General features: G+C 35.9%; 1 protein-coding gene across 1 annotated transcript; it reads right to left on the minus strand.

Annotated features, from left to right (window-relative positions):
- Positions 1-23,952: 23,952 nt before the first annotated feature.
- Positions 23,953-24,582, minus strand: LOC140142293 (uncharacterized). The gene has a single exon (XM_072164262.1). It carries the CDS (start codon positions 24,580-24,582, stop codon positions 23,953-23,955), a length of 630 nt encoding a protein of 209 aa, XP_072020363.1.
- Between the last annotated feature and the right edge of the window lie 47,507 nt (positions 24,583-72,089).

The raw sequence follows: 72,089 nt of genomic DNA on the forward strand, positions 1-72,089 counted from the left end.
CTCCAGAACGCATAACGTAACAAAACTTAGACCCGTTCCAAACTTTTTTTCTTCGATAATTAGGAACGGGAGGTCAAGTCAAGTCGATTCATGCAAAAAATCCGGATAAAAGAGCTTTTCCGACAGTGTAACCTCCAAAACGCATAACGTAACAAAAAGTTAGACCCACTCGAATCTTTTTCTTTCTTCGATAAATATAAACCGGAGGTCAAGTCATGTCCATATATGCGAAAAAATCCGGATAAAAGAGGTTTTCCGACAGTGTAACCTCAAAACGCATAACGTAACAAAAGTTAGACCCACTCGAATCTTTTTTCTTTCTTTGATACATATTAACCGGAGGTCAAGTCATGTCCATATATGCGCAAAAATCCGGATAAAAGAGGTTTTCCGACAGTGTAACCTCCAAAACGCATAACGTAACAAAAAAAACTTAGACCCGTTCCAAACTTTTTTTTTCTTCGATAATTAGGAACGGGAGGTCAAGTCAAGTCGATTCATGCAAAAATATCCGGATAAAAGAGCTTTTCCGACAGTGTAACCTCCAGAACGCATAACGTAACAAAAACTTAGACCCGTTCCAAACTTTTTTTTTCTTCGATAATTAGGAACGGGAGGTCAAGTCAAGTCGATTCATGCAAAAAAATCCGGATAAAAGAGCTTTTCCGACAGAGTAACCTCCAGAACGCATAACGTAACAAAAACTTAAACACGTTCCAAACTTTTTTTTTTTCTTCGATAATTAGGAACGGGAGGTCAAGTCAAGTCGATTCATGCAAAAAAATTCGGATAAAAGAGCTTTTCCGACAGTGTAACCTCCAGAACGCATAACGTAACAAAAACTTAGACCCGTTCCAAACTTTTTTTTTTTTCTTCGATAATTAGGAACGGGAGGTCAAGTCAAGTCGATTCATGCAAAAAATCCGGATAAAAGAGCTTTTCCGACAGTGTAACCTCCAGAACGCATAACGTAACAAAACTTAGACCCGTTCCAAACTTTTTTTTCTTCGATAATTAGGAACGGGAGGTCAAGTCAAGTCGATTCATGCAAAAAATCCGGATAAAAGAGCTTTTCCGACAGTGTAACCTCCAAAACGCATAACGTAACAAAAGTTAGACCCACTCGAATTTTTTCTTTCTTCGATAAATATAAACCGGAGGTCAAGTCATGTCCATATATGCGAAAAAATCCGGATAAAAGAGGTTTTCCGACAGTGTAACCTCAAAAACGCATAACGTAACAAAAAGTTAGACCCACTCGAATCTTTTTCTTTCTTTGATACATATTAACCGGAGGTCAAGTCATGTCCATATATGCGCAAAAATCCGGATAAAAGAGGTTTTCCGACAGTGTAACCTCCAAAACGCATAACGTAACAAAAACTTAGACCCGTTCCAAACTTTTTTTTTCTTCGATAATTAGGAACGGGAGGTCAAGTCAAGTCGATTCATGCAAAAAATCCGGATAAAAGAGCTTTTCCGACAGTGTAACCTCCAGAACGCATAACGTAACAAAAACTTAGACCCGTTCCAAACTTTTTTTTTTTTCTTCGATAATTAGGAACGGAGGTCAAGTCAAGTCGATTCATGCAAAAAATCCGGATAAAAGAGCTTTTCCGACAGTGTAACCTCCAGAACGCATAACGTAACAAAAACTTAGACCCGTTCCAAACTTTTTTTTTCTTCGATAATTAGGAACGGAGGTCAAGTCAAGTCGATTCATGCAAAAAATTCGGATAAAAGAGCTTTTCCGACAGTGTAACCTCCAGAACGCATAACGTAACAAAAACTTAGACCCGTTCCAAACTTTTTTTTCTTCGATAATTAGGAACGGGAGGTCAAGTCAAGTCGATTCATGCAAAAAATCCGGATAAAAGAGCTTTTCCGACAGTGTAACCTCCAGAACGCATAACGTAACAAAACTTAGACCCGTTCCAAACTTTTTTTCTTCGATAATTAGGAACGGGAGGTCAAGTCAAGTCGATTCATGCAAAAAAATCCGGATAAAAGAGCTTTTCCGACAGTGTAACCTCCAAAACGCATAACGTAACAAAAAGTTAGACCCACTCGAATCTTTTTCTTTCTTCGATAAATATAAACCGGAGGTCAAGTCATGTCCATATATGCGAAAAAATCCGGATAAAAGAGGTTTTCCGACAGTGTAACCTCAAAAACGCATAACGTAACAAAAAGTTAGACCCACTCGAATCTTTTTTTTCTTTCTTTGATACATATTAACCGGAGGTCAAGTCATGTCCATATATGCGCAAAAATCCGGATAAAAGAGGTTTTCCGACAGTGTAACCTCCAAAACGCATAACGTAACAAAAACTTAGACCCGTTCCAAACTTTTTTTTTCTTCGATAATTAGGAACGGGAGGTCAAGTCAAGTCGATTCATGCAAAAAATCCGGATAAAAGAGCTTTTCCGACAGTGTAACCTCCAGAACGCATAACGTAACAAAAACTTAGACCCGTTCCAAACTTTTTTTTTTTTCTTCGATAATTAGGAACGGGAGGTCAAGTCAAGTCGATTCATGCAAAAAATCCGGATAAAAGAGCTTTTCCGACAGTGTAACCTCCAGAACGCATAACGTAACAAAAACTTAGACCCGTTCCAAACTTTTTTTTTTCTTCGATAATTAGGAACGGAGGTCAAGTCAAGTCGATTCATGCAAAAAATCCGGATAAAAGAGCTTTTCCGACAGTGTAACCTCCAGAACGCATAACGTAACAAAAACTTAGACCCGTTCCAAACTTTTTTTTTTTCTTCGATAATTAGGAACGGAGGTCAAGTCAAGTCGATTCATGCAAAAAATCCGGATAAAAGAGCTTTTCCGACAGTGTAACCTCCAGAACGCATAACGTAACAAAAACTTAGACCCGTTCCAAACTTTTTTTTTCTTCGATAATTAGGAACGGGAGGTCAAGTCAAGTCGATTCATGCAAAAATATCCGGATAAACGAGCTTTTACGACAGTGTAACCTCCAGAACGCATAACGTAACAAAAACTTAGACCCGTTCCAAACTTTTTTTTTCTTCGATAATTAGGAACGGGAGGTCAAGTCAAGTCGATTCATGCAAAAAAAATCCGGATAAAAGAGCTTTTCCGACAGTGTAACCTCCAGAACGCATAACGTAACAAAAACTTAGACCCGTTCCAAACTTTTTTTTTCTTCGATAATTAGGAACGGGAGGTCAAGTCAAGTCGATTCATGCAAAAAATCCGGATAAAAGAGCTTTTCCGACAGTGTAACCTCCAGAACGCATAACGTAACAAAAACTTAGACCCGTTCCAAACTTTTTTTTCTTCGATAATTAGGAACGGGAGGTCAAGTCAAGTCGATTCATGCAAAAAAATCCGGATAAAAGAGCTTTTCCGACAGTGTAACCTCCAGAACGCATAACGTAACAAAAACTTAGACCCGTTCCAAACTTTTTTTTTCTTCGATAATTAGGAACGGGAGGTCAAGTCAAGTCGATTCATGCAAAAAAATCCGGATAAAAGAGCTTTTCCGACAGTGTAACCTCTAGAACGCATAACGTAACAAAACTTAGACCCGTTCCAAACTTTTTTTTTTTCTTCGATAATTAGGAACGGAGGTCAAGTCAAGTCGATTCATGCAAAAAATCCGGATAAAAGAGCTTTTCCGACAGTGTAACCTCCAAAACGCATAACGTAACAAAAAGTTAGACCCACTCGAATCTTTTTCTTTCTTCGATAAATATAAACCGGAGGTCAAGTCATGTCCATATATGCGAAAAAATCCGGATAAAAGAGGTTTTCCGACAGTGTAACCTCAAAAACGCATAACGTAACAAAAAGTTAGACCCACTCGAATCTTTTTCTTTCTTTGATACATATTAACCGGAGGTCAAGTCATGTCCATATATGCGCAAAAATCCGGATAAAAGAGGTTTTCCGACAGTGTAACCTCCAAAACGCATAACGTAACAAAAACTTAGACCCGTTCCAAACTTTTTTTTTCTTCGATAATTAGGAACGGGAGGTCAAGTCAAGTCGATTCATGCAAAAAATCCGGATAAAAGAGCTTTTCCGACAGTGTAACCTCCAGAACGCATAACGTAACAAAAACTTAGACCCGTTCCAAACTTTTTTTTTCTTTGATAATTAGGAACGGGAGGTCAAGTCAAGTCGATTCATGCAAAAAAATCCGGATAAAAGAGCTTTTCCGACAGTGTAACCTCCAGAACGCATAACGTAACAAAAACTTAGACCCGTTCCAAACTTTTTTTTTCTTCGATAATTAGGAACGGGAGGTCAAGTCAAGTCGATTCATGCAAAAAAATTCGGATAAAAGAGCTTTTCCGACAGTGTAACCTCCAGAACGCATAACGTAACAAAAACTTAGACCCGTTCCAAACTTTTTTTTTCTTCGATAATTAGGAACGGGAGGTCAAGTCAAGTCGATTCATGCAAAAAATCCGGATAAAAGAGCTTTTCCGACAGTGTAACCTCCAGAACGCATAACGTAACAAAACTTAGACCCGTTCCAAACTTTTTTTCTTCGATAATTAGGAACGGGAGGTCAAGTCAAGTCGATTCATGCAAAAAATCCGGATAAAAGAGCTTTTCCGACAGTGTAACCTCCAAAACGCATAACGTAACAAAAAGTTAGACCCACTCGAATCTTTCTCTTTCTTCGATAAATATAAACCGGAGGTCAAGTCATGTCCATATATGCGAAAAAATCCGGATAAAAGAGGTTTTCCGACAGTGTAACCTCAAAAACGCATAACGTAACAAAAAGTTAGACCCACTCGAATCTTTTTCTTTCTTTGATACATATTAACCGGAGGTCAAGTCATGTCCATATATGCGCAAAAATCCGGATAAAAGAGGTTTTCCGACAGTGTAACCTCCAAAACGCATAACGTAACAAAAACTTAGACCCGTCCCAAACTTTTTTTTCTTCGATAATTAGGAACGGGAGGTCAAGTCAAGTCGATTCATGCAAAAAATCCGGATAAAAGAGCTTTTCCGACAGTGTAACCTCCAGAACGCATAACGTAACAAAAACTTAGACCCGTTCCAAACTTTTTTTTTCTTCGATAATTAGGAACGGGAGGTCAAGTCAAGTCGATTCATGCAAAAAATCCGGATAAAAGAGCTTTTCCGTCAGTGTAACCTCCAGAACGCATAACGTAACAAAAACTTAGACCCGTTCCAAACTTTTTTTTTCTTCGATAATTAGGAACGGGAGGTCAAGTCAAGTCGATTCATGCAAAAAATTCGGATAAAAGAGCTTTTCCGACAGTGTAACCTCCAGAACGCATAACGTAACAAAAACTTAGACCCGTTCCAAACTTTTTTTTTCTTCGATAATTAGGAACGGGAGGTCAAGTCAAGTCGATTCATGCAAAAAATCCGGATAAAAGAGCTTTTCCGACAGTGTAACCTCCAGAACGCATAACGTAACAAAACTTAGACCCGTTCCAAACTTTTTTTCTTCGATAATTAGGAACGGGAGGTCAAGTCAAGTCGATTCATGCAAAAAAATCCGGATAAAAGAGCTTTTCCGACAGTGTAACCTCCAAAACGCATAACGTAACAAAAAGTTAGACCCACTCGAATCTTTTTCTTTCTTCGATAAATATAAACCGGAGGTCAAGTCATGTCCATATATGCGAAAAAATCCGGATAAAAGAGGTTTTCCGACAGTGTAACCTCAAAACGCATAACGTAACAAAAAGTTAGACCCACTCGAATCTTTTTCTTTCTTTGATACATATTAACCGGAGGTCAAGTCATGTCCATATATGCGCAAAAATCCGGATAAAAGAGGTTTTCCGACAGTGTAACCTCCAAAACGCATAACGTAACAAAAACTTAGACCCGTTCCAAACTTTTTTTTTCTTCGATAATTAGGAACGGGAGGTCAAGTCAAGTCGATTCATGCAAAAAATCCGGATAAAAGAGCTTTTCCGACAGTGTAACCTCCAGAACGCATAACGTAACAAAAACTTAGCCCCGTTCCAACCTTTTTTTTCTTCGATAATTAGGAACGGGAGGTCAAGTCAAGTCGATTCATGCAAAAAATCCGGATAAAAGAGCTTTTCCGACAGTGTAACCTCCAGAACGCATAACGTAACAAAAACTTAGACCCGTTCCAAACTTTTTTTTTCTTCGATAATTAGGAACGGGAGGTCAAGTCAAGTCGATTCATGCAAAAAATCCGGATAAAAGAGCTTTTCCGACAGTGTAACCTCCAGAACGCATAACGTAACAAAAACTTAGACCCGTTCCAAACTTTTTTTTTTTTCTTCGATAATTAGGAACGGGAGGTCAAGTCAAGTCGATTCATGCAAAAAATCCGGATAAAAGAGCTTTTCCGACAGTGTAACCTCCAGAACGCATAACGTAACAAAAACTTAGACCCGTTCCAAACTTTTTTTTTCTTCGATAATTAGGAACGGGAGGTCAAGTCAAGTCGATTCATGCACAAAAAAGCGGCGAGAAGGGAATGTCCGACGGTGTAACCTCCAGAACGCATAACGTAACAAAAACTTAGACCCGTTCCAAACTTTTTTTCTTCGATAATTAGGAACGGGAGGTCAAGTCAAGTCGATTCATGTAAAAAAAAATCCGGATAAAAGAGCTTTTCCGACAGTGTAACCTCCAGAACGCATAACGTAACAAAAACTTAGACCCGTTCCAAACTTTTTTTTCTTCGATAATTAGGAACGGGAGGTCAAGTCAAGTCGATTCATGCAAAAAATCCGGATAAAAGAGCTTTGCCGACAGTGTAACCTCCAGAACGCATAACGTAACAAAAACTTAGACCCGTTCCAAACTTTTTTTTTCTTCGATAATTAGGAACGGAGGTCAAGTCAAGTCGATTCATGCAAAAAATCCGGATAAAAGAGCTTTTCCGACAGTGTAACCTCCAGAACGCATAACGTAACAAAAACTTAGACCCGTTCCAAACTTTTTTTTCTTCGATAATTAGGAACGGAGGTCAAGTCAAGTCGATTCATGCAAAAACATCCGGAAAAAAGAGCTTTTCCGACAGTGTAACCTCTAGAATGCATAATGTAACAAAAACTTAGACCCGTTCCAAACTTTTTTTTTCTTCGATAATTAGGAACGGGAGGTCAAGTCAAGTCGATTCATGCAAAAAATCCGGATAAAAGAGCTTTTCCGACAGTGTAACCTCCAAAACGCATAACGTAACAAAAAGTTAGACCCACTCGAATCTTTTTTTCTTTCTTCGATAAATATAAACCGGAGGTCAAGTCATGTCCATATATGCGAAAAATCCGGATAAAAGAGGTTTTCCGACAGTGTAACCTCAAAAACGCATAACGTAACAAAAAGTTAGACCCACTCGAATCTTTTTCTTTCTTTGATACATATTAACCGGAGGTCAAGTCATGTCCATATATGCGCAAAATCCGGATAAAAGAGGTTTTCCGACAGTGTAACCTCCAGAACGCATAACGTAACAAAAACTTAGACCCGTTCCAAACTTTTTTTTTTTCTTCGATAATTAGGAACGGAGGTCAAGTCAAGTCGATTCATGCAAAAAATCCGGATAAAAGAGCTTTTCCGACAGTGTAACCTCCAGAACGCATAACGTAACAAAAACTTAGACCCGTTCCAAACTTTTTTTTTCTTCGATAATTAGGAACGGGAGGTCAAGTCAAGTCGATTCATGCAAAAACATCCGGATATAAGCGCTTTTCCGACAGTGTAACCTCCAGAACGCATAACGTAACAAAAACTTAGACCCGTTCCAAACTTTTTTTTTCTTCGATAATTAGGAACGGGAGGTCAAGTCAAGTCGATTCATGCAAAAAATTCGGATAAAAGAGCTTTTCCGACAGTGTAACCTCCAGAACGCATAACGTAACAAAAACTTAGACCCGTTCCAAACTTTTTTTTCTTCGATAATTAGGAACGGGAGGTCAAGTCAAGTCGATTCATGCAAAAAATCCGGATAAAAGAGCTTTTCCGACAGTGTAACCTCCAGAACGCATAACGTAACAAAACTTAGACCCGTTCCAAACTTTTTTTTTTCTTCGATAATTAGGAACGGGAGGTCAAGTCAAGTCGATTCATGCAAAAAAATCCGGATAAAAGAGCTTTTCCGACAGTGTAACCTCCAAAACGCATAACGTAACAAAAAGTTAGACCCACTCGAATCTTTTTCTTTCTTCGATAAATATAAACCGGAGGTCAAGTCATGTCCATATATGCGAAAAAATCCGGAGAAAAGAGGTTTTCCGACAGTGTAACCTCAAAACGCATAACGTAACAAAAAGTTAGACCCACTCGAATCTTTTTCTTTCTTTGATACATATTAACCGGAGGTCAAGTCATGTCCATATATGCGCAAAAATCCGGATAAAAGAGGTTTTCCGACAGTGTAACCTCCAGAACGCATAACGTAACAAAAACTTAGACCCGTTCCAAACTTTTTTTTTTTTCTTCGATAATTAGGAACGGAGGTCAAGTCAAGTCGATTCATGCAAAAAATCCGGATAAAAGAGCTTTTCCGACAGTGTAACCTCCAGAACGCATAACGTAACAAAAACTTAGACCCGTTCCAAACTTTTTTTTTCTTCGATAATTAGGAACGGGAGGTCAAGTCAAGTCGATTCATGCAAAAAATCCGGATAAAAGAGCTTTTCCGACAGTGTAACCTCCAGAACGCATAACGTAACAAAAACTTAGACCCGTTCCAAACTTTTTTTTTCTTCGATAATTAGGAACGGGAGGTCAAGTCAAGTCGATTCATGCAAATAAATTCGGATAAAAGAGCTTTTCCGACAGTGTAACCTCCAGAACGCATAACGTAACAAAAACTTAGACCCGTTCCAAACTTTTTTTTTCTTCGATAATTAGGAACGGGAGGTCAAGTCAAGTCGATTCATGCAAAAAAATCCGGATAAAAGAGCTTTTCCGACAGTGTAACCTCCAGAACGCATAACGTAACAAAACTTAGACCCGTTCCAAACTTTTTTTTTCTTCGATAATTAGGAACGGGAGGTCAAGTCAAGTCGATTCATGCAAAAAATCCGGATAAAAGAGCTTTTCCGACAGTGTAACCTCCAAAACGCATAACGTAACAAAAAGTTAGACCCACTCGAATCTTTTTCTTTCTTCGATAAATATAAACCGGAGGTCAAGTCATGTCCATATATGCGAAAAAATCCGGATAAAAGAGGTTTTCCGACAGTGTAACCTCCAAAACGCATAACGTAACAAAAAGTTAGACCCACTCGAATCTTTTTCTTTCTTTGATACATATTAACCGGAGGTCAAGTCATGTCCATATATGCGCAAAAATCCGGATAAAAGAGGTTTTCCGACAGTGTAACCTCCAGAACGCATAACGTAACAAAAACTTAGACCCGTTCCAAACTTTTTTTTTCTTCGATAATTAGGAACGGAGGTCAAGTCAAGTCGATTCATGCAAAAAAATCCGGATAAAAGAGCTTTTCCGACAGTGTAACCTCCAGAACGCATAACGTAACAAAAACTTAGACCCGTTCCAAACTTTTTTTTTCTTCGATAATTAGGAACGGGAGGTCAAGTCAAGTCGATTCATGCAAAAAATCCGGATAAAAGAGCTTTTCCGACAGTGTAACCTCCAGAACGCATAACGTAACAAAAACTTAGACCCGTTCCAAACTTTTTTTTTCTTCGATAATTAGGAACGGGAGGTCAAGTCAAGTCGATTCATGCAAAAAATCCGGATAAAAGAGCTTTTCCGACAGTGTAACCTCCAGAACGCATAACGTAACAAAAACTTAGACCCGTTCCAAACTTTTTTTTTCTTCGATAATTAGGAACGGGAGGTCAAGTCAAGTCGATTCATGCAAAAAATCCGGATAAAAGAGCTTTTCCGACAGTGTAACCTCCAGAACGCATAACGTAACAAAAACTTAGACCCGTTCCAAACTTTTTTTTCTTCGATAATTAGGAACGGGAGGTCAAGTCAAGTCGATTCATGCAAAAAATCCGGATAAAAGAGCTTTTCCGACAGTGTAACCTCCAGAACGCATAACGTAACAAAAACTTAGACCCGTTCCAAACTTTTTTTTTTTTTCTTCGATAATTAGGAACGGGAGGTCAAGTCAAGTCGATTCATGCAAAAAATCCGGATAAAAGAGCTTTTCCGACAGTGTAACCTCCAGAACGCATAACGTAACAAAAACTTAGACCCGTTCCAAACTTTTTTTTCTTCGATAATTAGGAACGGGAGGTCAAGTCAAGTCGATTCATGCAAAAAATCCGGATAAAAGAGCTTTTCCGACAGTGTAACCTCCAGAACGCATAACGTAACAAAAACTTAGACCCGTTCCAAACTTTTTTTTTCTTCGATAATTAGGAACGGGAGGTCAAGTCAAGTCGATTCATGCAAAAAATCCGGATAAAAGAGCTTTTCCGACAGTGTAACCTCCAGAACGCATAACGTAACAAAAACTTAGACCCGTTCCAAACTTTTTTTTTCTTCGATAATTAGGAACGGGAGGTCAAGTCAAGTCGATTCATGCAAAAAAATCCGGATAAAAGAGCTTTTCCGACAGTGTAACCTCCAGAACGCATAACGTAACAAAACTTAGACCCGTTCCAAACTTTTTTTCTTCGATAATTAGGAACGGAGGTCAAGTCAAGTCGATTCATGCAAAAAATCCGGATAAAAGAGCTTTTCCGACAGTGTAACCTCCAAAACGCATAACGTAACAAAAGTTAGACCCACTCGAATCTTTTTCTTTCTTCGATAAATATAAACCGGAGGTCAAGTCATGTCCATATATGCGAAAAAATCCGGATAAAAGAGGTTTTCCGACAGTGTAACCTCAAAACGCATAACGTAACAAAAGTTAGACCCACTCGAATCTTTTTCTTTCTTTGATACATATTAACCGGAGGTCAAGTCATGTCCATATATGCGCAAAAATCCGGATAAAAGAGGTTTTCCGACAGTGTAACCTCCAAAACGCATAACGTAACAAAAACTTAGACCCGTTCCAAACTTTTTTTTTTCTTCGATAATTAGGAACGGAGGTCAAGTCAAGTCGATTCATGCAAAAAATCCGGATAAAAGAGCTTTTCCGACAGTGTAACCTCCAGAACGCATAACGTAACAAAAACTTAGACCCGTTCCAAACTTTTTTTCTTCGATAATTAGGAACGGGAGGTCAAGTCAAGTCGATTCATGCAAAAAATCCGGATAAAAGAGCTTTTCCGACAGTGTAACCTCCAGAACGCATAACGTAACAAAAACTTAGACCCGTTCCAAACTTTTTTTTTTTTCTTCGATAATTAGGAACGGGAGGTCAAGTCAAGTCGATTCATGCATAAAAATCCGGATAACAGAGCTTTTCCGACAGTGTAACCTCCAGAACGCATAACGTAACAAAAACTTAGACCCGTTCCAAACTTTTTTTTTTTTTTCTTCGATAATTAGGAACGGGAGGTCAAGTCAAGTCGATTCATGCAAAAAATCCGGATAAAAGAGCTTTTCCGACAGTGTAACCTCCAGAACGCATAACGTAACAAAACTTAGACCCGTTCCAAACTTTTTTTCTTCGATAATTAGGAACGGGAGGTCAAGTCAAGTCGATTCATGCAAAAAATCCGGATAAAAGAGCTTTTCCGACAGTGTAACCTCCAAAACGCATAACGTAACAAAAAGTTAGACCCACTCGAATCTTTTTCTTTCTTCGATAAATATAAACCGGAGGTCAAGTCATGTCCATATATGCGAAAAAATCCGGATAAAAGAGGTTTTCCGACAGTGTAACCTCAAAACGCATAACGTAACAAAAAGTTAGACCCACTCGAATCTTTTTCTTTCTTTGATACATATTAACCGGAGGTCAAGTCATGTCCATATATGCGCAAAATCCGGATAAAAGAGGTTTTCCGACAGTGTAACCTCCAAAACGCATAACGTAACAAAAACTTAGACCCGTTCCAAACTTTTTTTTGATACGATAACCAGCGAGAGGAGCACAAGTCAACTCATTCAGCAAAAAATCCGGATAAAAGAGCTTTTCCGACAGTGTAACCTCCAGAACGCATAACGTAACAAAAACTTAGACCCGTTCCAAACTTTTTTTTTCTTCGATAATTAGGAACGGGAGGTCAAGTCAAGTCGATTCAAAAAAAAAATCCGGATAAAAGAGCTTTTCCGACAGTGTAACCTCCAGAACGCATAACGTAACAAAAACTTAGACCCGTTCCAAACTTTTTTTTCTTCGATAATTAGGAACGGAGGTCAAGTCAAGTCGATTCATGCAAAAAATCCGGATAAAAGAGCTTTTCCGACAGTGTAACCTCCAGAACGCATAACGTAACAAAAACTTAGACCCGTTCCAAACTTTTTTTTTTTCTTCGATAATTAGGAACGGGAGGTCAAGTCACGTCGACTCAAGCAAAACACTCCGCGAAACTCAGCCGTTCCAACGGTGTAACCTCCAGAACGCATAACGTAACAAAAACTTAGACCCGTTCCAAACTTTTTTTTCTTCGATAATTAGGAACGGGAGGTCAAGTCAAGTCGATTCATGCAAAAAAATCCGGATAAAAGAGCTTTTCCGACAGTGTAACCTCCAGAACGCATAACGTAACAAAAACTTAGACCCGTTCCAAACTTTTTTTTTTTTTCTTCGATAATTAGGAACGGGAGGTCAAGTCAAGTCAATTCAAGAAAAAAAATCCGGATAAAAGAGCTTTTCCGACAGTGTAACCTCCAGAACGCATAACGTAACAAAAACTTAGACCCGTTCCAAACTTTTTTTTTCTTCGATAATTAGGAACGGGAGGTCAAGTCAAGTCGATTCATGCAAAAAAATCCGGATAAAAGAGCTTTTCCGACAGTGTAACCTCCAGAACGCATAACGTAACAAAAACTTAGACCCGTTCCAAACTTTTTTTTCTTCGATAATTAGGAACGGGAGGTCAAGTCAAGTCGATTCATGCAAAAAAATCCGGATAAAAGAGCTTTTCCGACAGTGTAACCTCCAGAACGCATAACGTAACAAAACTTAGACCCGTTCCAAACTTTTTTTTCTTCGATAATTAGGAACGGGAGGTCAAGTCAAGTCGATTCATGCAAAAAATCCGGATAAAAGAGCTTTTCCGACAGTGTAACCTCCAAAACGCATAACGTAACAAAAAGTTAGACCCACTCGAATCTTTTTCTTTCTTCGATAAATATAAACCGGAGGTCAAGTCATTTCCATATATGCGAAAAAATCCGGATAAAAGAGGTTTTCCGACAGTGTAACCTCCAAAACGCATAACGTAACAAAAAGTTAGACCCACTCGAATCTTTTTCTTTCTTTGATACATATTAACCGGAGGTCAAGTCATGTCCATATATGCGCAAAATCCGGATAAAAGAGGTTTTCCGACAGTGTAACCTCCAAAACGCATAACGTAACAAAAACTTAGACCCGTTCCAAACTTTTTTTTTCTTCGATAATTAGGAACGGGAGGTCAAGTCAAGTCGATTCATGCAAAAAAATCCGGATAAAAGAGCTTTTCCGACAGTGTAACCTCCAGAACGCATAACGTAACAAAAACTTAGACCCGTTCCAAACTTTTTTTCTTCGATAATTAGGAACGGGAGGTCAAGTCAAGTCGATTCATGCAAAAAAATCCGGATAAAAGAGCTTTTCCGACAGTGTAACCTCCAGAACGCATAACGTAACAAAAACTTAGACCCGTTCCAAACTTTTTTTTTCTTCGATAATTAGGAACGGGAGGTCAAGTCAAGTCGATTCATGCAAAAAAATCCGGATAAAAGAGCTTTTCCGACAGTGTAACCTCCAGAACGCATAACGTAACAAAAACTTAGACCCGTTCCAAACTTTTTTTTCTTCGATAATTAGGAACGGGAGGTCAAGTCAAGTCGATTCATGCAAAAAATCCGGATAAAAGAGCTTTTCCGACAGTGTAACCTCCAGAACGCATAACGTAACAAAAACTTAGACCCGTTCCAAACTTTTTTTTCTTCGATAATTAGGAACGGGAGGTCAAGTCAAGTCGATTCATGCAAAAAATCCGGATAAAAGAGCTTTTCCGACAGTGTAACCTCCAGAACGCATAACGTAACAAAAACTTAGACCCGTTCCAAACTTTTTTTTTTTTTCTTCGATAATTAGGAACGGGAGGTCAAGTCAAGTCGATTCATGCAAAAAAATCCGGATAAAAGAGCTTTTCCGACAGTGTAACCTCCAGAACGCATAACGTAACAAAACTTAGACCCGTTCCAAACTTTTTTTCTTCGATAATTAGGAACGGGAGGTCAAGTCAAGTCGATTCATGCAAAAAAATCCGGATAAAAGAGCTTTTCCGACAGTGTAACCTCCAGAACGCATAACGTAACAAAAACTTAGACCCGTTCCAAACTTTTTTTTTCTTCGATAATTAGGAACGGGAGGTCAAGTCAAGTCGATTCATGCAAAAAATCCGGATAAAAGAGCTTTTCCGACAGTGTAACCTCCAGAACGCATAACGTAACAAAAACTTAGACCCGTTCCAAACTTTTTTTTTCTTCGATAATTAGGAACGGGAGGTCAAGTCAAGTCGATTCATGCAAAAAATCCGGATAAAAGAGCTTTTCCGACAGTGTAACCTCCAGAACGCATAACGTAACAAAAACTTAGACCCGTTCCAAACTTTTTTTTTCTTCGATAATTAGGAACGGGAGGTCAAGTCAAGTCGATTCATGCAAAAAATCCGGATAAAAGAGCTTTTCCGACAGTGTAACCTCCAGAACGCATAACGTAACAAAACTTAGACCCGTTCCAAACTTTTTTTCTTCGATAATTAGGAACGGGAGGTCAAGTCAAGTCGATTCATGCAAAAAATCCGGATAAAAGAGCTTTTCCGACAGTGTAACCTCCAAAACGCATAACGTAACAAAAAGTTAGACCCACTCGAATCTTTTTCTTTCTTCGATAAATATAAACCGGAGGTCAAGTCATGTCCATATATGCGAAAAAATCCGGATAAAAGAGCTTTTCCGACAGTGTAACCTCAAAAACGCATAACGTAACAAAAGTTAGACCCACTCGAATCTTTTCTTTCTTTGATACATATTAACCGGAGGTCAAGTCATGTCCATATATGCGCAAAAATCCGGATAAAAGAGGTTTTCCGACAGTGTAACCTCCAAAACGCATAACGTAACAAAAAGTTAGACCCACTCGAATCTTTTTCTTTCTTCGATAAATATTAACTGGAGGTCAAGTAATGTTCATATATGCGAAAAAATCCGGATAAAAGAGGTTTTCCGACAGTGTATCCTCCAAAACGCATAACGTAACAAAAAGTTAGACCCACTCGAATCTTTTTCTTTCTTCGATAAATATAAACCGGAGGTCAAGTCAAGTCGATTCGTGAAAATAAAATCCGGATAAAAGAAATTTATAGAGCTCAAAACTCGAAAAAACAAGTTTGTTACGTTATGCGTCGGAGTACTAAAAACACATACAAAAAGGGACAAATTTTAGCATGGCTGACGCATAACGTAACAAAATTTAATTTTTGTTCCAAAGTGGTCCAAAACACCAGGAATTTGCTTTTTTCTTCCATTAATAATCAGCGGAGGTCAAATCAAGTCGATTCATGCAAAAAAATCCGGATAAAGCAAACTTTTAGACATGTAAAATCGTCAAAACGCATAACGTAACAAAAAGTTAGACCCACTCGAATCTTTTTCTTTCTTCGATAAATATTAACTGGAGGTCAAGTAATGTCCATATATGCGAAAAAATCCGGATAAAAGAGGTTTTCCGACAGTGTAACCTCCAAAACGCATAACGTAACAAAAAGTTAGGCCCACTCGAATCTTTTTCTTTCTTCGATAAATATTAACTGGAGGTCAAGTCATGCGAAAAAATCCGGATAAAAGAGCTTTTCAGACAGTGTAACCTTCAAAACGCATAACGTAACAAAAAGTTATACCCCCTCGAATCTTTTTCTTTCTTCGATAAATAGAAACCGGAGGTCAGTTCAAGTCGCTTCGTGCAAAAAAATCCGGATAAAAGAAATTTATAGAGCTCAAAACTCGAAAAAACAAGTTTGTTACGTTATGCGTCGGAGTACTAAAAACACATACAAAAAGGGACACATTTTAGCATGGCTGACGCATAACGAAACAAAATTTAATTTTTGTTCCAAAGTGGTCCAAAACACCAGGAATTTGCTTTTTTCTTCCATTAATAATCAGCGGAGGTCAAATCAAGTCGATTCATGCAAAAAAATCCTGATAAAGCAAACTTTTAGACATGTAAAATCGTCAAAACGCATAACGTAACAAAAAGTTAGACCCACTCGAATTTTTTTCTTTCTTCGATAAATATTAACTGGAGGTCAAGTCATGTCCATATATGCGAAAAAATCCGGATAAAAGTGCTTTTCCGACAGTGTAACCTCCAAAACGCATAACGTAACAAAAAGTGATACCCCACGACGAATCTTTTTCTTTAAGGTCGTTAAAGATAAACTCAGGAGGTCAAGTCATGTCCATATATGCGAAAAATCCGGATAAAAGAGCTTTTCCGACAGTGTAACCTCCAAAACGCATAACGTAACAAAAAGTTAGACACACTCGAATCTTTTTCTTTCTTCGATAAATATTAACTGGAGGTCAAATCACGTCCATATATGCGAAAAAATCCGGATACAAGAGCTTTTCAGACAGTGAAACCTCCAAAACGCATAACGTAACAAAAAGTTATACCCCCTCGAATCTTTTTCTTTCTTCGATAAATATAAACCGGAGGTCAATTCAAGTCGCTTCGTGCAAAAAAAATCCGGATAAAAGAAATTTATAGAGCTCAAAACTCAAAAAATACAACTTTGTTACGTTATGCGTTGGAGTACTAAAAACACATACAAAAAGGGACAAATATAAACCGGAGGTCAAGTCAAGTCGATTCGTGCAAAGTAATCCGGATAAAAGAAATTTATAGTTGTTCTACTTTAAACATAAGATCTCTGAAGTATTCGTTATTTTTTAAATTTGTATATAGAGGACAAATATGGCATGGGCCGAGTTTTGACTTGAACAGAAGGAGGGACGACTTCCAACATATTGAATTTTTGAAGTGTTTGTTATTGTTGAAATTTTTATTTCGGGGGACAAATTTGGTGTGGACGAGATAGCATGGGCCGAGTTTTGACTTGAACAGAGGGAGGGAGGACTTCCAACATAAAATCTTTTAAGTATTTGTTATTTTTTTATTTTTTTTATTTCGGGGGACAAATTTGGTGTGGACGAGATAGCATGGGCCGAGTTTTGACTTGAACAGAGGGAGGGAGGACTTCCAACATTAAATCTTTCAAGTATTTGTTACTTTGATTTTTTTTTTATTTCGGGGGACAAATTTGGTGTGGACGAGATAGCATGGGCCGAGTTTTGACTTGAACAGAGGGAGGGAGGACTTCCAACATAAAATCTTTTAAGTATTTGTTACTAATGAACTTTTTTTATTTCGGGGGACAAATTTGGTGTGGACGAGATAGCATGGGCCGAGTTTTGACTTGAACAGAGGGAGGGAGGACTTCCAACATAAAATCTTTTAAGTATTTGTTACTTTTGAATTTTTTTTATTTCGGGGGACAAATTTGGTGTGGACGAGATAGCATGGGCCGAGTTTTGACTTGAACAGAGGGAGGGAGGACTTCCAACATAAAATCTTTCAAGTATTTGTTACTTTGATTTTTTTTTTTATTTCGGGGGACAAATTTGGTGTGGACGAGATAGCATGGGCCGAGTTTTGACTTGAACAGAGGGAGGGAGGACTTCCAACATAAAATCTTTCAAGTATTTGTTACTTTTGAATTTTTTTTATTTTGGGGGACAAATTTGGTGTGGACGAGATAGCATGGGCCGAGTTTTGACTTGAACAGAGGGAGGGAGGACTTCCAACATAAAATCTTTTAAGTATTTGTTACTTTTGTATTTTTTTTTATTTCGGGGGACAAATTTGGTGTGGACGAGATAGCATGGGCCGAGTTTTGACTTGAACAGAGGGAGGGAGGACTTCCAACATAAAATCTTTCAAGTATTTGTTACTTTTGAATTTTTTTTATTTGGGGGACAAATTTGGTGTGGACGAGATAGCATGGGCCGAGTTTGACTTGAACAGAGGGAGGGAGGACTTCCAACATAAAATCTTTCAAGTATTTGTTACTTTGAATTTTTTTTATTTCGGGGACAAATTTGGTGTGGACGAGATAGCATGGGCCGAGTTTTGACTTGAACAGAGGGAGGGAGGACTTCCAACATAAAATCTTTTAAGTATTTGTTACTTTTGAATTTTTTTTTTATTTCGGGGGACAAATTTGGTGTGGACGAGATAGCATGGGCCGAGTTTTGACTTGAACAGAGGGAGGGAGGACTTCCAACATAAAATCTTTCAAGTATTTGTTACTTTTGAATTTTTTTATTTCGGGGGACAAATTTGGTGTGGACGAGATAGCATGGGCCGAGTTTTGACTTGAACAGAGGGAGGGAGGAGGACTTCCAACATAAAATCTTTTAAGTATTTGTTACTTTTGAAATTTTTTTTATTTCGGGGGACAAATTTGGTGTGGACGAGATAGCATGGGCCGAGTTTTGACTTGAACAGAGGGAGGGAGGACTTCCAACATAAAATCTGTTAAGTATTTGTTACTTTTGAATTTTTTTATTTCGGGGGACAAATTTGGTGTGGACGAGATAGCATGGGCCGAGTTTTGACTTGAACAGAGGGAGGGAGGACTTCCAACATACAATCTTTTAAGTATTTGTTACTTTTGTATTTTTTTTTATTTCGGGGGACAAATTTGGTGTGGACGAGATAGCATGGGCCGAGTTTTGACTTGAACAGAGGGAGGGAGGACTTCCAACATAAAATCTTTCAAGTATTTGTTACTTTTTATTTTTTTTTATTTTGGGGGACAAATTTGGTGTGGACGAGATAGCATGGGCCGAGTTTTGACTTGAACAGAGGGAGGGAGGACTTCCAACATAAAATCTTTCAAGTATTTGTTACTTTGAATTTTTTTTATTTCGGGGGACAAATTTGGTGTGGACGAGATAGCATGGGCCGAGTTTTGACTTGAACAGAGGGAGGACTTCCAACATAAAATTCAAGTATTTGTTACTTTTGAATTTTTTTATTTCGGGGGACAAATTTGGTGTGGACGAGATAGCATGGGCCGAGTTTTGACTTGAACAGAGGGAGGGAGGGAGGACTTCCAACATAAAATCTTTTAAGTATTTGTTACTTTTGAAATTTTTTTATTTCGGGGGACAAATAGCATGGGCCGAGTTTTGACTTGAACAGAGGGAGGGAGGACTTCCAACATAAAATCTTTCAAGTATTTGTTACTTTTGAATTTTTTTTTTATTTCGGGGGACAAATTTGGTGTGGACGAGATAGCATGGGCCGAGTTTTGACTTGAACAGAGGGAGGGAGGGAGGACTTCCAACATAAAATCTTTTAAGTATTTGTTACTTTTGAAATGTTTTTTATTTCGGGGGACAAATTTGGTGTGGACGAGATAGCATGGGCCGAGTTTTGACTTGAACAGAGGGAGGGAGGACTTTCAACATAAAATCTGTTAAGTATTTGTTACTTTTGAATTTTTTTATTTCGGGGGACAAATTTGGTGTGGACGAGATAGCATGGGCCGAGTTTTGACTTGAACAGAGGGAGGGAGGACTTCCAACATAAAATCTTTTAAGTATTTGTTACTTTTTTTTTTTTTTTTTTATTTCGGGGACAAATTTGGTGTGGACGAGATAGCATGGGCCGAGTTTTGACTTGAACAGAGGGAGGGCGGACTGCCACCTTTTGGAATTTTCAAGTATTTGTTACTTTTGAATTTTTTTATTTTGGGGGACAAATTTGGTGTGGACGAGATAGCATGGGCCGAGTTTTGACTTGAACAGAGGGAGGGAGGACTTCCAACATAAAATCTTTCAAGTATTTGTTACTTTGAATTTTTTTTTATTTCGGGGGACAAATTTGGTGTGGACGAGATAGCATGGGCCGAGTTTTGACTTGAACAGAGGGAGGGAGGACTTCCAACATAAAATCTTTCAAGTATTTGTTACTTTTGAATTTTTTTATTTCGGGGGACAAATTTGGTGTGGACGAGATAGCATGGGCCGAGTTTTGACTTGAACAGAGGGAGGGAGGACTTCCAACATAAAATCTTTTAAGTATTTGTTACTTTTGAAATTTTTTTTATTTCGGGGGACAAATTTGGTGTGGACGAGATAGCATGGGCCGAGTTTTGACTTGAACAGAGGGAGGGAGGACTTCCAACATAAAATCTGTTAAGTATTTGTTACTTTTGAATTTTTTTATTTCGGGGACAAATTTGGTGTGGACGAGATAGCATGGGCCGAGTTTTGACTTGAACAGAGGGAGGAGGACTTCCAACATAAAATCTTTCAAGTATTTGTTACTTTTGAATTTTTTTTATTTCGGGGACAAATTTGGTGTGGACGAGATAGCATGGGCCGAGTTTTGACTTGAACAGAGGGAGGGAGGACATTAAACATAAAATCTTTCAAGTATTTGTCATTTCTGATCATTTTAATTTTTTTGTTACGTTATGCGACGAGCAGCAAAAAGTTGTCCCTTTTCCTTAGTGCCAAACGGTTTTGAACGCATAACGTAGCAATTTGTTATGTTATGCGATTTTGTTACGTTATGCGTCGTTACAAACGCGGCTGTGTACTCTAGCCATTGTTTCTTTCTCAAAATTGAGTTTTTATGATATGTTTGTACCTTGTTATGTTTTTTATAAATACAAGGAATGAAAATCCAGATTTGTAAACTCCAACTGCAATATTTTAAGGATTTTATTTCACTATTCCACTCGTGTTTGAAATTGAAAAGGAAAGAAAATCTTTGTTGTACCAGCAAGGTACACGCGCGCAACAACTCATCGCGTTGCGTATCGCGCAATTTGTTAACGCACAAATACGCGACGCTTATCTACATGCGCGGCGCATCTTATGGAAACACCACGGAAGCACTGATTTTACAAAACCTAGTGGTCAAATGGCTCCGTTTTAGCTGATAAAATGTGGGTTTTTTTATGTTCTTTCCCCTATTAAAATATCAAGTTATGAATGGATTTCGCTCAAACTTCTCAAGGGGCTGTGGATTTACCCGATGTTCACGTAATATAAGTTACAAAAACGAAAACTGTCGCATTCTCCTGTGAGATTCGATGAAAGTGCAAAATGTGACCACTTTAAACTTCAACGGCCATTATTTCAATGTTCATTTTCTCGGTAAAATGACGATTTAGGTACACGATAACTCAATAAATGCAGCATCTATAGGTAAGCAAATATGATCATCGTAAAAAGCATGATCGACTCAAGAAACGGTTTTCTCATTTTTTAATATTTTGGTCTATTTCCGATTTTGGGCATCATTTTGTGCAAATAGGCGTTTTTGAATTTTAAAAAGTTCATTTTGATGCCTTATATGGTCAATATCTCAAAAAATAAGGCCAATATCAAAAAATAAAAAACCGTTTTTGGAATGGAGCCTCAAGATTGAGCTAAAAACAAAATAAAATATTTTGGAAAGAGTGTTTTTTGTTATGATGTACCTAACAAATATTGCCAAAAACTCACTTTTTGTGATTTTCTTCAAAATTGTTGTTTTTACCCCAAATCTGTATTTATATTAAGATTTATTGATGTCTTGCCTTCATAAAATGTATACTTTTATATGTTTTACTACATGCATGTCTGAGAGTACACAGCCACCTTAAGCTTTTGTTTTAAATGCCACTCAACTTACTAAGGGCATGTCAAACTTCACCTAGTCCAATATCTATGCATTGAGTAGGCAATTCAATATGTATTGATCACCCTATGCTATAAGTATAGAGAAAAGTGGACCGAATATGGTGCTTCCTGTTCATCAATACATAAATACACCTTTATTTACCATATCAACGCAATGAAAATATATATAATACATAATGGAAGGATGACCAAAGAAAGAGCAAAGCTCGAGAAGACTTTGGCCACCCTTAAAAGTAATAACAAAATACAAAACAGTGCAGAGACAAAGACACCATTATGTGTAGACAAAGACATGACCTACAAGTGGGACAGACATTTGCTACATGTTGGCAACAAAGGCCGATCTATAATAAGCCACACTCCCAGACAGTTGGTCAATTCCATACGGAAGAACGAATCAAGCGTGCAAAAAGGAAAAGCATGAGCAGCATAACATGAGAGCAAATGACACGAAAAGGACAAAAATGTCTGGAAGTGCGGACTACAGATAGATAATACTAATTAGTGGTTTTTTAGCGGGTTCGCCGTCGGACAAGTTTAGAACTGTCAAGCGTTCGTCAGGAGTAGCTCTGACTTCTTCAGGACAAAGTACCTAAGAATGAGACATGTAGACCGCCCGATCTACTGATGACTCTGAAAAGAGTCGTTCACTGAAGACTGTCCCTTGTCAACAGATAACAAGCATATCTCGCCTATCTGCTAATATAAAGGTTTTGGTGGCTCTGAAAAGAGCCGTTCACTGAAGACTGCTCCTTGTCTACAGAGAACTAGCAGATCTCGCCTATCTGCTGATTTTGAAAGTTTTGGTGGCTCTGAAAAGAGCCGTTCACTGAAGACTGCCCCTTGTCTACAGAAAACAAGCAGACCTCGCCTATCTGCTAAATTAAAGGTTTGTTGGCTCTGAAAAGAGCTGTTCAATGAAGACTGCCCCTTGTCAACAGAGAACATGTAGACTGCATATACTGTAGTAGAAGTATACGGCTTACCGGGAACCGTTGGCCACTCACGGACCGATTGATTGATTGTATGCACGATGAGCGTTTATATCACTTAATTGCGGACGTGGTACAGATTAACGGCTCTGTGATTGGTTGTTTGAAAATAGAGAGCGCCACATACGATGTGATAAAGATTAGCGGCACTGTGATTGTTTTTGGTTTTTTTTAAATAGAGAGCGCCACATACGACTGATGTCTTTGCCGTCATTTCTATTGATAGTAGAAGTTTCATTAACTATGATTTCCAACGCTTCACGGGTCAACCTCATCCCCAAGTGAGAAACTTGTGCCAGTTTTGTTGTTTCGTCCCACAGAGGTTCATGGCCTTCTTTGCAAGCATGTTCAGCTAATGCCGAGCCTTCTTCTTTCTTTTGTCTTGTGGCTCTTCGGTGTTCAGATATTCTGACCTTTAGTGGTCGTTTGGTTTGGCCTATGTATTGCTCACCACAACTGCAAGGTATAGAGTACACACATGGTGCACGATCCTTGGGCAGAGGATCTTTTGGGTGGCTTAGGATGTCTCTTAATTTGGCCGACCTAGAGTAGAATGTTTTGACCCCTGCACGGTTTAGGAACCGACAGATTTTGTCTGATATACCTTTGATATATGGCATGAAGGTAACGCCTTTGTGTTCATCGTCCACCAATTCTTCTGATCGTTCTCCTGTCTGTTTCTTGATTGCTTTGTGTATGAGGTTTGAGGGATAGCCATTCTTGTTCAACGCTTTTTCAATGTGTTTGAGTTCGTCTTTTCGATGTTCTTCATCACACAGAGTTAGTGCTCTGTGAACCAGTGTATTGACAACACTGTTCTTGGCAGACATATGGTGACTAGAGTTAAAAATGAAGATATTGATCAGTATGAGTGGGTTTTCGGTATATGGCGAAACTCAATCTAGTGTCAGATTTCTCCAATTTGACATCAAGGAAAGGTATACCACCCGCCTCCTCAATCTCCATGGTGAACTGAATACACTTGTGTTGATTGTTGAGATGATTTAGGAATTTGACCAGTTCGTCTTTGCCATGTCGCCAGACGACGAATGTGTCATCAACAAATCTGAACCAAGCAACGGGTTTCAAAGGATACGTATCTAGTGCTTTGGTTTCAAAGTGTTCCATGAAGATATTAGATGTTATAGGGGAGAGGGTGAACCCATTGCCTGCCCCTCTTTTTGTTCATAGAATTTCCCTTGCCATTTGAAGTACGTAGATGTGAGGCATAACTTCATAAGTTCTACGATCTCATCGCTTGTCATGCGTGTTCTGTTTTTAAGTGTATCATCATCACGCAAGATATCTCCTATAATCTTACTAGCATCATCAATTGGTACATTAGTGAATAATGATACCACATCAAAACTGACCAATAAGTCACCTGGTTGTATGGGTATTTGCTCTGCCTTTTCAACAAAATGTTGCGAGTTCTTGATGTAGGAAGTGCCTTTCCCTGATAAGGGTGTCAATATATCCGCTAGGTGTTTCGCTAAATTGTAGCATGGTGAATTGATTGAGCTGACAATAGGTCTAAGTGGCATATTTTCTTTGTGAATCTTCGGTAGACCATATATACGTGGAGACACAGTGTTCTTAGGTGTTAAATGTGATGCCTTTTTCTTATCAACCTTGTTCTGTTCCTTCAACTCAGAGATGGCCTTACCTATCTTGCGTTCAAGAGATAGGGTGGGATCTTTCTTCATGACCTGATAAGTATCGCCTTCAGACAATAAGTTGTTCATTTTCTCTTGGTACTTATCTTTGTCCATAATAACGGTAGACCGCCCTTGTCTGCTGGAAGGACAATTATGGAATCATCATTCTTGAGTGAATTCAACGCTTCTCTCTCTTCTCGAGATATATTTGGTTGAGGAACTTTGGCTTTCTTGAGAACCCTGAGAACATCACTTCGCACTAGATTGGCTTCACCTTCACATAAGTCTTTTTTAAAAACCGTGTTCGGTCGCCGCTATTAACTCTTTGACCGGAATGCTCGTTGGAGTTGGTGAGAAATTCATGCCTTTGCGTAAGATAGCATTTTCAGATTCACTAAGTTCCCTACTACTTTCATTGCGGACTGTATTTTGAGGAAAGTCACTATTATTTCGCCACTCCCGCCTTAGGATGTTGACCGGCAGGTTTTCTTGTTTTAGACGGGCAAATTTCTGAAGATGTTCTTGCTTAACACGTGAGTATGTTTTGTCGGCTGCTATCTTGGCCACACGTGATACAGTTTTAAAGTCCATTTCATTCATATTATCTTTGAGCCAATTGATAATACTATTAAATAACTTGAATAAGAATCAGAGCATAAAATAATTCACCAATCAATGATAATTAGACAGTAAATTCGCTTTATACATTAATTTAAATTTTTTAACTGATAAAGAATTACGAGTAAATGTCTCAATTGCATTCCATAGAATGGGACCCTGTCTTCTGATCGTATTTCTGGCAAGATCAGAGACAACATTATGAAGGCGAAACAATTCAGAAGACCTGGTACCATAATTATGAATTCTATTGACAGTAACAAAATAATCAGAAAATTTATAGGCAGTAAATTATTCGTAAATTTACACATAAACACAGCTTTATATAAATTATGAATATCATATACAGTAAAAGTATTAAGTCTGGCAAATAAAGGAGTCGAATGTTCAAGAAAATGAGAATTGTTAATAACAGTATCTGTGGATGTAGATGCTTAAATGGGATGGGATAAAAGCCACTGCGTTATATTATTCTGCCTTTTTCCGTCATATCTGTGTCTGGACTGGTAAAGCAAGAGGGCCCTTATATTTTAAATAGCATATTTTTTCTTTGGATTGTAGCATTGCTTGAGACACACGTTGTCTTTTCATCCCTCAGTTAAACATTGGATGATCATCCACTGCATGGCATGTTATTTTGTCTTGTCCAAAGAATGGATTGCCATAATGTTAGTCTTGTTAGTTTTTTCCTTTTCTCATTTGTACATGTCACCTCAGGACTAGACAGTGGCGGCGCCAGTAATTGTTTTTTGGGGTGGGGGGCATGGGGGGAAAAGTGAATTTCAGGAGGGGCAAAATTGGCAAATTTTGCGCACAATTGCCGCAAAAAGCGGAAATTTACGTGATTTTGGGGGTTTTGCCTCAAAAGTGGGGGGCAAACTGGGGGCAAGAAAAATATTGGGGGGGCAAATGCTCCCTAGTCCCCCTAGCACCGCCACTGGAACTAGATATAATAACTTTATGCAATCATACATTCAATATAGGGTCGGGTCCATATAATAAGAACCGCATTCCTTTAAAGATAAAAGCAGACAAAAATCCTACATCCTGATTCTTATTCGAACCCAGACTGTCTGACGCGCAAAACTCGAATAAATGATGCAAATAGAAATAGTAAAACTATGGTCAAACTACGGTATACCTTTGGTAGTTATGACGACACAATAGACTTCTTGTCAGTAAATGCCTGTATTGTCAAAATATCCATGTCGTATTCATATTTTAACCGACATCATTATGGTGGTGATAGATGATAGCATTTACGATATTAAAAGCATGTCATAGACGATGTGTTTCGCCATTTGGTATGGTGTTTGCTCGTGCTAAGGACTTCATGAGTAGTCATGCTCCTTTTCTTCAACACTCTTGGGTAAGGGAACATGCTTTCAAGTTCACACACACGTGTGAAATTCTATGAAATTTCAAATACATTTTCATTTGGGCTCTTATAAAGCGAGTAACTTATTTTAGAGCTCACGGTCTAGTTGTTATTTTATTTCGCCTTAATAATCAGCACAATGAATCATGACACAACGCTATAATTAACGCATCTAAACAACTCTTCAGCAGATCTATAGCAATTGCATCAAGAGCGCAAGAGGAGGTGGGTTATTAATTTATCATCTCGGTGATCCAAGTAAACTAAGATACATGAGACTTATTGAGGGGATACCGGACCTCCTTCTGCAAAAGTAATTCGCAAGATCTCTTTCAGAGGTATGATTAGGTAATGCACGAGCGTGTGACGTTTGCCCATGCGGTTCACAAGACTAAACAGCTGAATAGAACATACAGGTAATGTCAGGGAGGTAAATACCACGTTAACTGGGTGGGCATTTGCCCACCCAGTAAATTATTTTGCCCACCAAGTAAATTCAACTTGCCCATTGCCCAAAAGTGCCCTCCCAGTAAATTATTTTGCCCACACAAAATTGGGCACCATATAATAATTTCCATCTAATTTGACTGCTTTTTTCCTACGTAGGAGTAATGGTGACTGATAATTAATAATAGATTTCTAAGTGCCCAAAGTGAAATATAATATTCTGTATAATTATTTTTCTTGAAAGTTGCTACATGAATACGCTACAAATGGGCAGAAGATGCATTCAGGGAGAGTGTAATGTCCACTTTTACGTCAAAGCCAAATTGTACGCAAAAACGGGTCTACATTTCCGAAAATCCAAATGCCTGGATGCCATTAATTATTGCTGCCCACCCAGTAAATTATTTTCCATTATTTGAGGGCAAAAATAAATTTAATTGCCCAACCAGTAAATTATCCTTATTTACCTCCCTGGGTAATGTAACAGAAACACCTCTTGGATGTTGTTGTAAACAATTCAAGTTGACACAAGTTAACCGGCCCGTAGGTATGCTAATCAAGTTGAAGGGATTCACAGAATGTGTAGAGTTTGAAACTGATGTCGATTTTAAGTAATTAAATCCTGTAGCAAATAAAATTAAGAACAGTAGACATGGAAGTAGATTATCCTTTAATTTGCCGAAACTTTTCAGAGTTATAACCTTAGGTTAGCAACTATTTTAAACTGTTGCGATTTGGTAGTTCACAGCATCTTGCGAATGGTAGTGAGTTTTGGCTAAAAATTGCATTGAATCATTGCATTGCATTGCATTCAACTATCACAGATATACTTTTGTAGGTTCTGTTGTAAAGAGGGATGAAAATAACAACACTTTTGTAAAACTTACATAAATCATCTCATTAACAACAATAAATCAAGCAAGTTATCAAAGTATGATTGTAGAATGAACTTTTGTAAAATATTAAAGTGTAATTTTTCATTAATATATTGATTTAGATAATTAAAATGGATTTTTTGTCTGCTTCGACCAACAATACCTAGTCTACCCTTAACTTTGCCTGTATTCGTGCAAGCTTGTCAAAATCATCACGTCGTGTCCGGTAATAATAATCATTATTAGCTGGAAGGTTGGGTTGTTCCATGAAATGAAAAAAGGGCTGGCATTAGTACTTCAGTGTGTATCAAAGAAAACAGTTTGAAAATGCCACTTGATTAAAAGTATGAGGTAATTTGTCAAATTGCTTTAGTTGATAGCTGAATCAAAACACTGTCCTTTCACAACTGTAAAATCACTGGTGTGTGGCCCTTAATAAGGACTCGGTGGCTATTTTTGTGAGCCTAGTCAAAATGCCGCTGCACTTGATACATCCTGTAGTGTACTTCTGTTACGTACAAGAAAGAAATTATTACTATAATCTGTTAATAAGAGAAACGTTTCGTAGAAATTCGGCACAAAAAGGAATAAGATTAGACCAAGGTTATTACACCTTGTGGACAATAATCATTTGCACGAAGGTCATTATGATACGTTGACAATATGACCGAAGGACGCAATCCCTAGTGTCACTGGAAGCCGTCGACGTATGACACTTGAACTTGAAGAGTGATACATTCGAGCTTTCAGGTGATAACGCACAGAGGCTACGTGAACATGTATTTTCTATTGGTCAAAGACAAATAAATCACATCATTTTCATCAGTAAGTAACACGGCATTTATAATGCGCCTCAAATAACTTTGATTTTGTAGCCAAGAATTAAGAGTATAACCACATGGGTAATCTCAATATCCGGGCACGTACGATAACATAGATGTGATGATGGAGGTAGAACTTTTTGAATGACCCCCGAATGCTATTGACTGGTTAAAACAGGTGAAAGATTAGGATGGTGGATATGTGATTTTGGTGTTTCACGGGTCGTTCTGCTGCGATTTTATAAGGCACTGGTAACGTAATTTAGATTACGTAATTAAAAGTAGTCTGATAGTAGTTGCTGACACACACAAATTTGTCGTGTGTTTTGACATTTTGTCGTGTGTTCTGAAAGGTATAATAGGCAAGTTGTTATTCTTGTAATTAAATTAATAGTTGCGGGATATTATTGACCGTCCCTCGCACATATACATGTTAACATTAACCTATACTATGTTCACATATCTACATATATCCTATGGTACGTTGTCACACTATAAGAACAAAGCTTCATACTATGTAAAGATATGTTTGTCCGTCATAAAAAACATTTTCATGGATATTCTTGTAATACACTCAACACAATCTAATAGTATATAAATATAATATCACACGACCAATGCTCAAGATTATATATGGTACTTGTATTCCATAAACTAGAAAGGTATTTTCTCGGCGGTCGATCCGGAGCACACTACAAATACTTCTTAATGGAATTCTCTTAAATGATGCATTTATATTTGAACAGAATAAACTTGTTATTGGTAAAAACTATGACGCAAGCATATGATAGCAAAATGAGGAGCTGGTGTCCTTGATTTTCTCGTGCCCCCACAAACTGGTATATCTATTGTATAAGACACAAGCAGCTATAATATTACTGCCTTCGAGGTGAATTGATTACCATTACTATATCCGTAATGAATATCTACAATTTCCCATACTTTGTGAGATGAATTAATAGATTAGATAGAAGACCTTAGGGTTTAGATTTAATAATAAGATTAATATATATCATATAGAAGCCTCGAATTCATTTCATTTATGTTTTTGTTTGATCCCAAAGATATGTTCAAGGGATTTCCCCTCCTATTACGACGTCCCCCAAAATGTAAAAATACATACGGAGTAAGTTTGAGTGTGTCTACGGGGCTAAAACAGAAATATCATCAACGACATAAAAACATAACAAAACTGGGTTCTTTGTTGAATCTCCAGGAATTATTCTTCTGAAGAGGATATGATATCCTAAGGGTTCAGACGTAAAAGATGCTTTCCTGTGAAATGCTCACGCCCCTATTTCGAAGATTACTGATTACATACTACTTGAACTCTTTACCACGTGTTCTTGCCTCATTTTTGTATCCATGCCTGCTCATTTGGGTTTTTTTTATTGATTCATTAATATAATTTCTAACCCCGTTCATAAATATACTGACATTCGGTATTCGTACTTCATCAATTAATAGCAAAACATAAGATGTAACAATCTAAAAAAATACGATTTTCTACTTTTTTCTATACCGCGATCGTCACGCTAACATGGCTAAAGCAGTCGGACATTAACGTAATTGTGTAAGCCCGGCTCTCGATCAATCACGTGAGCAGTTTGATAGAACTTATGTTTGAACAATTTGTCTTTTTCCATCAGATTTATGAATAGGCTCACATAACCATATAAAAGGAATATCGATGATTATTCTAAAATCATGAGTGGTCTTTGTCTGTATTAGTCCGGTTGCAGAGCAAGGCAGGTTGGTTTTGCCAGGTAAAGTTTTTTTTTCTTTTGTTAATTAAAGGGACGGATACCAACGTTTGCACAATATATTGGGACATGTGGGACATGAGAGCACATCAGTCACTCCAAATTGCATTTTGAATACGAGGAATATCCTTCTGAGATCAAATATATATTTTTTAATTAGCAAAAATAATTTTAAAAATTATGGCAAAATGTTAAAATTTATATTTTTGACCTTTAGTAGTCCTCGAAGTAAACTTTGTAAATTTAATGATATATATCTTCACTCCAGAGTACCAGAAGGTTTTTTTAATGTTCACAAAATAAGTAAGACAGAGACTCGAAATTCGGGCTCGACTGGATTCAGAAAAAGCAAAGAAATTACAAGACTCGGCTATGAAATGACGATATAAATTACAACTCGTTTCTTTTCATCTAGATGATTAAAAATGACATAAAATACTGAAGTATACGTTGTTTTCTTCAGAAACAAAATTGTGCAAGTAGCCACTTGATATGGGGAGATAGTAATCAGTAAATGGCCATCAGACTGTTTTCCTACATGGGAATTATTCTGTAATAATAGCTCTGCAATAACATGCCAGTGTATTCTTTTATTTGTCTTTGACCAATAGAAAATACATGATCACGTAGCCTCTGTGCGTTGTCACCTGAAATCTCGAATGTATCACTACTCAAGTGTCATAAGTCGACGGCTTCCAGTGACACTAGGGATTGCGTCCTTCGGTCATATTGTCAACGTATCATAATGACCTTCGTGAAAATGATTATTGTCCACAAGGTGTAATAACCTTGGTCTAATCTTATTCCTTTTGCGCCGAATTTCTACGAAACGTTTCTCTTATTAACAGATTATAGTAATAATTTACAGATAGTGCAGTTTTACTGTCTTTCGTGAATTTTGCACAACAAAACCGATACATGTTCAGAATAGCCGACGAATTGACCCTTTTCCATAGGTTGTTGCTTTCGATTAGGTCAGCACTTGTTGGTTCAAGTCATATTAATTGGTTCATAAGTTAAAAACAAATACGTCTTATGCACAGTTTTTGTTTTTGTTTTTTGTAATAATACAAGGTTATTAAACAAACTGTTCATCTTATTTCCATGTTAAGATGCATCCATTGCTTAAAATAGGACGTAATTATACGAATTACCCCTAAACGTCATCTGGTCAAAATCTGGCAAATTTCACTAACATTTGAGTATCTGCTGAACCCTTTGATGTTTTCTTCTCATAGAAAACATATTTCATTTTGTTTTGAAATCTCGAAGTATGTCAGGGAGCTCAAATACGACCAAAATATTTATCCTGACTTAGTAGGTGGACAATCACATCTTAAAAACATTTTATGGACATTATCCAAAGCTGAAATATGATGCTTACTAAACTTTTGGCTTCAGTTTGTAACCGTTTCCGATGTACCAAATCTGTATTCGCTTTAACCAACATATCTTAAGGGATCTGGAATGAGCGTTTTAAACGTTTCGACAGTATTTTTTGTGGGACATGAGAGCACATCAGACATATAGAATTGCATTCTGAATACGAAGAATGTCTTTCTGATATCAAATAATTTTCATTTTTTGAAATTCACGATATAATACAAATTTTACGACAAATTATTAAAATTTGATATTTTTCACATGTTTGATCTATGACAGTCCTCGAAGTAAATCTTATAAATCTAATGATATATTCTTAAAATGTATGTAGCTGGGAGGAAAAGCCGACGATCAATTGAAAATTTTGACCTTTCGTGTTGAAGATATGGATTTTTTCCCCCAAAAGACCTAATTTTTTCATCCCACCTACATACACTTTAAGTATAAATCATCAGATTTATAAAGTTTACTTCGAGTACTGTTAAATATCAAAAATATCAATTTTTAATCATTTGCCATAAAATGTGTATTACAGACTTGACATTTAATATGGAATATTTTTTCGCAAAATTCCAAGACTGGTCTGGACGTAAACCGCACGGGCTAAATATTAATTGGGGTGTGTCGGGAGATGGTGTCAAAAAGTTGTTGGATAGAAAACGTGCTTTCCATAAGTTTACATTATGGTGCTCTTAATGTAGCGAATTTGCCTAAAATGGCGGATTTAGGGGGGGCTGAATTTGAGCTTTGTGGGGGACACAATTTCGGACTTTATGCAACATCGTGCTGTTATTATCAAATTTATAGTGGTTTGAGATGATATTTCTTAAACTTTGTCAGCAACTGGCATTCATCACAGCTGAAATACGCTTGTAATGTACCAATTTTTTTAACACCGGAGGAGCTTAAAAATAGGGCTCTTAAGAGTGGTACATACTCAGAAAGTTTGAATGGGCCCCTGGGGTCAAATGTTATAAACTTGCGGTACAAAAACAACTACAAGGATTCCTGGTTGTCCAATGAACTCACGCTGTTCCTTTGTGTACATTAAGTTTATAACAGCTGGCCCCAGGGGACCATTCAAGCTACTAAGTATCTGAGTGCGACCCACTTTTAAGAGCCATATTTATAAAGCTCCTCCCACTTTCAATACTGGTAGATTACAAGTGCATTTCAGTTCTATCGAACACTTATTGGTATTTACGTTCAGTAAAATCGCCTCAAACCTCAATAAATTTGATAATATCAGAATAATGTTGCTCAAATTCATAAATTTGACCCCCACAAAAATCAAATCCAGTCTCCCTAAATCCGCCATTTTAGGCTAATTCACTACATTATGAGCCCCATTAAATATAAACTAATGGAAAGCACATTTTCTGTCAAACAATATTTTACACCATCTTCCGACACACCCCAATTAATATTTAGCCCGTGCTGTTTATGCAGATCCCTTCCAGACCAGTCGTTGAAGTTTGCGAAAAAATATTCCATATTAAATGTCAAGTCTGTACATTGCGAATTTAAAAAACAAACAAAATTATTTGATATCAGAAGGACATTCTACGTATTCAGAATGCAATTCGGTATGTCTGATGTACTCTTATGTCCCAGAATAAATACTGTCCAAACGTTCATACCCCATCCCTTAACAACCAAAAATCACATTTCATCAAATAACTTTTATAACAGTTATGATGATGGAGGTAGAACTTTTGAATGACCCTCGTATTAGCCCCAAGCCATGTTGTGCTATAGACTGGTTAAAACAGGTGACTGATTAGGACGACGAAAATATGACCTGTGGATTTGCTTATTTCACAGGTCTTTCTGCTTACATTTGTTCAGGCACTGTCCACTGAATGATATTAGGAAAAACGTAAAAACAAAATTTAAATAGCTATCCCTGCCACACGTTTTCTAAAAGGTACCCAATGAACAAGATACGTACTATAAAACTCCCACAAAAGAAAAGAATAGACGTCTTATGTCGTTTTTTGTGAAATTATTTCTGAATTCTCTAATCTAGGCTCATAACTTCGTCTCTTTATTTAGGTTCTTCTTGAATGTCACACATTCAATAATCGATTACACTATAGGAGAGAGAAGGAGAGTTTCTACAATTGCTGCAGGTTTGCGTAAATCACGCTTCACTTTGGTTTAATATAGGAACGTATCATTAGAAATTTCAATATAAAAGCAATATTACAGCGCTCATCCTACGGCTATTTCAAATTGGCAATATTGAGCAACCAATGAGAACACTGACGTATAGGAATGTGACTGTATATCAGTCGGCAAGATTCTCCCCTTTGAGGAATTGTTGTTTCGTCTTTAGAATTTACCGAATGAAAATGAGAAACATCATTACCTTATTTGTAGGTAGGTCGGCAAGATTAATACGGAATAAGTGTAATAATGGAACGTACTGTTTGCTTTTGTTTGATTTGGTATACCATTACAGCTTCTTGCTTGCAAACAACATCTTACATATTCTACATTCATTTTACATTAATTCTACATTTTATTAATTGTGACCTGTCACGGCGAATGAGCCGTAAAATTGTTTTATTTCGTGTTTAGAAAATATACATCATAAGCTTTAAAATGGTATACTATTTGACTTCAAACGATATCCAGTAGCGGGGTTATGGTTTGTTGAACTTTGCTCCTTCAACAAAATGGTAGCTTTTTTCGTTTCTACATGTGTCTCTCTTTCCACATTGCTGGCAATAAATATCAAACAGTCATAATTGGCGGTCATATCAAATCATCCCCAAGTCAACGAGGTTCAAGAAAGTTCTCTCATTGTTAATTGTTGGATATACATACCTATACAAAATACAATGCCTGTTAACCCACCACTTGAACAGGATTTAGCCAAAGCAAACAAAGACCAGAGCTATTAAAAATTCTATTGCCATCTAAGGTAGAAGCTTATTATCCTCTTCAACAATAGGATTATTGATTGCTGTTTGACTATAAAAATGAGATAGATGTCGCGCCAGCTAGAGATGCCGATGAATACGACCTGCATGCACATTTTACACTGTAACTCAGAATACAACTTAGGGAATTTACGGCTCATTCGTGCTGTACGGTCACAATTGGTAAAATAACAGGTGCTTCTCCGCATAATTGTGTAATTTGCTGATGCGTACTTGAAAGGTAAAATGTTGCATTTCTGGGTGACGTGTTTGCCAGTATTGCATCATTATAAAACAACAACTGAAACTCAGCATCTACATGATCTATGGATAGCATTAAATATGCTTCACAAAAATGGTCACTTTGTTCAAATGGGTGTAGATTTGGATTGGTCAAATAAAATCTTTATTTTCCTTTGAAACCTTAAAAGCAAAGATCGTTGTACTTTTGTGACTCTAGATACAGAGAATGCTAGGACATATATTGTAAACTTATCCTCTTTGTACGCTTTTGTACTAACTATAATAACGTGTTGCTGTTGTGAATCTTTGGGGATCTTTTGGGATATCACATCGTGTCGTCTGTAATAATAAATTGGTAATTTATCACTTCCACACGATCCCTCATGCATTAAGGTCACTTTCTTGAACTACTTTTATAAGGTTTGATGAAATGGTGCCTTAAAGGTAAAATTGCATTATCCACGTATAACTGGTCCGACGAGACATAAACACAAACAAATTAATTCACGACTTGACCGATGTCCCAAAATTTGACGCATCAGCTGCACATTTTCAAACTTTCTTTACTTAAAACCCTTCATATGTAATTTATTAAAATACATTATACTGTTATATAGAAAGCGATAAGTATTTTGTTCAAATTTATGGCAATCAATAAAAATTAACTTGCTGTACTTTTAATTGCTTCTTTAGAGATTGATAATTAATGGCGAGCTTTGCCATTCTTAACAACTTATGAAAGTACTTTATAGTAATAAGTTCTTAATACCGTCTAACGGAGTTAAATATATAAACACAAATGTATCAAAATTTTACATGCAATTACAGAATGCCTGAAGTACAATTTGTGATCAAATAACTCTGCTTGAGCTGTTCGATGGTCCAAGCGCAATCCATCTAAAGCCTTTGCTCATTTACGGGTCGTTGACTCCCACTCTTTGTCAAATTGTGAGTCTTGATCTGGTAACCTTTTACCCATTTTAATTTGTATAATTAATCTTGAAATTTTAACATAGTATCGGACGGACAGTTTTAGCAAACTTACAGTTGCACAGCGACACGACAAAATATTAATATGCAGAATTGCAATGTTATACAGTGTTGAATCAAGTAATAAGTTAACGATACATCGCGAACACACCAAAGATACTTTAATAATTCAAACATTTTTTGCTTGACAAGTCCAGTAAGAGGTATACTTGACTTCAGCAATCGGGGTCTCGCTGACGGCTTGATCACAAGTGACTTGGTCCACTGCTTTTCCAGCGAAACCCTTGTTAACGTTTCCCGGAAGTAACGATATTTTTGTTTTCAGGAGTTTTCAAGAAACGACACCACGGTTTATTGCTTTGGCCCCCTTTTGGCCATCTTTTTGTGAATTTGGATTGCTTCTGGTGAATGCATAAATTTGAGTCCTTTTCGAGAATTGTTGTCCCTTCCCATTCAATTACATGATTTTCCTCAGCTTTCCACTGCTGAAAATGGGAAATGGGAAACTGCGGGAAATGTCAACAAGCAGTTTCGCGGGAAAGCAATTAACCAAGTCACTTGCGATCAAGCCGTCAGTAATAACCGGCGAAACCTTAATCGGAATTACTTTATCTACAATCCTACAAATGCATCTCTTTACCGACACCAAAGATACGAATCATATATCATTATTATTCAGGTTGTCTTTAATAGTGGCTTTAAGTAAAAATAAAAATAGGTATATAGAATAAGAATATACAACAATGTTTAAGTTACACTCACATCCAATACTGTCAATTAATTTGGTCAAAACCAATACAAGTTAAAACCTATTCTAAACTATTCCTCTGGTCATCAGGATTCAGAAAATGTATCTTCCCTGTGCAGAATTATATGTATTTTCACTGTTATCTAAATTTGGCAAATAGATGATAGAGACAAAATTTATTTCCTTAATCCCAATGACCAGATAAATATTTTAACAAAATTAGAATAACTTTCAAAATGATACCCGGTATAAAATGTGACCTTGGAATTATCTGTTGCTCAAGGGCTCCAATTGAACACACATTTTAATTGAAAGAAATACAGTCAATACTAGTCAATACCCATTCAGTCCCCGTGATTGTGACCTTTTTTAATGTGTTTCGTAGGTAATAAAATGTCCTGGATAGTGTAAGCTATTTTATTTTTGGGATTGCTACTACATGTACAAGAAAATGAATTTGAGACCAGTTGTCATAAAGATCGGAAGACAATTATTGTTTTCAGCCACGTGCAACTTAAATGTTATCATTCAACCTTTTCACCCACAGCTACAGACGGAGAAGTCGTGCATAGAACTTCATATTTTTAAAATTCCAATGACCAATTCTAATTCAAAATTTTGGAATATTTTTTAAACTAAAGTAGAATATTTTTGAAAATGGCCCAGTATCAAATTTGACATTAATTTTTTCTTGTTGCCCAAGGGTACGCTCCAATTGGACACCCGTTTTAATGTGTTCGACTTGTTTGCCTTATGTTAGTCTAAAATTAACATAGAAGGTGATAATATCAAGTTTCTCTCTGTAAAGCATTTTTTGTTTGCGTTCGACGAGTCGCGTAAGGCCGATCTCACATGCTGTCGGTTTATAGGACTTTGCAATACTTGTTATATATTCGTCTCTTTAAGGAATTCGTGACAGTTTGGTTAGTACCTTGTGCCCAATGTAATAAAATGACCAAACCGCGACATGTCATGTGATCCCACCTACGATTACATCCTTTAATATTACTTAATTCAACAAGGAACATCAAAATGACCTACTTTAAAAAGGGACTTAAAACTATAAAATGACCTACATAAAATACTATAGAACGCCACAGCCGTCAAACCCAACTCCAGACGAAAAATCAAGGTTATAGAAATTAAAGGCGAGAGAAGAAACACGTCAAGGTAAGATAAAAAAAACCCAATCAGAGCATTTTCCCAGGCGTATTTATATTGATATGGGTAAGGCTTTTGATATTGTCAAAGGGAAGACACTTTTAGAGGACCTAAAGTACTTTTATGAAGATAAAATGACATATTCTCTCCATTATAATCAAAAACTAGAAGTCAAATGTGGTCACACCGTTTGATTTTTTTTTTAAATCAACACAAATATCGGTGTTCCGCAAGGCGATTGTCTTATTCCAGTCCTGTTTACTCGTTATCTTGCTACGGCACTATAAAGTGATGCAGAACTAACATCATCTAGCCACAGGTCCGGCAAGGCCCGCAGAGCTGGCATAGCATTTGTTCGAGGGCAACTCAACACAAACCTCCACGTGGTGTCGGATGGGTAACGCAAACCTGGGCAATGGGGAACAGGCTTGGATGCGAGGAAGTCAAGCTAGCGGAGGATCATGTAAAGTTTTGACCACGTTCTATCCCTTCCTCGGCTGACTCAGCCTGATGTGGCTCTGAAGAGATACCGTTTGGTTTTTAACTACGTCTGCAAATAAATAAATTTGGATTCATCGTACGAGTATACACATACAGCAAGAGACATACAATGTGGCATTAAGAAGATAGGAAATAGCTAAGATGCAGTGAAGCATATAACGTTTTGTGACTGAATGAAGATATACAGGTGCAATTTGACAAAGGAGTGAGTACTGGCGCAAATAACCATATGAGTTGAAAGCGCCATTTAAATCTACAAAAAACAAAAATCATCTAGCCACACAATATGAACAAAACAACACTTCATACTGTCGCACATGTTATCGATCACGACTGCACTGTCAAATAGGATACATCTTTCCTTATTGACAACAGTATGCAGATAATTAATGTACGTTGGATCTCAAACACGAAAAATAAAAATCTCAAAATATACAGCAGCAATATACGGCAGAGAAGAGTGGCAGAACTGCAAGTACTTAGGAACACTCCAAAACACCGAAGATGACATTGCCAGACGGAAACTGAACTAGCTAACTTTGGTTTCACTCATAATATACAGGCATCGTCACCAGCAAATAAGTCATTTCTAAAGCAGACAAATTTTAATGTATACATCACTTAAGCATCTTGCTATCTAATATGAACTTTGGACTCTTACTAAAGGACAAGAAAATAAAATAGACACGTTGTAGAGAAACCTACTTGGAACATAACAAAATTAATGGGTAGAAACAAATCAAAATTCACAAGCCTGTATGAAATTACAGAAGAATCATACTGGAATGCAAACATAGAAAAAGTCTTAAGTGGGTCGGCGACCTGTCAGAAATTTTAATTTGAAACCAGCACGTCAAGCCCTAACTAAGCATTAAGGCCCATCAAAAAATCAGGAGGGAGGCAGGCAACAACTTAGATTTCCATAATCAACAAAACTCTCAAAAATTCTGAGCCCGAAACTTGGAGCAGCAAACCTAACTGACTAACTTGGAGATAGGCGGCGCTATGCCGAACAAATGCGGCAAGGCGTAGATCAGAATGTTTATTCTTAAAAAATCATAAAGTTTTCACTGATAAACTGGTGCAATGGACGTGGAAGTAGATTTATAGATATGGTGTTTAAGGCAACTATTACTTGAGTTTGTTATTGTTTGTATATTAACTGTTGTACTACGGTATGTTACAACATGCGGTCATTCTTTGCGTATGATGTTCTCCCTAGAGCCGTGTGGCATTAAAAATCAAAACATGAAAAAGGTGTTTCTTTTTCCAGATTTATCCGGCTTATGTCACTAATTACAATGAATTGGATGTAGTGATGACACTTTTCCGAGTCGGAATGTTTTTTTCTATAAGCTTTACGAGAATGGGGAAAGCTTCGTTAAGGGCTAATTTGACACATTTAAAAACAAAATTCCTTTAGGAATATAAAACGCAAATTAATAGCAGTATCCAGTGACTAAATCTTAATACAGTGACGGTAACTTTTATCACTTCAAAAAGTTCATGCTCGGCAAATTTGTACAATTCGCAGTTTCTGATATAATTGCAAATTAACTCAAAATCTAAAAAAATCTTAGACTATTGCCAAATCGTATGGATATATTTTAGTCCTAAACGAACTGAAATGCATTTTCACTACCAGGATACTCTGTTCATGATGAAGTTGATATATTATGCCCGGTGGCAGAACAAAGCAATTCGAACATGAACAAAATGAAACACATATAATATCATTTTGAGGGACAAGCTTGATTTTACCTAAATTGTTAGCACATCAGCTACGCAAGAGGCGTTTCACAAGAATAAGTTGGAGAAATTAAATAAAATCTATCCATTGAATACTAATAAGAAAATGAAGGATTGAAGTTGCCGGGTAGTATTGTTATTAAAGTCGTTTATGTAATCCTTTTAGAACACTAAACGCGAAACCATTAACTGGAGCTGATCCAGGATTTTACAAAAATATAATTAGAACAAATTAGATTTTTAGGTTATAGTTAACAAAAAGCAATCCTTAAATTAATTTTGTTTTCCCTTTTAATATACTTTATTAGGTCAATTTGAGAAACAAGATTGATCTTGTATTATATTATAAACTCTAAAATGGGAAGATAACTTGAAATGCCATATCTTTGGCTGACACGCACTGTTTAACAATATGATGAAGTCGTTTGTATGGATCGTATCAGCAGATATCAAAGAACAGCGAATTTACGCAAAGCTTATTAATCTTTAACTATACTGTTGAAACTTCCAAGTTTAAATTTGATTCTGTTTTGTCACAAAGTGTGCTGAAATGTCAAGATTTACACTGCCGACAATTCGTTGAAGATGCAGCTGAAGTGGTTTCTTCATGGAGATGGATAAGAGTATAGTGCTCCGGGAGTTTTCTTTGAACACAGCAAACAAAGATGTTCGATTTATGTACAATGACAATTTCACATTTCTTATTAGTTTTATGCTTTTTATAATAAATCCTATCCCCGAATTTTATCATGGCAATCTTAGATTTTCCCCCTTTTTATTGACATGAAGGAAAGATTACAGTTTATTGCCACTGCTCTCTTTCTTTCCATATTTCTTTAGAGCCGAGCCGTCACCAGGATTTTTTGCGGGGAGCGGGATTTTTCAAAATCTGAGCAATTTTAAAATTTAAACCTTAGCTAACCTTATAGTATGAAATTTAACCCCTATTGCCCCCATGGGACATTTTTTATTTTGTTTAAACAAAGCTTATCGTTTGGAGTTTTCTATCCATTGTTTCTGATCTAGAGAGGTCGATTTCCGAAGATGCATGATATCCCTTCTTCCAACGCAACTGAATGGACCGGAACCAGGGAATGCATAATCCTCACTTGTCTAATTTATGCAAGCTATACGATACTTGCTACTGTCTTGCTCTATGACGAGGACAAAGAACAAGTGTTTAGTGGAGATCTTAAATATAGAAGATAGAGTAAACGACCCAGGATAGAGGATTGATGTCATCCACAGAAGACTGGAAGAAGATCAGAGAAACAAGAAAGGAAGGAAAACTGATGTTTGTTAGAGAGATGCAAGGCTGTTCCACGAATACCATAATGGTAAAGTTTGGCGAGGAATATGATGTTGTTTTAATGCCGGGTATCGAAAGCTTTGAATAGGTCAAGGACGATGTTATTAATGTCATAGTTGTAAAGGAATAAACTTGTTGGAGATATATCCTGTGTCAGAAAAGTTTGAAGTAAAATCAAGAAAACAGGAAAAAGTTTCTGATATTAAAAATTGTGTTTTTATTATTAAATTTATATGTATTAAATTGATTTGGGTATAAATTTAACATAAAATCGTGCACATATTTGTTTTGGTTTTTAAAAACCTCTCTGATTTATTGGACATATAAATGAAAATATATACAATAGCCATTGAGCATTTTGAAAAGTGTACCGTCTTACGACAAGGCAAATGCCTCAAAACATCATCTAAGATAGGATGAAGTTATTGTTTTAACTAATCATTACAGTAATTCTATACCTGCGAAACGTATTTAAGTTTTGGAACAATGAATAAGGAATGACATTTGCCCGTCCTTATTATATTAGGAAGGACCTGGGGCTATTCAAAGAACGCTTAAATGCACTTCATTTAAGGGGGTACTGCACCCCTGTGGTAAATTTGTGTCTATTTTTGCATTTTTCTCACAAATTAATAACACACTGGTAACAAAATGTATGTATATTATTGGGGCAAGGAATCCAATTACTACACTGAAATTTCAGTGACTCAAGACAAGCGGTTCAGTAAATATGATAGGAAATGAGGTACATCCTAGCGGTACCTCATTTTCTATCATAAGTATTGAACCGCTTGTCTTGGGTCACTGAAATTCCAGTGTAGTAATTGGATTTCTTGCCCCTATAATATATATAACTTTTGTTACCAGTGTGTTATTAGTTTTTGAGAAAAATGCAAAAATAGTCACAGATTTATTGTACCCCCTTAAAGCAGAAGACTTTGACTAACAAATTAATAGGAAACAGTACTTTCCGAGTCTAGTAGAGAAATCCTATACCTCTCGTATTCCATTTATTGACTGAGTGTTACAAAACACTATGAACGAAGGTAATGGACGAATGGCAGTACAGAAATAAATCCAGACAAAGATGAAATCATTAAAAGAATATTCTGCCATACGTTCAGAAAACTTTTGAGCCTCATCCATTATACAAAATGAGAGGAAAAATTCACACTTGATTTACTTAGTTTATTTATTGCACCAGCTCGTATACATTGCCAAGATTTTGTATACTGCGTACAAAAGTAGCGAAATACTTAAACAAATGCAATATATTAAAGATACTAAACTTAAATTACAAAGTAGTCAATTGGAGAATTTTTTTTCTTCGTATTTTGATACTTCATTCGGCAGGATAAGGCCTTCGATTTAACTCTGATAAGAAACGGCATCGGGTTTACAAATTTAACCTGCCACAACGAAATGAGTATAAAGTCGCAAGTTAGTAGTTTCGAGACATCCTGGCTGACTGAGTTGATTTCTTTAACTGCCGCACACCTGCTCAAGCCAAAAGTATATGTCTTTTTGTCCTTTGTGAATGGGGGCACAGTGGGCCATTCACGAAGGAAACAAAGACCACCAACGCAGTAGCCAGGGCGTTTCGAAACTACCAATTTGTGACTTAACGCTCATTTCGTGGTGGCAGATCACAAATATGTCGTGACAGGCACTTTGGTCTTTTCCACTTCAAGTGCTTTCAATTTCTAAGTGTCCTATTGCTGCCGTAGTACTGATAAATATATTTGGCGTATAAGTACATCAAATATTCCTTTGGTATTACATGGATAGTGCCTACACTACAAGATAAAATCACACCCGTGCATGGTACTAGACTGTGAGTATATCAATCTAATTATTTCACGGCACTTTGAACTGGCTAAGAACCGCGTCCACTTAACATTACCTGCTGGTATATGGGCAATAATCGTGCTTCAGATTAAATTAGTGACTTCTTACATCTGCTACCCAGCTGACATCAGTTTAAAATTTATGTAACCATGCTTTTCCGGTACAATGAAGGCAATAACAGCGAGTGACCAGAATATCTTGTCTTGGTTATGAGAACCATAGTCATGCATGGCATGATACTCAAATCCGAAGAAATCCACTCAATATTATATAATTGAAGCAGCTGGTTGTTTGTCATATTTTGACGGATGGATTCCCGGATTTTGCACGGGGATGTGCCACGCAGACTTTCAGATGCTGACTTTCTCTATATCTACTTTTTGCTGTTTTTGCTACCCATCAGTATACCTATTTTCAACAAAAGGCACATAAAAATCACCGAAATACGCCCTTATTTCGTGCTTTTAAGGGCACTTTTGCCAAAATGCGCCCAATTGTGTGCCTTGGTCTCCACTGCAAACCCACCCATCGATATATATACAAAAATTGCTGAAAAGGTACCCGAAAACTGTGGCACATCCCCATACAACTTCAACCAGGGAGAACCTCCCCCCTCCCATGGATTCTCGACATGGCCCTTCACAACTCCCATTAAGATTGCCCACCTCCATACACACACGTGACCAAAAACGTTTTCCTTCCACTTCCTTCCTTGCGCAGTTAGAGAACATTAAGAGAACCTTGTACATATTTTAAAATAAAGAGAACTAGTTAGTTATTAGGCATATTAAAATGAAAAAAAAGGATTAGCCATACCAGTCTACAATAAACTGAACGACATAAAACTAAAGAAATATTTATCGCCCTGTATAATATTGGGATTTGGACAGTTACAATACACTTAAGGTTGGTCTGAACCCTGGAATTATGGAAACTTTCGGGCCAATTTGACCAATTTCACCAAAAATATTTGAAATTTGGGCCAAAATCGGGCTTTTTTATGATTTTTTTGAAAAATCAGCATTTTTGACCATTTTTGGTGCAAGTTTCTTAAAGTTGGTCGAAATTCAAAAAAATGAAAAAACGGGTCCTAGATATTTTGATCTAGTTTTTAAAAAATTAATAAAAAAAATTTTTGGCCCAAGAATTTTTTTGTTACGATGCACAAAAAAGAAGTGGGCCAAAAACCGTTATTTTTGGGATTTTGGGCCAAAATGGCATTTTTTGGCCCAAATTTGACCTCACAGATGAACTTATCAAGTCTTTGCCATTCTAAATATGTACTTTTATATACTTTAGACCAACAATTTAGAAGTTCCGAGGCCCGAAAGTTTCCATAATTCCAGGGTTCAGACCAACCAAAATAAAAATTGACACGTGTCAACGATAACCCTTGAGAGGACTTACGAGCGCATGGACAGAAACCTCAACGCTTCTGCACATTACAACAGCAAACAGGAATGTTCGATTTTATGTATAAATATTACAATATTTCATATTTCTTATTAGTTTTATGCATTAATAATCTACAGGCGTTTTACACAATTTTATTGATATGCAAGAATATCATCCCACTTATTGTCACGGCTCTCTTTTTTACCATGTTTCGTCAGGCTTGTCGCCATGATTTTTTGGGAGGGATGCGTTATTTCCACAATTAAAATATTTTTCTCGAAACAATTCGCTTACACAAAAAGTGGACTTTTTCTAATTTTGACATACAATTCGATTCAAATTTATTTTAAAACAATTTATTTGCGAAGAATGTCTTTTCCCAGCAAACACAAAACGTGTTCGACATCATTCGCAAAAGGTTATAAAAGGTTGTCAGAAAACGTTTAAATGTCGGGTTATATGAAGGGCATATTAAGAGTATAAAACGTTTTAATAAAAATAAAAAAACATTTTTTTGATAATCTACTGCTCAGCAAACAAAAATGTTTGACAGAAAACGTTTAAATATCGGGTTATATAAAGGGTATAAAAACGTTCTAATAACATTCCAAAAACATTCTTGAAAACTTGATACAAAACATTCTAAACAGAATGTTATTTTGGGGTTGAAAAAATATTTTGCGAAAAATGTTTGCCCAAAATTGTTTCAATAACGTTTTAAAAACGTTTTCATGACCTTTGTATAACCCGACATTTAAATGTTATTAAAAGGTTTTGAAAAAACATTTTAAGAACATTTCTGTGTTTGCTGGGTTCAAACATTTTAACATAATGTTATTTAAGTATTGACACAATATTTGGGGAAAATGTTTGTAAAAATAGTTTACAATAAATTTTTTTGAAAACATTTAAAGATATTGTTGTAGTGTGTTTTCATACAAAACAACGTTATCATTACCTTTATAAAACCCGACATTTTAATGTTATTAAAACGTTCACACAATTTTATTGATATGCAAGGATATCATCCCACTTATTGTCACGGCTCTCTTTTTTACCATGTTTCGTCAGGCTTGTCGCCATGATTTTTTGGGAGGGATGCGTTATTTCCACAATTAAAATATTTTTCTCGAAACAATTCGCTTACACAAAAGTGGACTTTTTCTAATTTTGACATACAATTCGATTCAAATTTATTTTAAAACAATTTATTTGCGAAGAATGTCTTTTCCCAGCAAACACAAAACGTGTTCGACATCATTCGCAAAAGGTTATAAAAGGTTGTCAGAAAACGTTTAAATGTCGGGTTATATGAAGGGCATATTAAGAGTATAAAACGTTTTAATAACCTGAAAAAACATTTTTTGATAATCTACTGCTCAGCAAACAAAAATGTTTGACAGAAAACGTTTAAATATCGGGTTATATAAAGGGTATAAAAACGTTCTAATAACATTCCAAAAACATTCTTGAAAACTTGCTACAAAACATTCTAAACAGAATGTTATTTTGGGGTTGAAAAAATATTTTGCGAAAAATGTTTGCCCAAAATTGTTTCAATAACGTTTTAAAAACGTTTTCATGACCTTTGTATAACCCGACATTTAAATGTTATTAAAAGGTTTTGAAAAAAACATTTTAAGAACATTTCTGTGTTTGCTGGGTTCAAACATTTTAACATAATGTTATTTAAGTATTGACACAATATTTGGGAAAAATGTTTGTAAAAATAGTTTACAATAAATTTTTTTGAAAACATTTAAAGATATTGTTGTAGTGTGTTTTCATACAAAACAACGTTATCATTACCTTTATAAAACCCGACATTTTAATGTTATTAAAACGTTTTTACCTAAACCAAAAGCCAAAATATAAAACGTTTTTGTGTTTGCTGGGTTCTTCGCATAGAGCTCATAGCAACTAAACAATTGAATGGAGAATGCAGGATCCATACTTGTCTATTTTATACACTGTTTTATGATACTGTCTTGTTATATGATGAAGACAAAGGAGAAGTGTTTAGTGGAAAAGGGTTTATATATCTCAGTATAGAGACCAATTATTAATTTGCAGGAATTTTTCAGAGTTACAACATTTAACTTTACATTATACAGTGCAAGTTTGTCAAAATCATCACGCCGTGTCCTGTAATAATAATCATTATATTAGCCACAAGGTTGGATTGCTTCCATAAAATGCAAAAATGTTGGCATTAGTACTTTAGTGTGTATCACAATAAAGTATACAGTTTGAAAATGCCACTAGATTAAAAGTATGAGGTGATTGGTTAGAATGCTTTAGTTGATAGCTGAATCAACTTATTGTCTTCTCACAACTGTAAAATCACTGGTTTGTGACCGTTAATAAGGACTCGGTGGCTATTTTTGTGAGCTGAGTCAAAAGGCAGTTGCATTTGTCAAACTTTATTTTAATACACCCTGCAGTGTACTTCTGTTACGTACAAGAAAGATATAATTACTATAATCTGTTAATAAGAGAAACGTTGTCGTCTTTTGTAGAAATTCGGCGCAAAAGAGATTTAGAGTAGATTAAGGTCATTACACCTTATGGACAATAATGATTTTTACGAAGGTCATTATGATTCGTTGACATCATGACCGAAGGACGCAATAGTGACACTGGAAGTCGTCGACGTATGACACTTGAAGAGTGATACATATTCGAGATTTTAGGTGACAACGCACAGAGGCTACGTGATCAAGTATTTTCTATTGGTCAAAGACAAATCAAAGAATACACTGGCATGTTATTGCAGAGCTATTGTTACAGGATAATTCCATGTAGGAAAACAGTCTGATGGCCATTTACTGATTACTATCTCCCTATATCAAGTGGCTACTTGCACAAATGAGCAGGTACGGATACAAAAATGAGGCAAGAACACGTGGTAAAGGAATCAGTGAGTTTGATATGATCAAGTGGTATGTAATCAGTAATCCTCGAAATAGAGTAGGGTCGTGAGCATTTCACAGGAAAGCATCTTTCACGTCTGAACCCTTAGGATATCCCATTCTCTTCAGAAGAATAATTCCTGGAGATTCAACAAAGAAGCCCAGCTTTGTTATGTTTTTATGTCGTTGATGATATTTCAGTTTTTAGCCCCGTAGACACACTCAAACTTACTCCGTATGTATCTTTACATTTTTGGGATTGTCGAAATAGGAGAGGGGAAATCCCTTGAACATATTTTTGGGATCGAACAAAAACATAAATGAAATGAATTCGAGGCTTCTATATGATATATATTAATCTTATTATTAAATCTAAACCCTAAGGTCTTCTATCTAATCTATTAATTCATCTCACAAAGTATGGGAAATTGTAGATATTCATTACGGATATAGTAATGGCAATCAATTCACCTCGAGGGTAGTAATATTATAGCTGCTTGTGTCTTATACAACGGATATGCCGGTTTGTGGGGGCACGAGAAAATCAAGGACACCAGTTCCTCATTTTGCTATCATATGCTTACGTCATATATGTTTGTATATAAATGCATCATTCAAGTGAATTCCATTACGAAGTATTTGTAGTATGCTCCGGATCGACCGCTGAGAAAATACCATACCATTTTATGGAATACATGTACCATATATAATCTTGAGCATTGATTGTGTGATATTATATTAATATCCCATAGCAAAAAGAAAAGGTATCGGTATAGTTGCGGCTACTATACGGGATAGTATCCGATAGGTATTCTGGAGCTATCCGAAAGTATCTGCTAGCAGATACTAGTTGGATACTAGTATCGGTATAGTGGTACTATTCCGATACTATTCCGATACTAGTATCTGATACTATATAGTATCGGAATAGTACCCGCTTTCAGCTGGCGCCAATCCATATGTCACATGACTAATTAGAATAACTGCCATATCGGTTGGAGCCAAATTGCTATACAGGCAAGGAATGAGTTCCTCTGATTCAAAGGATAATATATACTGTTGTACAAGGAATTGTACAGTGTGTTCTATTTCTGGGCTTCACAATACAGGTATGGTTGTATTGGGTAACAGTTTTTGAACATGTTGAAAATGTATGTTGAATTCTGCACCCAAGACAAAATGGTGCTCAATGCATGGAATAAATGTGAATGTGTATATTATATGTTTGTAGCATGCAATTGAATGAGCATTCATAATGTACATTTTCAATTGCTTTTTGCCACAAATTTCAATGCTGCATGTATGTACAATAATCAATTGATACACATTTCACATTTAATGTATGTACAACTATATAATCATTTGAAATTTTCCAGTGACCATGTCCATATACCATGTAAATCTCTGGACATATCTCTATCACCATATTTGGGCAAAACAATTTACATGCGAAACAAATAGTATCAGACACTATCCCGATACTAGTATCAGGTACTATACCGATACTAGTATCGGGCACTATTCCGATACTATTTATCAGTGTCTCCCAGTAACAGTATCGGATACTATCCCGATACTATATGTCCATATATGGACAAAAAATGTGCATGTGAAACATATCCGGATGCTATACCGATACTAATATCCCACTAGGTAACGGGTACTATTCCGGTATTAGTATCAGAGACTATCCCGATACCTATTATATTTTGATATGGGATACTATTGGATGGTGTTGAGTGTATTACAAGAATATCCATGAAAATGTTTTTTATGACGGACAAACATATCATTACATAGTATGAAGCTTTGTTCTTATTGTGTGACAACGTACCATAGAATATATGTAGATATGTCTTTTGTATAGTATAGGTTAACGTTAATATCTATATGTGCGAGGGACGGTTAATAATATCCCGCAACTAATAATTTGATTACAATAATAACAACTAGCCTATTATACCTTTATCTTTCAGAACACACAACAAAATGTCAAAACACACGACAAATTGTTGGGTGTCAACAATTACTATCAGAGTACTTTTAATTACGTAAACTACATTACGTTGACAGGGCCTTATAAAATCGCAGCAGAACGACCTGTGAAAAACCAAAATCACATATCCACCATCCTAATCTTTCACCTGTTTTAACCAGTCAATAGCATACGAGGGTCATTCAAAATGTTCTACCTCCATCATCACATCTCTGTTATCTTACGTGCCGGGATATTGAAATTACCCATGTTTATACTCTTATATCTTGGCTACAAAATAAAAGTTATTTGATAAAAATGTGATTTATGAATACAGATTTGGTACGTCGGAAACGGTGTGAAAAGAAAGTCTAATTTTGATTTAAATGGTCGCCAACATCTATGTGAAAATCATTACAGATGATTAAATTGCTTTATTTTTGTTAAAATAATTTAATCAATATCTAATGCTTGCAGATAGTACAGTTTTACTGTCTTTCGTGAATTTTGCACAACAAAACCGATACATGTTCAGAATAGCCGACGAATTGACCCTTTTCCATAGGTTGTTGACTTCGATCAGGTCAGCACTTGTTGGTTCAAGTCATATTAATTGGTTCATAAGTTAAAAACAAATACGTCTTATGCACAGTTTTTGTTTTTAGTAATCATACAAGGTTATTAAACAAACTGTTCGTCTTATTTCCATGTTAAGATGCATCCATTGCTTAAAAACGTCATCTGGTCAAAATCTGGCAAATTTCACTAACATTTGTGTATCTGCTGAACCGTTTGATGTTTTCTTCTCATAGAAAACATATTTCATTTTGTTTTGAAATCTCGAAGTATGTCAGGGAGCTCAAATACGACCAAAATATTTATCCTGACTTAATAGGTGGACAATCACTTCTTAAAAACATGTTATGGACATTATCCAAAGCTACAATATGATGCTTACTAAACTTTTGGCTTCAGTTTTTAACCGTTTCCGCTTTAACCAACATATCTTAACAACCAAAAATCACATTTCATCAAATAACTTTTATTTTGTAGCTAGGTATGGGTAATTTTGATTGGCTGGGACGCATGATAACAGTAATATGATGATGGAGGTAGAACTTTTTGAATGACCCTCGTATTAGCCCCAAACCATATTGTGCTTTAGACTGGTTAAACAGGTGACTGATTAGGACGATGAAAATATGACCTGTGAATTTGCTTATTTCACAGGTCTTTCTGCTTCAATTTGCTAAGGCACTGTCCACTTAATGATATTAGGAAAAACATAAAAACAAAATCTAAATAGCTATCCCTGCCACATATTTGTTGCTAAAAGGTACCCAATGAACAAAATACGTACTATAGAACTCCCACAAAAGAAAAGAATAGATGTCTTTTGTCGTCTTTTGTGAAATTCTTTCTGAATTCTCTAATCTAGGCTCATAACTTCGTCTTTTTTTTTTATTTAGGTCCACTTCTTCTTGAATGTCACACATTCAATTGTGTATAATCGATTACACTATAGTATCTATAGGTAGGAGAGAGAAGGAGAGTTTCTACAATTGCTGCAGGTTTGCGTAAACCACGCTTCACTTTGGTTTAATATGGGAACGCATCATTTAAAATTTCAATATAAAAGCAATATTACAGCGCTCATCCTACGGCTATTTCAAATTGGCAATATTGAGCAACCAATGAGAACACTGACGTATGTTGTAAGAATGCGACTGCATATCATTCGGCAAGATTCTCCCCTATGCGGAATTGTTGTTTCGTCTTTAGAATTTACCGAATGAAAATGAGAAACATCATTACCTTATTTGTAGATAGGTCGGCAAGATTAATACGGAATAAGTGTAATAATGGAACGTACTATTTGCTTTTGTTTGATTTGGTATATCAGTACAGCTTCTTGCAAACAATATCTTACTTATATTATATATGGGTGCTATAAAAACTAACAATGTTTCTGGCATTTTTATTTGTTTGTTTATTAATTGGTAAAATTACAATTGCTTATCCGCATATTATATACTCTGAACAATAATACATTATCTTCAAAATTTGCTGACTCATTGAAAGGTAAAATGTTGCATTTTTGGGGGACTTGTTTGCCAGTATTGCGTCATTAATAAAACAACAACTCAAACTCAGCATCTATGGATAGCATTAAATATGCTTCCCAAAACTGGTCACTTTGTTCAAATGGGTGTAGTTTTGGATTGTGTTGGTCAAATAAAATCTTTTTTCCCCTTTGAAACCTTCAAGCAAAGATCATTGTACTTTTGACTCTAGATACAGAAAATTCTAGTACATATTTTGTAAAGTTGTCCTCTTTGTACGCTTTTGTACTAACTATAATAACGTGTTGCTGTTGTGAATCTTTGGGGATCTTTTTAGATATCAAATCGTGTCTTCTCTAATAATAAATTGGTAATTTATCACTTCCACACGATCCCTCATGCATTAAGGTCACTTTCTTGAACTACTTTTATAAAGGTTTGATGAAATGGTGCCTTAAAGGTAAAATAGCATTATCCACGCTATAACTGGCCCGGCGAGACATAAACACAAACAAATTAATTCATGACTTGACCGATTTCACAAAATTTGACGCATCAGCTGCACATTTTCAAACTTTCTTTACGTACGCATATACCGGTATATAGAAAGCGATAAAGTATTTTGTTCAAATTTATAGCAATCAATAAAAATTAACTTGCTGTACTTTTAATTACTTCTTTAGCGATTGATCATTAATGGCGAGCTTTGCCATTCTCAACAACTTATGAAAGTACTTTATAGTAATAAGTTCTTAATACCGTCTAACGGAGTTAAATATATAAGCACAAATTTATCAAAAATTTACATGCAATTACAGAATGCCTGAAGTACAATTTGTGACCAAATAATCATGCCACACAACTCTGCTTCACCTGTTCGATGGTCCAAGCGCAATCCATCTAAAGCCTTTGCTCATTTACGGGTCGTTGACTTCCACTCTTTGTCAAATTGTGAGTCTTGATCTGGTAATTACTAGTATTATTTGTATAATTAATCTTGAAATTTTAACATAGTATCGGACAGTTTTAGCATACTTACAGTTGCACAGCGACACGACAATATATTAATATGCAGAATTGCAGATGAATTAACATGTTATACAATGTTGAATCAAGTATAAATAAGTTAACGATACATCGCGAACACACCAAAGATACTTTAATAATTTAACATTTTTTGCTTTACAAGTCCAGTAAGAGGTATACTTGACTTCAGCAATCGGGGTCTCGCTGACGGCTTGATCACAAGTGACTTGGTCCACTGCTTCCCGGAAGTAACGATATTTTTGTTTTCAGGAGTTTTCAAGAAACGATACCACGGTTGATTGCTTTGGCCCCCCTTTTGGCCATCTTTTTGTGAATTTGGATTGCTTCTGGTGAATGCATAAATTTGAGTCCTTTTCGAGAATTGTTGTCCCTTCCCATTCAAATACATGATTTTCCTCAGCTGTCCACTGCTGAAAACAAAAAATATCGTTACTTCCGGGAAATGTCAACAAGCAGTTTCGCGGGAAAGCAATTAACCAAGTCACTTGCGATCAAGCCGTCAGCAATAACCGGCGAAACCTTAAGTCGTGTATACTTCTTTATTGGGTTTGCCAAGAAAATTTTCGGAATTATTTTATCTACAATCCTACAAATGCATCTATTTACCGACACCAAAGATACGAATCCTGTATCATTATTATTCAGGTTGTCTTTAATAGTGGCTTTAAGTAAAAATAAAAATGTGCTTTTAGGTGTGAGGTATATAGAATAAGAATATACAACAATGTTTAAGTTACACTCACATCCAATACTGTAAAATTAATTTGGTCAAAACCAATACAAGTTTAAACCTATTCTAAACTATTCCTCTGGTCATCAGGATTCAGAAAATGTATCTTCCCGGTGCAGAATTATATGTATTTTCACTGTTATCTAAATGTGGCAAATAGATGATAGAGACAAAATTTATTTCCTTAATCCCAATAACCAGATAAATATTTAGTTTTACCAAATTAGAATAACTTTCAAAATGATACCCGGTATAAAATGTGACCTTGGAATTATCTGTTGCTCAAGGGCTCCAATTGAACACACATTTTAATTGAAAGAAATACAGTCAATACTAGTCAATACCCATTCAGTCCCCGTGATTGTGACCTTTTTTAATGTGTTTCGTAGGTAATAAAATGTCCTGGATAGTGCAAGCTATTTTATTTTTGGGATTGCTACTACAAGAAAATGAATTTGAGACCAGTTGTCATAAAGATCGGAAGACAATTATTGTTTTCAGCCACGTGCAACTTAAATGTTAACATTCAACCTTTTCACCAACATCTACAGACGGAGAAGTCGTGCATATAACTTCATATTTTTAAAATTCCAATGACCAATTCTAATTCAAAATTTTGGAATATTTTTTAAACAAAAGTAGAATATTTTTGAAAATGGCCCAGTATCAAATTTGACATTAATTTTTTCTTGTTGCCCAAGGGTACGCTCCAATTGGACACCCGTTTTAATGTGTTCGACTTTGTGATGAAGCGGAAATGTTTGCCTTATGTTAGTCTAAAATTAACATAGAAGGTGATAATATCAAGTTTCTCTCTGTAAAGCATTTTTTTGCGTTCGACGAGTCGCGTAAGGCCGATCTCACATGCTGTCGGTTTATAGGACTTTGCAATACTTGTTATATATTCGTCTCTTTAAGGAATTCGTGACAATTTGGTTAGTACCCTGTGCCCAATTTAATAAAATGATCAAACCGCGACATGTCATGTGATCCCACCTACGATTACATCCTTTAATATTACTTAATTCAACAAGGAACATCAAAATGACCTACTTTATAAAAGTGACTTAAAACTATAAAATGACCTACATAAAATACTATAGAACGCCACAGCCGTCAAACCCAACTCCAGACGAAAAATCAAGGTTATAGAAATTAAAGGCGAGAGAGGAAACACGTCAAGGTAAGATAAAAAAACCCCAAACAGAGCATTTTCCCAGGCGTATTTATATTGATATGGGTAAGGCTTTTGATATTGTCAAAGGGAAGACACTTTTAGACGACCTAAAGTACTTTTATGAAGATAAAATGCCATATTCTCTCCATTATAATCAAAAACTAGAAGTCAAATGTGGTCACACCGTTTGATTAAAAAAAATCAACACAAATATCGGTGTTCCGCAAGGCGATTGTCTTATTCCAGTCCTGTTTACTCGTTATCTTGCTACGGCACTATAAAATGATGCAGAACTAACATCATCTAGCCACAGGTCCGGCAAGGCCCGCAGAGCTAGCATAGCATTTGTTCGCGGGCAACTCAACACAAACCTCCACGTGGTGTCGGATGGGTAACGCAAACCTGGGCAATGGGGAACAGGCTTGGATGCGGGGAAGTCAAGCTAGCGGAGGATCATGTAAAGTTTTGACCACGTTCTATCCCTTCCTCGGCTGACTCAGCCTGGTGTGGCTCTGAAGAGATACCGTTTGGTTTTTAACTACGTCTGCAAATAAATAAATTTGGATTCATCGTACGAGTATACACATACAGCAAGAGACATACAATGTGGCATTAAGAAGATAGGAAATAGCTAAGATGCAGTGAAGCATATAACGTTTTGTGACTGAATGAAGATATACAGGTGCAATTTGACAAAGGAGTGAGTACTGGCGCAAATAACCATATGAGTTGAAAGCGCCATTTAAATCTACAAAAAACAAAAAACAAAAATCATCTAGCCACACAATATGAACAAAACAACACTTCATACTGTCGCACATGTTATCGATCACGACTGCACTGTGAAATAGGATACATCTTTCCTTATTGACAACAGTATGCAGATAATTAATGTACGTTGGATCTCAAACACGAAAAATAAAAATCTCCAAATATACAGCAGCAATATACGGCAGAGAAGAGTGGCAGAACTGCAAGTACTTAGGAACACTCCAAAACACCGAAGATGACATTGCCAGACGGAAACTGAACTAGCTAACTTTGGTTTCACTCATAATATACAGGCATCGTCACCAGCAAATAAGTCATTTCTAAAGCAGACAAATTTTAATGTATACATCACTTAAGCATCTTGCTATCTAATATGAACTTTGGACTCTTACTAAAGGACAAGAAAAGAAAATAGACACGTTGTAGAGAAACCTACTTGGAACATAACAAAATTAATGGCCAGAAACAAATCAAAATTCACAAGCCTGTATGAAATTACAGAAGAATCATACTGGAATGCAAACATAGAGAAAGTCTTAAGTGGGTCGGCGACCTGTCAGAAATTTTAATTTGAAACCAGCACGTCAAGCCCTAACTAAGCATTAAGGCCCATCAAAAAATCAGGAGGGAGGCAGGCAACAACTTAGATTTCCATAATCAACAAAACTCTCAAAAATTCTGAGCCCGAAACTTGGAGCAGCAAACCTAACTGACTAACTTGGAGATAGGCGGCGCTATGCCGAACAAATGCGGCAGGGCGTAGATCAGAATGTTTATTCGTAAAAAATCATAAAGTTTTCACTGATAAACTGGTGCAATGGACGTGGAAGTAGATTTATAGATATGGTGTTTAAGGCAACTGTTACTTGAGTTTGTTATTGTTTGTATATTAACTGTTGTACTACGGTATGTTACAACATGCGGTCATTCTTTGCGTATGATGTTCTCCCTAGAGCCGTGTGGCATTAAAAATCCAAAACATGAAAAAGGTGTTTCTTTTTCCAGATTTATCCGGCTTATGTCACTAATTACAATGAATTGGATGTAGTGATGACACTTTTCCGAGTCGGAATGTTTTTTTTCTATAATCTTTACGAGAATGGGGAAAGCTTCGTTAAGGACCAATTTGACACATTTAAAAACAAAATTCCTTTAAGAATATAAAACGCAAATTAATAGCAGTATCCAGTGACTAAATTTTAATACAGTGACGGTAACTTTTATCACTTCAAAAAGTTCATGCTCGGCAAATTTGTACAATTCGCAGTTTCTGATATAATTGCAAATTAACTCAAAATCTAAAAAAATCTTAGACTATTGCCAAATCGTATGGATATATTTTAGTCCTAAACGAACTGAAATGCATTTTCACTACCAGGATACTCTGTTCATGATGAAGTTGATATATTATGCCCGGTGGCAGAACAAAGCAATTCGAACATGAACAAAATGAAAATGATATTATATATATAATATCATTTTGAGGGACAAGCTTGATTTTACCTAAATTGTTAGCACATCAGCTACGCAACAGGCGTTTCACAAGAATAAGTTGGAGAAATTAAATAAAATCTATCCATTGAATACTAATAAGAAAATGAAGGATTGAAGTTGCCGGGTAGTATTGTTATTAAAGTCGTTTATGTAATCCTTTTAGAACACTAAACGGGAAACCATTAACTGGATGGAGCTGATCCAGGATTTTACAAAAATATAATTAGAACAAATTAGATTTTTAGGTTATAGTTAACAAAAAGCAATCCTTAAATTAATTTTGTTTTCCCTTTTTAATATATACTTTATTAGGTCAATTTGAGAAACAAGATTGAACTTGTATTATATTATAAACTCTAAAATGGGAAGATAACTTGAAATGCCATATCTTTGGCTGACACGCACTGTTTAACAATATGATGAAGTCGTTTGTATGGATCGTATCAGCAGATATCAAAGAACAGCGAATTTACGCAAAGCTTATTAATCTTTAACTATACTGTTGAAACTTCCAAGTTTAAATTTGATTCTGTTTTGTCACAAAGTGTGCTGAAATGTCAAGATTTACACTGCCGACAATTCATTGAAGATGCAGCTGAAGTGGTTTCTTCATGGAGATGGATAAGAGTATAGTGCTCCGGGAGTTTTCTTTGAACACAGCAAACAAAGATGTTCGATTTATGTACAATGACAATTTCACATTTCTTATTAGTTTTATGCTTTTTATAATAAATCCTATCCCCGAATTTTATCATGGCAATCTTAGATTTTCCCCCTTTTTTATTGACATGAAGGGAAAGATAACAGTTTATTGCCACTGCTCTCTTTCTTTCCATATTTCTTTAGAGCCGAGCCGTCACCAGGATTTTTTTGCGGGGGAGCGGGATTTCCAAAATGTGGAAATCGTTATTTTAAATATTTTTTGACAAAATCTGAGCAATTTTAAAATTTAAACCTTAGCTAACCTTATAGTATGAAATTTAACCCCTTTTGCCCCCATGGGACATTTTTTATTTTGTTTAAACAAAGCTTATCGTTTGGAGTTTTCTATCCATTGTTTCTGATCTAGAGAGGTCGATTTCCGAAGATGCATGATATCCCTTCTCCCAACGCAACTGAATGGACCGGAACCAGGGAATGCATAATCCTCACTTGTCTAATTCATGCAAGCTATACGATACTTGCTACTGTCTTGCTCTATGACGAGGACAAAGAACAAGTGTTTAGTGGAGATCTTAAATATAGAAGATAGAGTAAACGACCCAGGATAGAGGCTTGATGTCATCCACAGAAGACTGGAAGAAGATCAGAGAAACAAGAAAGGAAGGAAAACTGATGTTTGTTAGAGAGATACATTGAGAAGAGATGCAAGGCTGTTCCACGAATACCATAATGGTAAAGTTTGGCGAGGAATATGATGTTGTTTTAATGCCGGGTATCGAAAGCTTTGAATAGGTCAAGGACGATGTTATTAATGTGATAGTTGTAAAGGAATAAACTTATCCTGTGTCAAAAAAGTTTGAAGTAAAATCAAGAAAACAGGAAAAAGTTTCTGATATTAAAAATTGTGTTTTTATTATTAAATTTATATGTATTAAATTGATTTGGGTATAAATTTAACATAAAATCGTGCACATATTTGTTTTGGTTTTAAAAACCTCTCTGATTTATTGGACATATAAATGAAAATATATACAATAGCCAATACGCACTTTGAAATGGGGACCTTGTAACGAGAAGACAAAAGCCTAAAAACATCATCTAAGATAGGATGAAGTAATTGTTTTAACTAATCATTACAGTAATTCTATACCTGCGAAACGTATTTAAGCTTTGGAACAATGAATAAGGAATGACATTTGCCCGTCCTTATTATATTAGGAAGGACCTGGGGCTATTCAAAGAACGCTTAAATGCACTTCATTTAAGGGGGTACTACACCCCTGTGGTAAATTTGTGTCTATTTTTGCATTTTTCTCACAAATTAATAACACACTGGTAACAAAATTTATGTATATTATTGGGGCAAGGAATCCAATTACTACACTGAAATTTCAGTGACTCAAGACAAGCGGTTCAGTAAATATGATAGGAAATGAGGTACATCCTAGCGGTACCTCATTTTCTATCATAAATAACAAACCGCTTGTCTTGGGTCACTGAAATTCCAGAGTAGTAATTGGATTCCTTGCCCCAATAATATACATAACTTTTGTTACCAGTGTGTTATTAGTTTTTGAGAAAAATGCAAAAATAGTCACAGATTTATTGAGGGGTGTAGTACCCCCTTAAAGCAGAAGACTTTGACTAACAAATTAATAGGAAACAGTACTTTCCGAGTCTAGTAGAGAAATCCTATACCTCTCGTATTCCATTTATTGACTGAGTGTTACAAAACACTATGAACGAAGGTATTATATGGACGAATGGCAGTACAGAAATAAATCCAGACAAAGATGAAATCATTAAAAGAATATTCTGCCATACGTTCAGAAAACTTTTGAACCTCATCCATTATACAAAATGAGAGGAAAAATTCACACTTGATTAGCCATAGCAGTCTACAATAAACTGAATGACATAAAACTAAAGAAATATTTATCGCCCTGTATAATATTGGGATTTGGACAGTTACAATACACTTAAGGTTGGTCTGAACCCTGGAATTATGGAAACTTTCAGGCCAATTTCACCAATTTCACCAAAAATATTTGAAATTTGGGCCAAAATCGGGCTTTTTTATGATTTTTTTGAAAAATCAGCATTTTTGACCATTTTTGGTGCAAATTTCTCAAAGTTGGTCGAAATTCAAAAAAATGAAAAAACGGGTCCTAGATATTTTGATCTAGTTTTTAAAAATTAATAAAAAAAAATTTGGCCCAAGAATTTTTTTGTTACGATGCACGAAAAAGAAGTGGGCCAAAAACCGTTATTTTTGGGATTTTGGGCCAAAAATGGCATTTTGGCCCAAATTTGACCTCACAGATGAACTTATCAAGTCTTTGCCATTCTAAATATGTACTTTTATATACTTTAGACCAACAATTTAGAAGTTCCGAGGCCCGAAAGTTTCCATAATTCCAGGGTTCAGACCAACCAAAATAAAAATTGACACGTGTCAACGATAACCCTTGAGAGGACTTACGAGCGTATGGACAGAAACCTCAACGCTTCTGCACATTACAACAGCAAACAGGAATGTTCGATTTTATGTATAAATATTACAATATTTCATATTTCTTATTAGTTTTATGCATTAATAATCTACAGGCGTTTTACACAATTTTATTGATATGCAAGAATATCATCCCACTTATTGTCACGGCTCTCTTTTTTACCATGTTTCGTCAGGCTTGTCGCCATGATTTTTTGGGAGGGATGCGTTATTTCCACAATTAAAATATTTTTCTCGAAACAATTCGCTTACATACCAAAGTGGACTTTTTCTAATTTTGACATACAATTCGATTCAAATTTATTTTAAAACAATTTATTTGCGAAGAATGTCTTTTCCCAGCAAACACAAAACGTGTTCGACATCATTCGCAAAAGGTTATAAAAGGTTGTCAGAAAACGTTTAAATGTCGGGTTATATAAAGGGCATATTAAGAGTATAAAACGTTTTAATAACCTGAAAAACATTTTTTGATAATCTACTGCTCAGCAAACAAAAATGTTTGACAGAAAACGTTTAAATATCGGGTTATATAAAGGGTATAAAAACGTTCTAATAACATTCCAAAAACATTCTTGAAAACTTGATACAAAACATTCTAAACAGAATGTTATTTTGGGGGTTGAAAAAATATTTTGCGAAAAATGTTTGCCCAAAATTGTTTCAATAACGTTTTAAAAACGTTTTCATGACCTTTGTATAACCCGACATTTAAATGTTATTAAAAGGTTTTGAAAAAACATTTTAAGAACATTTCTGTGTTTGCTGGGTTCAAACATTTTAACATAATGTTATTTAAGTATTGACACAATATTTGGGAAAAATGTTTGTAAAAATAGTTTACAATAAAAATTTTTGAAAACATTTAAAAATATTGTTGTAGTGTGTTTTCATACAAAACAACGTTATCATTACCTTTATAAAACCCGACATTTTAATGTTATTAAAACGTTTTTACCTAAACCAAAAGCCAAAATATAAAACGTTTTTGTGTTTGCTGGGTTCTTCGCATAGAGCTCATAGCAACTAAACAATTGAATGGAGAATGCAGGATCCATACGTGTCTATTTTATACACTGTTTTATGATACTGTCTTGTTATATGATGAAGACAAAGGAGAAGTGTTTAGTGGAGAAGGGTTTATCTATCTCAGTATAGAGACCAATTATTAATTTGCAGGAATTTTTCAGAGTTACAACATTTAACTTTACATTATACAGTGCAAGTTTGTCAAAATCATCACGCCGTGTCCTGTAATAATAATCATTATATTAGCCACAAGGTTGGATTGCTTCCATAAAATGCAAAAATGTTGGCATTAGTACTTTAGTGTGTATCACAATAAAGTATACAGTTTGAAAATGCCACTAGATTAAAAGTATGAGGTGATTGGTTAGAATGCTTTAGTTGATAGCTGAATCAACTTATTGTCTTCTCACAACTGTAAAATCACTGGTTTGTGACCGTTAATAAGGACTGGGTGGCTATTTTTGTGAACTGAGTCAAAAGGCAGTTGCATTTGTCAAACTTTATTTTAATACACCCTGCAGTGTACTTCTGTTACGTACAAGAAAGATATAATTACTATAATCTGTTAATAAGAGAAACGTTGTCGTCTTTTGTAGAAATTAGGCGCAAAAGAGTAGATTAAGGTCATTACACCTCATGGACAATAATGATTTTTACGAAGGTCATTATGATTCGTTGACATCATGACCGAAGGACGCAATAGTGACACTGGATGTCGTCGACGTATGACACTTGAAGAGTGATACATATTCGAGATTTCAGGTGACAACGCACAGAGGCTACGTGATCAAGTATTTTCTATTGGTCAAAGACAAATCAAAGAATACACTGGCATGTTATTGCAGAGCTATTGTTACAGGATAATTCCATGTAGGAAAACAGTCTGATGGCCATTTACTGATTACTATCTCCCTATATCAAGTGGCTACTTGCACAAATGAGCAGGTACGGATACAAAAATGAGGCAAGAACACGTGGTAAAGGAATCAGTGAGTTTGATATGATCAAGTGGTATGTAATCAGTAATCCTCGAAATAGAGTAGGGTCGTGAGCATTTCACAGGAAAGCATCTTTCACGTCTGAACCCTTAGGATATCCCATTCTCTTCAGAAGAATAATTCCTGGAGATTCAACAAAGAAGCCCAGCTTTGTTATGTTTTTATGTCGTTGATGATATTTCAGTTTTTAGTCCCGTAGACACACTCAAACTTACTCCGTATGTATCTTTACATTTTGGGATTGTCGAAATAGGAGAGGGAAATCCCTTGAACATATTTTTGGGATCGAACAAAAACATAAATGAAATGAATTCGAGGCTTCTATATGATATATATTAATCTTATTATTAAATCTAAACCCTAAGGTCTTCTATCTAATCTATTAATTCATCTCACAAAGTATGGGAAATTGTAGATATTCATTACGGATATAGTAATGGCAATCAATTCACCTCGAGGGTACTAATATTATAGCTGCTTGTTTCTTATACAACGGATATGCCGGTTTGTGGGGGCACGAGAAAATCAAGGACACCAGTTCCTCATTTTGCTATCATATGCTTACGTCATATATGTTTGTATATAAATGCATCATTCAAGTGAATTCCATTACGAAGTATTTGTAGTATGCTCCGGATCGACCGCTGAGAAAATACCATACCATTTTATGGAATACATGTACCATATATAATCTTGAGCATTGATTGTGTGATATTATATTTATATACTATTGGATGGTGTTGAGTGTATTACAAGAATATCCATGAAAATGTTTTTTATGACGGACAAACATATCATTACATAGTATGAAGCTTTGTTCTTATAGTGTGACAACGTACCATAGAATATATGTAGATATGTGTTTTGTATAGTATAGGTTAACGTTAATATCTATATGTGCGAGGGACGGTTAATAATATCCCGCAACTAATAATTTGATTACAATAATAACAACTAGCCTATTATACCTTTATCTTTCAGAACACACAACAAAATGTCAAAACACACGACAAATTGTTGTGTGTCAACAATTACTATCAGAGTACTTTTAATTACGTAAACTACATTACGTTGACAGGGCCTTATAAAATCGCAGCAGAACGACCTGTGAAAAACCAAAATCACATATCCACCATCCTAATCTTTCACCTGTTTTAACCAGTCAATAGCATACGAGGGTCGTTCAAAATGTTCTACCTCCATCATCACATCTCTGTTATCTCTATTATTGAAATTACCCATGGTTATACTCTTATATCTTGGCTACAAAATAAAAGTTATTTGATAAAAATGTGATTTATGAATACAGATTTGGTACGTCGGAAACGGTCTGAAAAGAAAGTCTAATTTTGATTTAAATGGTCGCCAACATCTATGTGAAAATCATTACAGATGATTAAATTGCTTTATTTTTGTTAGAATAATTTAATCAATATCTAATGCTTGCAGATAGTACAGTTTTACTGTCTTTCGTGAATTTTGCACAACAAAACCGATACATGTTCAGAATAGCCGACGAATTGACCCTTTTCCATAGGTTGTTGACTTCGATCAGGTCAGCACTTGTTGGTTCAAGTCATATTAATTGGTTCATAAGTTAAAAACAAATACGTCTTATGCACAGTTTTTGTTTTTAGTAATCATACAAGGTTATTAAACAAACTGTTCGTCTTATTTCCATGTTAAGATGCATCCATTGCTTAAAAACGTCATCTGGTCAAAATCTGGCAAATTTCACTAACATTTGTGTATCTGCTGAACCCTTTGATGTTTTCTTCTCATAGAAAACATATTTCATTTTGTTTTGAAATCTCGAAGTATGTCAGGGAGCTCAAATACGACCAAAATATTTATACTGACTTAATAGGTGGACAATCACTTCTTAAAAACATTTTATGGACATTATCCAAAGCTACAATACGATGCTTACTAAACTTTTGGCTTCAGTTTTTAACCGTTTCCGCTTTAACCAACATATCTTAACAACCAAAAATCACATTTCATCAAATAACTTTTATTTTGTTGCTAGGTATGGGTAATTTTGATTGGCTGGGACGCATGATAACAGTAATATGATGATGGAGGTAGAACTTTTTTGAATGACCCTCGTATTAGCCCCAAACCATATTGTGCTTTTGACTGGTTAAAACAGGTGACTGATTAGGACGACGAAAATATGACCTGCGGATTTGCTTATTTCACAGGTCTTTCTGCTTCAATTTGCTAAGGCACTGTCCACTTAATGATATTAGGAAAAACATAAAAACAAAATCTAAATAGCTATCCCTGCCACATATTTGTTGCTAAAAGGTACCCAAATGAACAAAATACGTACTATAGAACTCCCACAAAAGAAAAGAATAGATGTCTTTTGTCGTCTTTTGTGAAATTCTTTCTGAATTCTCTAATCTAGGCTCATAACTTCGTCTTTTTTTTATTTAGGTCCACTTCTTCTTGAATGTCACACATTCAATTGTGTATAATCGATTACACTATAGTATCTATAGGTAGGAGAGAGAAGGAGAGTTTCTACAATTGCTGCAGTTTGCGTAAACCACGCTTCACTTTGGTTTAATATGGGAACGCATCATTTAAAATTTCAATATAAAAGCAATATTACAGCGCTCATCCTACGGCTATTTCAAATTGGCAATATTGAGCAACCAATGAGAACACTGACGTATGTTGTAAGAATGCGACTGCATATCATTCGGCAAGATTCTCCCTATGCGGAATTGTTGTTTCGTCTTTAGAATTTACCGAATGAAAATGAGAAACATCATTACCTTATTTGTAGATAGGTCGGCAAGATTAATACGGAATAAGTGTGATAATGGAACGTACTATTTGCTTTTGTTTGATTTGGTATATCAGTACAGCTTCTTGCAAACAATATCTTACTTATATTATATATGGGTGCTATAAAAACTAACAATGTTTCTGGCATTTTTATTTGTTTGTTTATTAATTGGTAAAATTACAATTGCTTATCCGCATATTATATACTCTGAACAATAAAACATTATCTTTAAAATTTGCTGACTCATTGAAAGGTAAAATGTTGCATTTTTGGGGGACTTGTTTGCCAGTATTGCGTCATTAATAAAACAACAACTCAAACTCAGCATCTATGGATAGCATTAAATATGCTTCCCAAAACTGGTCACTTTGTTCAAATGGGTGTAGTTTTGGATTGTGTTGAATCAAATAAAATCTTTTTTCCCTTTGAAACCTTCAAGCAAAGATCATTGTACTTTTGACTCTAGATACAGAAAATTCTAGTACATATATTGTAAAGTTGTCCTCTTTGTACGCTTTTGTACTAACTATAATAACGTGTTGCTGTTGTGAATCTTTGGGGGATCTTTTTAGATATCAAATCGTGTCTTCTCTAATAATAAATTGGTAATTTATCACTTCCACACGATCCCTCATGCATAAAGGTCACTTTCTTGAACTACTTTTATAAAGGTTTGATGAAATGGTGCCTTAAAGGTAAAATAGCATTATCCACGGTATAACTGGCCCGGCGAGACATAAACACAAACAAATTAATTCATGACTTGGCCGATTTCAAAAAATTTGACGCATCAGCTGCACATTTTCAAACTTTCTTTACGTACGCATATACCGGTATATAGAAAGCGATAAAGTATTGTGTTCAAATTTATAGCAATCAATAAAAATTAACTTGCTGTACTTTTAATTGCTTCTTTAGAGATTGATAATTAATGGCGAGATTTGCCATTCTCAACAACTTATGAAAGTACTTTATAGTAATAAGTTCCTAATACCGTCTGACGGGGGTAAATATATCAGCACAAATTTATCAAAAATTTACATGCAATTACAGAATGCCTGAAGTACAATTTGTGATCAAATAATCATGCCACACAACTCTGCTTGACCTGTCAATGATCCAATCCATCTATAGCCCTTGCTCATTTACGGGTCGTTGACTTCCACTCTTTGTCAAATTGTGAGTCTTAATCTGGTAATTACCTTTTTCCCATTTCAATTTGTATAATTAACCTTGAAATCTTGAAAAAACATAGATTCGGGCAGTTTTAGCAAACTTACAGTGGATACTTTAATAATTCAAACATTTTTTGCTTGACAAGTCCAGTAAGAGGTATACTTGACTTCAGCAATCGGGGTCTCGATGACGGCTTGATCACAAGTGACTTGGTCCACTGCTTTTCCAGCAGAAGTAACGATATTTTTATTTTTTTTGATTGCCCCCCTTTTTGGCCATCTTTTGTGAATTTGGATTGCTTCTGGTGAATGCATAAATTTTAGTCCTTTTCGAGAATTGAATTGTTGTCCCTTCCCATTCAATTACATGATTTTCCTCAGCTTTCCACTGCTGAAAACAAAAGATATCGTTACTTCCGGGAAATGTCAACAATCAGTTTCGCGGGAAAGCAACTAACCAAGTCACTTGCGATCAAGTCGTCAGCAATAACCGGCGAAACCTTAAGTCGTGTATACTTCTTTATTGGGTTTGCCAAGAAAATTTTCGGAATTATTTTATCTACAATCCTACAAATGCATCTATTTACCGACACCAAAGATACGAATCCTGTATCATTATTAATCAGGTTGTCTTTAATAGTGGCTTTAAGTAAAAATAAAAATGTGCTTTTAGGTGTGAGGTATATATAATAAGAATATACAACAATGTTTAAGTTACACTCACATCCAATACTGTCAATTAATTTGGTCAAAACCAATACAAGTTAAAACCTATTCTAAACTATTCCTCTGGTCATCAGGATTCAGAAAATGTATCTTCCCGGTGCAGAATTATATGTACTTTCACTGTTATCTAAATTTGGCAAATAGATGATAGGGACAAAATATATTTCCTTAATCCCAATGACCAGATAAATATTTAGTTTGACCAAATTAGAACTTTCAAAATGACACCCGGTATAAAATTTGACCTGGGAAATATTTGTTGCTCAAGGGCTCCAATTGAACACACATTTTGATGTATTCTTCCAGATTATCATTGACATCAATACAGTCAATACTAGTCAATACCCATTCAGTCCCCGTGATTGTGACCTTTTTTAATGTGTTTCGTAGGTAATAAAATGTCCTGGATAGTGTAAGCTATTTTATTTTTGGGATTGCTACTACATGTACAAGAAAATGAATTTGAGACCAGTTGTCATAAAGATCGGAAGACAATTATTGTTTTCAGCCACGTGCAACTTAAATGTTAACATTCAACCTTTTCATCAACAGCTACAGACGGAGAAGTCGTGCATATAACTTCATATTTGTAAAATTCCAATGACCAATTCTAATTCAAAATTTTGGAATATTTTTTAAACAAAAGTAGAATATTTTTGAAAATGGCCCAGTATCAAATTTGACATTAATTTTTTCTTGTTGCCCAAGGGTACGCTCCAATTGGAAACCCGTTTTAATGTGTTCGACTTTGCGATGAAGCGGAATTGTTTGCCTTATGTTAGTCTAAAATTAACATAGAAGGTGATAATATCAAGTTTCTCTCTGTAAAGCATTTTTTTGCGTTCGACGAGTAGCGTAAGGCCGATCTCACATGCTGTCGGTTTATAGGACTTTGCAATACTTGTTATATATTCGTCTCTTTAAGGAATTCGTGACAATTTGGTTAGTACCTTGTGTCCAATTTAATAAAATGACCAAACCGCGACATGTCATGTGATCCCACCTACGATTACATCCTTTAATATTACCCAATTCAACAAGGAACATCAAAATGACCTACTTTATAAAAGTGACTTAAAACTATAAAATGACCTACATAAAATACTATAGAAAGCCACCGCCGTCAAATCCAACTCGAGATGAAAAATCGAGGCTATAGAAATTTAAGGCAAGAAGAAGCAATCAAGGTAAGATAAAAAAAATACAGCAAAAAAAGAAAAGAAAAAGAAACACGAAGAAAAGGCCAAAAACAACAACAACAAAACATCAACAACAACGAGCCCTTTTTTCTCATATTTATATTTCGCGTATTTATATTGACATGGGTAAGGATTTTGATATTGTCAAAGGGAAAACACTTTAAGACGATCTAAAGCAAGTACTCAATGAAGATTCTAATCATGGACTAGAAGTTATATGTGGATATACCGTTTAGAGAACTAAATCATCGATCACAAATATCGGTGTTCCGCAAGGCGATTGTCTTGGTCCAGTCCAGTAAGTTACGCTCTATCTTGCTACGGCACTATAAACTGATACAGAACTAATATCATCTAACCACACATATAACATGTTTGAACAAAACAACACTCATACTATCCAACATCTTATCTATCATGACTACACTGTCAAATAGGATATATATTTCCTTATTGACAACTGTATGCAGATGATGTACGTTGGATCTCAAACACGAAACATAAAAAGTCACCAAATATACAGTAGCAATATACGACAGAGAAGAGTGGAAGAAATGCAAGTACTTAGGAACACTGCAAAACACCGAAGATGATATTGAACTAGCTAACTTTGCTTTCACTCAATATACAGGCATCGTCACCAGCAAATAAGTAATTTCAAAACCAGACTAAGAATTTAATATATACATCACTAGCATCTTCCTATCTAATATGAACTTTGGTCTCTTACTAAAGCACTAGAAAATAAAATAGTCACGTTGCAGCGAAACCTTCTTGGAACATATTAATGGCCAGAAACAAATCCCAAATCTAAAAAGCCCCTATGAATCACACTGGAATGCAAACATTATGAAGTCTCAAGTGGGTCGGCCACCAGTGAGGACTGTCGGAACTTCGACCAGCAAGTCGAGCCCTAACTAACCACTAAGGGCCAAGTGATTAAGAGGAAGGCCGGCAACAACATGGATCTCCATGATCAACAACAATTTCAAAAAATCTGAGCCCGAAACTTGGAGCACCAAACCTCAATAATACTAACTGACTATATAGGCGGCGCTATGCCGAACAACGCGGCGGCGGGCGTAAATCAGAATGTTTACTCGACCCGTAAAAATATCTTCTAATGTTTTCACTGAAAAACTGATGCAATGGACGTGGACGACTTTTTTTAAGATATGATGTTTAAGGCAACTACCGTAAACGTTCGCCTAATAGCGCACCTGGGCTCCTTTGCCTTGGGGTAAATTTTTAATAAAGAGCTCCCTCCTCTAAAAATCCCAACAAGAATTAGGGTATGTGCCCTTATTTGCTGGTGGGAATTTTATGGCAGGGCACTTTTAGTTTGTGTCTAAAATTCCAATTATGTCAAGAGAGCCCATAGCGCCATTAGGCGAACGTTTACAGTATTACTTGAGTTTGTTATTTTTTGTATAAAACTGTTGTACTATGTTACAACATGCGGTCGTTCTTTGTTTTATCATGTTAACCCTCGTAATCGTATGATGTTCCCCTGGAACCGTGCGGCATTAAAAATCAAAACATGAAAAGGGTGTTTCTTTTTCCAGATCCATCCGGCTTTTGTCATTAATTACAATTGGATGTAGTGATGCCACTTTTCCAACTAGTCGGAAACCCGACTTTCGAATATTGCTCAAAAGGTATCGAAAAATATGAATCTTTAAGAGAATGAGGAAAGCTTCGTTAATGGCCAATTTGACACATCTAAAAACAAAATTCCTTCACGAATCTAGAACGCAAATTAATAGCAGTATCCAGGGACTATATTTTAACAAAATGGCGGTAACTTTTATCACTTCGAAAAGTTCATACTCGGCAAATTTGCACAATTAGCAGTTTGCAAATTAACTCAAAATCTAAAAAATTCTTAGAATATTGCCAAATCGTATGGATATGTTTTAGTCCTAAACCAACTGGAATACATTTTCACTACCTGTTCATGATGAAGTTGATACATAGTATGCCCTGTGGCAGAACAAAGCAATTCGATCATGAACAAAATGAACTTACACATATAATATCATTTTGAGGGACTAGGTAAAAACCTATATTGTTAGCACATCAGCTACGCAAGATGCGTTTCACAAGAATAAGTTTTATGTAACCGTTTTAGAGCACTAAACCTGAAACGGGAAACCATTAACAGGAGCTGATCCAGGATTTTACAAAAATATAATTAGAACACATGATTTTTAGGTTAAAGTTAATAAAAAGCAATCCTTAAATTAATTTTGTCTTCCCTTTTTTATATATACTGTATTAGATCAATTTGAGAAACAAGATTGATCTTGTATTATATTCACTCTAAAAAGGGAATATAACTTAAAATACCATATCTTTGGCCTACACGCACTGTTTAATATTATGATGAAGTCGTTTGCAAGGTACGTATCAGCAGATATCAAAGAAGAGCGAAGTTACTCAAAGCTTATTAATTTTTAACAATACTGTTGAAGCTTTCAAGTTTAAATTTGATTCTGTCACAAAGTATGCTGAAATGTCAAGATTTACACTGCCGACAATGTGTCAAGTTTGCACCGTCTTTTGTTATCTTATTAATACTTTTCCCCCTGTAGCGAAATCGTATTCACTGTTATTGTTATTTGCAATAAAAAACTGGTTTGCATTCATACAAGACAGCTGAAGTGGTTTCTTCATGGAGATGGATAAGAGTATAGTGCTCCGGGAGTTTTCTTTGAACACAGCAAACAAAGATGTTCGATTTATGTATAATGACAATTTCACATTTCTTATTAGTTTTATGCTTTTTATAATAAATCCTATCCCTAGATTTTATCATGGCAATGTTAGATTTTCCCCCCTACAGTATTGACATGAAGGAAAAGATAACAGTTTATTGCCACTGCTCTCTTTTTTTCCATATTTCTTTAGAGCCGTCACCAGGATTTTTTGCGGGAGTGCGGGATTTCCAAAATGTGGAAATCGTTATTACCAGAGATTTTTTTTTTTGACAAAATCTGAGCAATTTTAAAATTTAAACCTTATAGTATGAAATGTAACCCCTGGGACATTTTTTATTTTGTTTAAACAAAGTTTAACGTTTATAGTTTTCTATCCATTGTTTCTGATCTAGAGAGGTCGATTTCCGAGGATGCAGGATATCCCTTCTTCCAACGCAACTAAATGGACCGGAACCAGGAATGCATAATCCTCACTTGTCTAATTTATGCAAATTAAACGATACTTGCTACTGTCTTGCTGTATGACGAGGACAAAGAACAAGTGTTTAGTGGAGATCTTAAATATAGAAGATAAAGTAAACGACCCAGGATAGAGGCTTGATGCAGACCACAGAAGACTGGAAGAAGATCAGAGACACGAGAAAGGAAGGAAAACTGATGTTTGTTAGAGAGATACATTGAGAAGAGATGCAAGGCTGTTCCACGAATACCATAATGGTAAAGTTTGGCGAAGAGTATGCTGTTGTTAATGCTATCGAAAGCTTTGAATAGGTCAATGAAGATGTTATTAATGTGATAGTTGGAAAGGAATAAATTTGTTGGAGATGTATCATATGTCAGAAAATTTAGAAGTACCATCAAAAAAACAAGAAAAAGTTCTTGATATTAAAAACTGTGTTTTTATTATTATATTTATATGTATTAAATTGATTTGGGTATAAATTTAACATAAAATCGTGCACACATTTGTTGGGTTTTTAAAAAACCTCTTTGATATTGGACATATAAATGAAAATATATACAATAGCCATTGAGCATTTTTAAAACGTGTACCGTCTTACAACAAGGCAAATGCCTTAAACATCATCTAAGATAGGATGAGGTAATTGTTTTAACCAATCATTACCGTAATTCTATACCTGCGAAACGTATTTAAGCTTTGGAACAATGAATAAGGAATGAAATTTGCCCGTCCTTATTATATTAGGAAGGACCTGGGGCAATTCAAAGAACGCTTAAATGCACTTCATTTAAAACAGAAGACTTTGACTCACAAATTAATAGGAAACAGTACTTTACGAAGTCTAGTAGGGAAATTCTATACCTTTCGTATTCCATTTATTGACTGAGTGTTGCAAAACACTATGAACGAAGGTAATGGACGAATGGCAGTACAGAAATAAATCCAGATAAAGATGAAATCATTAAAAGAAGATTCTGCCATGCGTTCAGAAAACTTATGAACCTCATCCAT

Source organism: Amphiura filiformis, chromosome 20 (genome assembly GCF_039555335.1).
Source record: "Amphiura filiformis chromosome 20, Afil_fr2py, whole genome shotgun sequence".
Classification (NCBI taxonomy): domain Eukaryota; kingdom Metazoa; phylum Echinodermata; class Ophiuroidea; order Amphilepidida; family Amphiuridae; genus Amphiura; species Amphiura filiformis.

Bases quoted from the DNA above. Each gene is read 5' to 3' on its own strand.
- LOC140142293 (XM_072164262.1), bottom strand. From the start codon at position 24,582: ATGGACAAAGATAAGTACCAAGAGAAAATGAACAACTTATTGTCTGAA.